At 52.8% G+C, this 71,623-nt stretch overlaps 1 protein-coding gene across 1 annotated transcript; it reads right to left on the reverse strand.

Annotated features, from left to right (window-relative positions):
- Positions 1-32,902: 32,902 nt before the first annotated feature.
- Positions 32,903-58,349, reverse strand: IBA57 (iron-sulfur cluster assembly factor IBA57). The gene is made up of 3 exons (XM_073677174.1): positions 58,067-58,349; positions 36,631-36,965; positions 32,903-35,614 (listed from the first exon to the last, which is right to left on the reverse strand). The coding sequence occupies exons 1-3, from the start codon at positions 58,294-58,296 to the stop codon at positions 35,223-35,225; spliced, it is 957 nt and encodes a 318-aa protein (XP_073533275.1). The 5' UTR covers positions 58,297-58,349; the 3' UTR covers positions 32,903-35,222.
- Between the last annotated feature and the right edge of the window lie 13,274 nt (positions 58,350-71,623).

Genomic DNA, 71,623 nt, shown 5'->3' on the forward strand with positions numbered 1-71,623 from the left:
TGTCTTATCTCCGCTTCTTCCAAGAGAGGCGAATTGAGCCTCCAAAAGCCTCTTCCCATCCGGGGGGTCTCTGTAACATTCAGGGAAAACAAAATCATACAGTGATCGGAGAACTCCACCTCAACAACAGATACTGCTGAAGAGACGGCTTCCTCCTTTAAATAAAACCTGTCTATCCTGGACCTACAGTTACCTCTATGATAGGTGAACCCCTCGTGGCCTGGGGTGTGCCGGATGTGGACATCCACCAGGCGAGCCTCACTAGCTATACTATTAAGGGCGACGCTATCATAAGTCAGCTTGTCTCTGGAACCTCCTCTATCCCGGGGCCTCGTGACAGTGTTGAAGTCCCCTCCAAAGACGACCTGCCGACTCGTAAAAAGGTAGGGCTTGATCCTCGTAAAGAGACACTTCCGGTCCCACTTAGATTGGGGACCATAAATGTTAATGAGCCGAAGCTCCTGTCCCTTCATGAGGACATCTAATATCAGGCACCTCCCCATTTCTAACTCAATAACCCGTCGGCATTCTACTGGTGCGGTAAAAAGGACCGCCACTCCGCTATACGGCTCGGCCGCAAGAGACCAATAGGAGGGCCCGAGTCTCCACTCCCTCTTAGCTATAAACACCTCTGCCATATTTGGCAGCCTAGTCTCTTGCAAAAAGAAAATGTCAGCTTCAACCCAGCTGAGAAAATCAAAGGCCGCAAATCTAGCCATATTTGACTTAATGCTGGCGACATTAATGGAAGCCAGCGTCAACGGAGTGGGTACCGCCATCATTGGTGATTGAGTTAGATGGCTTTCTTCTTCCCACTCCCCTTACCCTCTGCCTCAGAGGAGGAATCCTTCCCCCTCTTTAATGATACAGAGGTGTCCATTCCCACATTTTTCCTTCTTTTCTCGTCCTCGTCTCCGGACTCTGGGCCAGTCCCTCCCCCCAAGGACCCTGCATCCCCAGGAGAAGGAGACTCGGCGCCCCCTGTAAGCTCCGCTGAAGCCGGAACCTCACCCTCGGCCTCCTCCTCAGAGGAAGAGATGTTATCAAGGGCTTGGAACCGGTTAGAAAGACCAACCAGAGGGGAGTCAGTTTTACCTTCCTTAGGTACCTTGGTCAGAGCGGGAGAAGATGTTTTATCTCCCTTCTTTTTCTTCTTTTTGGTGCCGAGCTTACGCTTGTTCTCTAGCCACCGCTTATTATCCTCATCCATACTTTCATAATGGGAGGATTCTGAGGCAGAGGCGGTTTCCTCCCTGTGGATCCTCCTGACCTCCTCATCAGACTGGCATCCAGGACAGGGGCTGCCCTGGTAGTCTGGGGCTCGCCCCGCTCCCTCTCCTGTCTGCGCTTGTCTAGACGCCTCAGCTGGGCAGGCGTCTTTTTATTGCTTTTCTTCCCTGGCCTCTCGGCTCCCCTACCCCTGCTAGTCCCCTCCCCAGCAGAATTTGCCTCACGGCTTACTCCCACCGGGGTCTCGACTGCATTAGCGAAGGAGCGAGGACAACGGCTGAATGGGTGACCTAACTCACCACACAGGTGGCACCTAATCTCCACACAAGAGGCGGCAAGATGGCCGACACCCCCACACAACGCACATTTCTGCACGGTGCAGTTTGCACTGAAGTGTGTGGGGTCGCCGCACCTGTGACAGAGCTTCGGTTGCCCCTGGTAGAAGACCAGGATACGATCCCTACCCAGGAAGGCAGACGATGGAATGTGGGCAACCGTACCACCTGAACGCTTAAGTTTTACCATAAACGTCCAGGCCCCTGACCAGATACCAAACTCGTCGCGGTTTTTCTTTGGCATCTCCACCACCTCTCCATACCGACCAAGCCACGTCATGATGTCATAGCAAGAAAGCGACTCGTTACGAGTCATCACGGTCACTTTCTTGATCTGGTTTTGGCGAGACACTGCCTGAACGGCAAAGTCTCGCCAGCCGGGCTCATTTTTTGCCAGCTCATAATTCGCCCAGAAGAGCTCAAGCCCCTCCGGCCGAACAAAGCTGATATCAAACTCAGGCGTGGAATAGGGATGTATCAAGGCGTAGATGTCAATCGCCTTGAAGCCCATCCTCAGCAGGAGCTCCACAACTTTAGACCTTGGAGGACATGCATCACTGCCCCTCCACCGAAGACGGACCACATTCCTACGCACACTGCCTGGCCCGGCTGTTGGGAGGGACCACACTGTATCCCCCCCTTTTTGCTCTCGGAAGGCCCCGAGGCCATGCCTCTCTATCCAGAAGGATAGATCAACCTCTCGACCCTCTACCATTAGTGATCTCTCCCCCTTCTTTAGAGCCTCCAGAAGGCGCCGTTGCAACATGCCGTCCCCAAAGCCCGGAGACAAGGAGGATGCCCTATTTGCCCCGGAGGTGACACTGGCATAACTCTGGACAGGTGTTGCCACCCCTGGGGGGGCAACCGGACCAGTGACCACATCAGCCCGAACAGCAACACCATTACCCACCTCCATCTCACCCTCCACCAAACCAGCAACCACACCACTAGACAATGAATTAGCCTCATTCACCCCCACCATCACATTCATTCCTGCTGGACCAGTAACAATGGCGGATGACATTTTGACCTCTGCATCAGGCACAAGGGGCTCAGTCACCTCCATAGAACTGGAGGCGACCTCACCCCCGGTCTCATGTGTGCCCTCCACATCATAGGTCGGTAATTTCCGCTGTTTGGCATTCGGAATAATGTGCCGCTGATCTTTAGATGCTGTTAGGCGCTGCTGATCTTTAGCATCAGGATCTTCCGGACCAGCGACGCCAACACAAAATAGCACTTTCGTGGGAGGACCGGAACGCTCAGCCCCGACAGCCCCCTCACACTGCCGTCGCTTCTCAACTAAGTGATCAGCGGCAACAGCATTCAGAGGCGCCGAGGCTACCGGAGCTGCCCCCGACACCGGGCTGCTCCCCCCTCCCACTGAGGAGCGCACCACAGCATCGTGGCCTGATGGAACGCCCGCCGCCGGGCCGCCCTCACTGTCCAGCCTCTCGGCTGATGCACCTCCTGCTGCGTCCCCGCTACTACAAGCAGAGACGGAGCTCTGCGCCTCACTACCGCGCTCTGTAATCTCCCCGCGCCTTTGCACCGGATCCACAGCAGAACCCGGGCTGGGCTGGGCAACGGGGCTTATACAGCGAGCTGAGCCTGCCGCCGACTCAGGGGGTACGGGGGGGGGGCATATACGTATATTACCGCTTCCTGCAGCTTTGGCTTGGTCTTTGCCTTTTTGTGGCCCCCAGGTGCCTCTTCTGGTAGATCGTCACCAAGATGGAAGTTTTGGAGGCACACTGGGGACTCCAGGAGCTTAATCTCCGCCATTAGCGCCCCTCCCTGGCCGCTGCTGTCACTGTCCTCCCCAGAGCCGGCAGAACTGCGACCGGATGTCACTGTCGCCTGTCCTGCAGGGAGCTCGCTGCACGTGGCCTGCGGGTGACTTTGCAGGCTGCCAGGTGGGGCTTCCTGCTGGTCATCATCACTCTCATCATCCACCTGGCTCTCAGGCTGCAGCCCATTCTGCCTTTGCTCTCTGGTATCAGCCATTTCTCTAAAGCGGTCTTCATTTATTAGTTTTTCTTTGAAATGACCACTCTGCTCCCTGATGTCAGCTTTCCTCAGTTCCAGCAGGTGAATCTCGCTGGTCAGTCGCTTTACCTTGGCCTGGAGTTTAGCCTTGCTCTGTTTGGAGACCCCGCAGCTTTGGCGCTTGTGCAGCGCAGCTCTTCTCGGAGCCTCCTGATGAGCTTACTGGCATCTTCATACTCACGGAGGCGGATCATGACCCGGGAGGCATAGGTGGACACAGACTCCCGGGGTCCCTGCAGCGCCCAACCCCCCTCAGGGAGGTCGGCCTCACCTCCGTGAGCACTCCGCTCTCCTCCGGAAGGAGCACCATCATGCACGCCGCTGTCAGGCTTTACCTCCATGCTGGAAGCCTTGCGGCTTCTAGGGGTCTCCACAATCCCGGGAGGAGTAGGAGCCACATTGCTGCGACTCCTGGTGCAGCGTCTCACCCCCGAGTCCTCTGATGTGCAGGCCGGTTGCTGGTTTCTTCTGCCCCCCACCGGCCTGGTTCGGGAAGCAGAAGCCTGGGACTTGGCTCCTTCACTCATCCCAGAAACCAGCTCTCCCTCCGGGAAAGAGAGAGAGCAGGTCCCCAGGTGGAGAGGTGTTGGTTCTCAGAGATCAGGAGCTCACAGCAGGATCTGCAGCCACCACACCCGTAATCACCACACTGACTAGCAGCTGATCAGAGCTGCACTCACTATTCTGCTGGTGCAGTCACTGTGTACATACATTTTATTACTCATCCTGAGTTACATCCTGTATTATACTCCAGAGCTGCACTCACTATTCTGCTGGTGCAGTCACTGTGTACATACATTACATTACTGATCCTGAGTTACATCCTGTATTATACTCCAGAGCTGCACTCACTATTCTGCTGGTGCAGTCACTGTGTACATACATTACATTACTGATCCTGAGTTACATCCTGTATTATACTCCAGAGCTGCACTCACTATTCTGCTGGTGGAGTCACTGTGTACATACATTACATTACTGATCCTGAGTTACTTCCTGTATTATACTCCAGAGCTGCACTCACTATTCTGCTGGTGCAGTCAATGTGTACATACATTACATTACTGATCCTGAGTTACCTCCTGTATTATACTCCAGAGCTGCACTCACTATTCTGCTGGTGCAGTCACTGTGTATATACATTACATTACTGATCCTGAGTTACCTCCTGTATTATACTCCAGAGCTGCTCTCACTATTCTGCTGGTGCAGTCACTGTGTACGTACATTACTGATCCTGAGTTACATCCTGTATTATACCCCAGAGCTGCACTCACTATTCTGCTGGTGCAGTCACTGTGTACATACATTACATTACTGATCCTGAGTTACATCCTGCATTATACTCCAGAGCTGCACTCTCTATTCTGCTGGTGCAGTCACTGTGTACATACATTACATTACTGATCCTGAGTTACCTCCTGTATTATACTCCAGAGCTGCTCTCACTATTCTGCTGGTGCAGTCACTGTGTACATACATTACATTACTGATCCTGAGTTACCTCCTGTATTATACTCCAGAGCTGCTCTCACTATTCTGCTGGTGCAGTCACTGTGTACGTACATTACTGATCCTGAGTTACATCCTGTATTATACCCCAGAGCTGCACTCACTATTCTGCTGGTGCAGTCACTGTGTACATACATTACATTACTGATCCTGAGGTACATCCTGCATTATACTCCAGAGCTGCACTCTCTATTCTGCTGGTGCAGTCACTGTGTACATACATTACATTACTGATCCTGAGTTACCTCCTGTATTATACTCCAGAGCTGCTCTCACTATTCTGCTGGTGCAGTCACTGTGTACATACATTACATTACTGATCCTGAGTTACATCCTGTATTATACTCCAGAGCTGCACTCACTATTCTGCTGGTGCAGTCACTGTGTACATACATTACATTACTGATCCTGAGTTACATCCTGTATTATCCTCCAGAGCTGCACTCACTATTCTGCTGGTGGAGTCACTGTGTACATACATTACATTACTGATCCTGAGTTACCTCCTGTATTATACTCCAGAGCTGCGCTCAGTATTCTGCTGGTGCAGTCACTGTGTACATACATTACATTACTAATCCTGAGTTACATCCTGTATTATACTCCAGAGCTGAACTCACTATTCTGCTGGTGCAGTCACTGTGTACATACATTACATTACTGATCCTGAGTTACATCCTGTATTATACTCCAGAGCTGCACTCACTATTCTGCTGGTGGAGTCACTGTGTACATACATTACATTACTGATCCTGAGTTACCTCCTGTATTATACTCCAGAGCTGCGCTCAGTATTCTGCTGGTGCAGTCACTGTGTACATACATTACATTACTAATCCTGAGTTACATCCTGTATTATACTCCACAGCTGCACTCACTATTCTGCTGGTGCAGTCACTGTGTACATACATTACATTACTGATCCTGAGTTACACCCTGTATTATACTCCAGAGCTGCACTCACTATTCTGCTGGTGCAGTCACTGTGTACATACATTACATTACTGATCCTGAGTTACCTCCTGTATTATACTCCAGAGCTGCGCTCAGTATTCTGCTGGTGCAGTCACTGTGTACATACATTACATTACTAATCCTGAGTTACATCCTGTATTATACTCCAGAGCTGCACTCACTATTCTGCTGGTGCAGTCACTGTGTACATACATTACATTACTGATCCTGAGTTACACCCTGTATTATACTCCAGAGCTGCACTCACTATTCTGCTGGTGCAGTCACTGTGTACATACATTACATTACTGATCCTGAGTTACATCCTGTATTATACTCCAGAGCTGCACTCACTATTCTGCTGGTGCAGTCACTGTGTACATACATTACATTACTGATCCTGAGGTACATCCTGCATTATACTCCAGAGCTGCACTCTCTATTCTGCTGGTGCAGTCACTGTGTACATACATTACATTACTGATCCTGAGTTACCTCCTGTATTATACTCCAGAGCTGCTCTCACTATTCTGCTGGTGCAGTCACTGTGTACATACATTACATTACTGATCCTGAGTTACATCCTGTATTATACTCCAGAGCTGCACTCACTATTCTGCTGGTGCAGTCACTGTGTACATACATTACATTACTGATCCTGAGTTACATCCTGTATTATCCTCCAGAGCTGCACTCACTATTCTGCTGGTGGAGTCACTGTGTACATACATTACATTACTGATCCTGAGTTACCTCCTGTATTATACTCCAGAGCTGCGCTCAGTATTCTGCTGGTGCAGTCACTGTGTACATACATTACATTACTAATCCTGAGTTACATCCTGTATTATACTCCAGAGCTGAACTCACTATTCTGCTGGTGCAGTCACTGTGTACATACATTACATTACTGATCCTGAGTTACATCCTGTATTATACTCCAGAGCTGCACTCACTATTCTGCTGGTGGAGTCACTGTGTACATACATTACATTACTGATCCTGAGTTACCTCCTGTATTATACTCCAGAGCTGCGCTCAGTATTCTGCTGGTGCAGTCACTGTGTACATACATTACATTACTAATCCTGAGTTACATCCTGTATTATACTCCAGAGCTGCACTCACTATTCTGCTGGTGCAGTCACTGTGTACATACATTACATTACTGATCCTGAGTTACACCCTGTATTATACTCCAGAGCTGCACTCACTATTCTGCTGGTGCAGTCACTGTGTACATACATTACATTACTGATCCTGAGTTACCTCCTGTATTATACTCCAGAGCTGCGCTCAGTATTCTGCTGGTGCAGTCACTGTGTACATACATTACATTACTAATCCTGAGTTACATCCTGTATTATACTCCAGAGCTGCACTCACTATTCTGCTGGTGCAGTCACTGTGTACATACATTACATTACTGATCCTGAGTTACACCCTGTATTATACTCCAGAGCTGCACTCACTATTCTGCTGGTGCAGTCACTGTGTACATACATTACATTACTGATCCTGAGTTACTGTTATGTTCTGCTACCAGAGCTAAGGAAAGAGAGGAGATCTGTCCCTACGATAGAACTCAGCTGAATCCCTACGATGTAACAGGGAACCTGATCCTGCGATCAGACCTGCTAAAGTCCTAAGCTAGTCTGTACGGAGACCTATAGATGTGGGGAAGGAATCCCTACAAGTACTAAGGACTGGGAGGAAAATGGACACCTCCTAACAGAAATAGTAGCAGACAGACGAACAAACAAAATAGATAGAACATAGAGGTCCGTAGACCAAGCAAACTAACAGAGTTAGATACAGAGCACAGGCTAGCTAGAAAGTAGATATACAATGAAGTCCAGCAAAGCCAGAAGGGCGGAGCAGGATTAAATAGGCCAACAAGGTCATGTGACCAGCAAAGGAAAAAAAAAACCTAACAGCAAGGTTCTAACAGTACCCCCCCTTCTAAGAGGATCCTCCGGATCCCCTAGGACCAGGCTTATCAGGAAATCTCCTGTGAAACGCTCTGATAAGTCTGGACGCGGAAACATCATCCGACCTCACCCAAGAGTTATCCTCGGGTCCGAAACCTTTCCAGGCCACAAGATACTGCAAACTACCTCTATACCGTCTAGAGTCAAGGATGCGAGAAATTTCATATTCCCCATCCTGCACCACCGGAGGAACAGAGGCAGAGGCGTCACAATCCGACACAACAGCTTTTTTCAACAGAGAGACATGAAAGACCGGATTAATTCTCCAGGAGGTAGGAACCTCCAACCTAACAGCAGATTGGTTGACAACCTGAAGCACCTTAAAGGGCCCTACAAACTTGGGACCCAATTTCTTAGAAGGAATCCTCAACCGCAGATTCCTAGAGGACAACCAAACCATGTCACCAACAGTGAACAAAACCTCCTGTCGTTTCCTATCAAAGTAGTCCTTAGATTTTCTGTTGGCCTCCTGAAGATTACCACGCACATCCGTCCAAACTCTCTCCAAATCACCGGAAAAATTCTCCTCCTCAGGCACGGCAGATCCCAACTTGGAGAACGACCCAAACGACGGATGTCTCCCAGAACAACAAAAAAAAGGCGAACAACCAGCAGAAGAAGATGTATGATTGTTCAGAGCAAATTCAGCAAGTGGCAGAAACTCAGACCACCCCTCTTGATTGTCTGCCACAAAACAACGCAAGAACTGCTCAACATCCTGGTTTTTCCTTTCTGTCTGGCCATTAGACTCAGGATGATATCCGGACGAGAACGACAAATGAACTCCTAACCTGTCACAAAAGGCACGCCAAAAACGAGCCACGAACTGAGGACCCCTATCAGAAACAATGTCAGTAGGAACGCCATGAAGTCTGACAATTTCCTTGACAAAGGCCTTAGCGAGAGTCTTAGCGCAGGGCAGTTTGACAAAGGGAACCAAGTGACACATCTTGCTAAAACGGTCCACGACCACCCAGATGACAGTAAAACCCTCAGAGGGGGGAAGGTCAGTTATAAAGTCCATAGCCAAATGTGTCCAAGGAGCACTGGGAACCTCCAAAGGACAAAGCAACCCCGCAGCAGGAGTATGTGAGGACTTAGATCTAGCACATATAGTACATTGATGCACCCACTTAATGACTTCCTTCTGCCATCCAGGCCACCAAAAACTGCGACCCACCAGTCTCTTGGTCTCAGAGATTCCGGGATGACCTGCCAACCGAGATTCGTGACACTCAACAAACAAATCTCTCCTAAAGGTCCCAGGCACAAACAACCTCCCATGAGGAGTGTTAGAAGGGGCATTCTCCTGAGCTTTAAGAATCTCATCCTCCAAAACGGAGTCCAAAGCAGCTATCACAACACCTTCTTGTAAAATGGTCTCCTCTTTCTCAGCACCAACTATGGGAGAAAAACTGCGAGACAAGGCATCCGCCTTAACATTCTTAGTACCAGGGATGTAAGTAACGGAGAAATTAAACTGCGAGAAAAACAGTGCCCACCTAGCCTGACGGGCATTCAGGCGCTTGGCAGCATCAAGATATATCAGATTTTTATGATCCGTAAGAACCTGAACGGGAAATTCCGCACCTTCCAAGAAGTGGCGCCAGTGTTCAAATGCGAGTTTAATAGCCAATAATTCCCGATTACCAATATCGTAATTCAGTTCAGTCTCCGAAATTTTTTTTGAAAAAAAGGCACAGGGATGTAATCCATCCCCGTTATCCTGAGACAATACAGCGCCAACCCCCACAGAGGAAGCATCAACCTCAACCAAAAACGGCTTAGTCACATCAGGCTGCATAAGGATGGGAGCAGAGGTGAACCTCTCCTTGAGATACACAAAAGCTTCAATGGCCTCAGAAGACCACTGAACCGCATCAGCACCTTTCCTGGTGAGATCAGTCAGAGGTTTGACAATACTAGAAAATTTTTTTATGAATTTTCTGTAATAATTGGCGAAACCCAAAAACCTCTGTATCGATTTCAAACCAATAGGCCTAGGCCATTCCTGCACAGCCTGAACCTTAACCGGATCCATCTCAAAGCCCTCGCTGGAGATAATGTAGCCCAAAAAACTAATTTTCTGTACAGCGAACTCACATTTCTCCAGCTTAGCAAAAAGCGAAATGTCCATTAATAACTGTAATACCTCACGCACGCTCCGCCAATGAGACTCCACATCAGGTGAATAAATCAGAATGTCATCCAAATACACAACCACATTTTTGCCGATCAAAGGTCTAAGGATGTCATTAATCAGATTCTGAAAAAATGCAGGAGCATTGGTAAGACCAAAAGGCATAACCAGATTCTCAAAATGACCCACAGGAGTGTTAAAAGCAGTCTTCCATTCATCACCCTCCTTCATGCGCAACAGATTGTATGCCCCCTTAAGGTCAATTTTAGAGAACCACTTGGCCCCCATTAACTGGTTAAACAGATCAGGAATCAATGGCAGTGGGTAAGGATTGCGTACAGTAATTTTGTTAATCTCACGAAAATCCAGACAAGGACGTAAACCGCCGTCCTTTTTTTTTACAAAAAAAAATCCAACCGCCACAGGAGACTTAGAGGGCCTAATGTGACCGGCGGCCAAACTTGTCTGTATGTATTCCTCCAAAGCCTTCCTCTCAGGAATAGTAAGGTTAAATAAACGACTCTTAGGAAGAGTCGCTCCAGGGACAAATTCAATAGAACAATCATAGTCTCTATGGGGAGGCAAAACCTGCGATTCCTTCTCAGAAAAAAACTCTCCAAAAATCCTGAATAGGAACAGGCAATTCTCCCCTATCCAAAGCTGCAATACGCCCGTTACAACACTTGTCATAACATTTATGGCTCCAGGATTTAATTTCACTGGTAGACCAATCCAGTACAGGATTGTGACATTTTAACCAGGGTAAACCCAATATTACTGGAGAAGGCAAGTTATTCAACACTACCAAATCCAATTTCTCATGGTGAACACCATTAATAGTGAGAGGAAATTCACAGACCTTGAGAGTAATATTCTTCAAAGGGGAGCCATCCACAGAAACCACAGCAATGGGGGATGATAAAGGTTCAGGTTTTAAATTGAGTCTTTCCACGAATCCCCCATCAATTACATTCAGAGTAGACCCACAATCAACAAACACCCGAAATTCCATTAATTTTTTCTGAGCAATCGTGGAAGCAGCTAAAAATACACCCTTGGAATTTAAACAGGCAATACGGGCGTGACTGACCATTTTTTTTTCTTTCTTCATACGAAGCTCACAGCCTTTAATCAAATGACCAGATTTTCCGCAATAGAAACACAAGCCTTCAGAAAAACGACGGTCTTTTTCTTGAGAACGAGGTGCCACCGATCCAATCTCCATCGGCTCTCCACTGTTAGTACACACATTATCATAACCAGAAACTGACATAGCAGAGGATTTGCTCTCATTAACCCTTGCACGCAGTCTCCTATCCACCCGTATAGCTAATTGCATAGCCTGTTGCAAATCTTCAGGTGTAGGATAAGCAATTAGCAGGTCTTTAACCCTTTCATTGAGCCCAGCAAGAAATAGACTTTTCAGAGCAGAATCGTTCCACCCTGTTTGAGTAGACCAAGCAAACTAACAGAGTTAGATACAGAGCACAGGCTAGCTAGAAAGTAGATATACAATGAAGTCCAGCAAAGCCAGAAGGGCGGAGCAGGATTAAATAGGCCAACAAGGTCATGTGACCAGCAAAGGAAAAAACCTAAGAACAAGGTTCTAACAGTTACATCCTGTATTATACTCCAGAGCTGCACTCACTATTCTGCTGGTGCAGTCACTGTGTACATACATTACATTACTGATCCCGATTACCTCCTGTATTATACTCCAGAGCTGCACTCACTATTCTGCTGGTGCAGTCACTGTGTACATACATTACATTACTGATCCTGAGTTACATCCTGTATTATACTCCAGAGCTGCACTCACTATTCTGCTGGTGACGTCACTGTGTACATACATTACATTACTGATCCTGAGTCACATCCTGTATTATACTCCAGAGCTGCACTCACTATTCTGCTAGTGCAGTCACTGTGTACATACATTACATTACTGATCCTGAGTTACATCCTGTATTATACTCCAGAGCGGCACTCACTATTCTGCTGGTGCAGTCACTGTGTACATACATTACATTACTGATCCTGAGTTGCATCCTGTATTATACTCCAGAGCAGCGCTCACTATTCTGCTGGTGGAGTCACTGTGTACATACATTACATTACTGATCCTGAGTTACATCCTGTATTATACTCCAGAGCTGCACTCACTATTCTGCTGGTGCAGTCACTGTGCACATACATTACATTACTGATCCTGAGTTACATCCTGTATTATACTCCAGAGCTGCACTCACTATTCTGCTGGTGCAGTCACTGTTTACATACATTACATTACTGATCCTGAGTTACATCCTGTATTATACTCCAGAGCTGCACTCACTATTCTGCTGGTGCAGTCACTGTGCACATACATTACATTACTGATCCTGAGTTACATCATGTATTATACTCCAGAGCTGCACTCACTATTCTGCTGGTGCAGTCACTGTGCACATACATTACATTACTGATCCTGAGTTACCTCCTGTGTTATACTCCAGAGCTGCACTCACTATTCTGCTGGTGCAGTCACTGTGTACATACATTATATTACTGATCCTGAGTTACCTCCTGTATTATACTCCAGAGCTGCACTCACTATTCTGCTGGTGCAGTCACTGTGTACATACATTACATTACTGATCCTGAGTTACCTCCTGCATTATACTCCAGAGCTGCACTCACTATTCTGCTGGTGCAGTCACTGTGTACATACATTACATTACTGATCCTGAGTTACCTCCTGTATTATCCTCCAGAGCTGCACTCGCTATTCTGCTGGTGCAGTCACTGTGTACATATATTACATTACTGATCCTGAGTTACATCCTGTATTATACTCCAGAGCTGCACTCACTATTCTGCTGGGGCAGTCACTGTGTACATACATTACATTACTGATCCTGAGTTACCTCCTGTATTATACACCAGAGCTGCACTCACTATTCTGCTGGTGCAGTCACTGTGTACATACATTACATTACTGATCCTGAGTTACATCCTGTATTATACTCCAGAGCTGCACTCACTATTCTGCTGGTGCAGTCACTGTGTACATACATTACATTACTGATCCTGAGTTACCTCCTGTATTATACTCCAGAGCTGCACTCACTATTCTGCTGGTGCAGTCACTGTGTACATACATTACATTACTGATCCTGAGTTACATCCTGTATTATACTCCAGAGCTGCTCTCACTATTCTGCTGGTGCAGTCACTGTGTACATACATTACATTACTGATCCTGAGTTACATCCTGTATTATCCTCCAGAGCTGCACTCACTATTCTGCTGGTGCAGTCACTGTGTACATACATTACATTACTGATCCTGAGTTACCTCCTGCATTATACTCCAGAGCTGCACTCACTATTCTGCTGGTGCAGTCACTGTGTACATACATTACATTACTGATCCTGAGTTATCTCCTGTATTATACTCCAGAGCTGCACTCACTATTCTGCTGGTGCAGTCAATGTGTACATACATTATATTACTGATCCTGAGTTACCTCCTGTATTATACTCCAGAGCTGCACTCACTATTCTGCTGGTGCAGTCACTGTGTACATACATTACATTACTGATCCTGAGTTACCTCCTGCATTATACTCCAGAGCTGCACTCACTATTCTGCTGGTGCAGTCACTGTGTACATACATTACATTACTGATCCTGAGTTACCTCCTGCATTATACTCCAGAGCTGCACTCACTATTCTGCTGGTGCAGTCACTGTGTACATACATTATATTACTGATCCTGAGTTACCTCCTGTATTATACTCCAGAGCTGCACTCACTATTCTGCTGGTGCAGTCACTGTGTACATACATTACATTACTGATCCTGAGTTACCTCCTGCATTATACTCCAGAGCTGCACTCACTATTCTGCTGGTGCAGTCACTGTGTACATACATTATATTACTGATCCTGAGTTACCTCCTGTATTATACTCCAGAGCTGCACTCACTATTCTGTTGGTGCAGTCACTGTGTACATACATTACATTACTGATCCTGAGCTACATCCTGTATTATACTCCAGAGCTGCACTCACTATTCTGCTGGTGCAGTCACAGTGTACATACATTACTGATCCTGAGTTACATCCTGTATTATCCTCCAGAGCTGCACTCACTATTCTGCTGGTGCAGTCACTGTGTACATACATTACATTACTGATCCTGAGTTACATCCTGTATTATACTCCAGAGCTGCACTCACTATTCTGCTGGTGCAGTCACTGTGTACATACATTACATTACTGATCCTGAGTTACCTCCTGTATTATACTCCAGAGCTGCACTCACTATTCTGCTGGTGCAGTCACTGTGTACATACATTACATTACTGATCCTGAGTTACCTCCTGTATTATACTCCAGAGCTGCACTCACTATTCTGCTGGTGCAGTCACTGTGTACATACATTACATTACTGATCCTGAGTTACATCCTGTATTATACTCCAGAGCTGCACTCACTATTCTGCTGGTGCAGTCACTGTGTACATACATTACATTACTGATCCTGAGTTACCTCCTGTATTATACTCCAGAGCTGCACTCACTATTCTGCTGGTGCAGTCACTGTGTACATACATTACATTACTGATCCTGAGTTACATCCTGTATTATACTCCAGAGCTGCACTCACTATTCTGCTGGTGCAGTCACTGTGTACATACATTACATTACTGATCCTGAGTTACATCCTGTATTATACTCCAGAGCTGCACTCACTATTCTGCTGGTGCAGTCACTGTGTACATACATTACATTACTGATCCTGAGTTACATCCTGTATTATACTCCAGAGCAGCACTCACTATTCTGCTGGTGCAGTCACTGTGCACATACATTACTGATCCTGAGTTACCTCCTGTATTATACTCCAGAGCTGCACTCACTATTCTGCTGGTGCAGTCACTGTGTACATACATTACATTACTGATCCTGAGTTACATCCTGTATTATACTCCAGAGCTGTACTCACTATTCTGCTGGTGCAGTCACTGTGTACATACATTACATTACTGATCCTGAGTTACGTCCTGTATTATACTCCAGAGCTGCACTCACTATTCTGCTGGTGTAGTCACTGTGTACATACATTACATTACTGATCCTGAGTTACATCCTGTATTATACTCCAGAGCTGCACTCACTATTCTGCTGGTGCAGTCACTGTGTACATACATTACATTACTGATCCTGAGTTACCTCCTGTATTATACTCCAGAGCTGCACTCACTATTCTGCTGGTGCAGTCACTGTGTACATACATTACATTACTGATCCTGAGTTACATCCTGTATTATACTCCAGAGCTGCACTCACTATTCTGCTGGTGCAGTCACTGTGTACATACATTACATTACTGATCCTGAGTTACATCTTGATTTATACTCCAGAGCTGCACTCACTATTCTGCTGGTGCAGTCACTGTGTACATACATTACATTACTGATCCTGAGTTACCTCCTGTATTATACTCCAGAGCTGCACTCCCTGTTGTGCAGCTATAGAGATGTGTAGTGGCTGCCCGGAGATACAGGTGTGTAGCAGAGGTCCAGGTCGAGTGTATTCGGGTGGTGCAGAGAGTGACACCACCTGTGGCATTAGTATTGTAGTCTACCCCAGCTTTCATTATCATGGTGATGATATCATCTATTATAATAGGACTGTTGTATACAATATAACGTTTCACTTATTATTACAGACAATGATGGGAAGTAAATGTAGGATCTGGATACAGTAATAAAGCGTCCGGACTGATGGCACAAAAATTCCACAAATCAAGATGCAGAGCACTAGCCTGGACGATGAGCCTCTCCCCAAAACCAGCAACCTCCACCTACGACCTTCTCATCAGACCCTGCAGTATCAGGTCCCACGCCACACATCACTGATATCACCATCTATGGCATTGTCAAAGAGAACAGCAGGGGGGGTCGCACAGATCCCAGCGCTGCCACCAGTTGTCAGGGGAACAACTCTTCCTCCTCCAATCGTCAGGACAAATATGCAATTGACTGATGAGTGATGGATGAGACCGCGGCTGCTTCCACTACTAGGCCGGTTATTGGGGAACTCACAGTGAGCGTATAATACAGTGAAGGAAATAAGTATTTGATCCCATGCTGTTTTTGTAAGTTTGTCCACTGACAATGACGTGAACAGTCTATAATTTGAAGGGTTGTTTAATTTTAACATTGAGAGATAGAATATCCCCAAAAAATCAAGAAAATCACATTGTATAAATCAGATACATTTTTTTTGCATTTTGCAGTGAGAAATAAGTATTTGATCCCTCTGGCAAACAACACTTAATACTTGGTGGTAAAACCCTTGTTGGCAGCACAGCAGTCAGACGTTGTTTGTAGCTGATGATGAGGGTTGTGCACATGTCAGGAGGAGTTTTGGTCCACTCCTCTTTGCAGATCATCTCTAAATCATTCAGATTTTGAGGCTGTCGCTTGACAACGCGGAGCTTCAACTCCCTCCATAAGTTTTCTATGGGATTAAGGTCTGGAGACTGGCTACGCCACTCCATGACCTTATTGTGCTTCTTTTTGAGCCACTCCTTTGTTGCCTTGGCTGTATGTTTTGGGTCATTGATTGCTGGAAGACCCTGCCACGACCCATTTTTAATGTCCTGGCGGAGGGAAGGAGGCTGTCATTCAGGATTTTACGGTACATGGCTCCATCCATTCTCCTACTGATGCGGTGAAGTAGTCCTGTGCCCTTAGCAGAGAAACACCCCCAAAACATAATGTGTCCACCTCCATGCTTGACAGTGGGGATGGTGTTCTTTGGGTCATAAGCAGCATTTCTCCAAACATGGCGAGTTGAGTTAAAGCCAAAAAGCTCAATTTTTATCTCATCTGACCACAGCACCTTCTACCAATAACTCACAGAATCATCCAGGTGTTCACTGGCAAACTTCAGACGGGCCTGCACATGTGTCTTCTTGACAGGGGGACCTTGTGGACACTGCAGGATTTTAAACCTTTAAGGCGTAATGTGTTACCAATGGTTTTCTTGGTGACTGTAGTCCCAGCTGCCTTGAGATCATTAACAAGTTCCCTCCGTGTAGTTTTAGGCTGATCTCTCACCTTCCTCATGATCAAGGATACCCCACGAGATGAGATTTTGCATGGTGCCCCAGATCGATGTCGATTGACAGTCATTTTGTATTTCTTCCATTTTTTTACTATTGCACCAACAGTTGTCTCCTTCTCACCCAGCGTCTTACTTATGGTTTTGTAGCCCATTCCAGCTTTGTGCAGGTCTATGATCTTGTCCCTGACAGCCTTACAAAGCTCTTTGGTCTTGCCCATGTTGTAGCGGTTAGTCTGACTGATTGAGTCTGTGGACAGGAGTCTTTTATACAGGTGACTATGTAAGACAGCTGTCTTTAATGCAGGTAACGAGTTGATTAGGAGCATCTAACTGGTCTGTAGGAGCCAGAACTCATAATGGTTTATAGGGGATCAAATACTTATTTCTCACTGCAAAATGCAAAAAAAAATTATCTAATTTATACAATGTGATTTTCTTGATTTTTTTGGGATGTTCTATCTCTCAATGTTAAAATTAACCCACCCTTAAAATTATAGACTGTTCATGTCTTTGTCAGTGGGCAAACTTTCAAAAACAGCAAAGGATCAAATAATTATTTCCTTCACTGTATATACACCTCTGATTCCAACGTATGGAATATATATATATATATACCCTGATACAGTCACGGCCAACTCCACAATAAAAAAAAAGGAACTACTAGCAGCCACCACCAGTCGTTTATACAGGCACAATGGACGCCCGTTACAGATAGCGTATGGCTTCAGGTTTACAGAGCAAGAGAAACGGAGCTATTACATTTTATATATTTAGTCCAGAAAGATAGGCCGTGTTCATAAAAATATACAAGATGATACAAAATGGGAAAATAGTTCGATATATACAATTACATAAAATAAAAGGGATAACGAAAGAAAATTACTAAACCTGATGTCACGGAAATGGCTCCGAGCTCACTGGAGGGGGGTACTCCTTAGGAAAACAGACAGAACCTCAGAAAGCTGTACCTTCCAGGACTGACAAAATACAAAACCCAAATTCTGATTTTTATTAGATCCAAGGTTACACCCACAAACCTCCCTTTGGTGAACTCATGTGGGGGCTGGTGGTGGGATGAGCTAGGTGTTTTAGAATATTATGAGATCCCCAACTTCCAGGATATCTTCGCCCCGGAGGTCCCAGGCAGTAGATATTGTAATCATGTTTTCTGCAATTTAATCTTTCTATAGAGATGAAACATGGCATGGATAACATCATTCATTGGACGAATATTAATTTAGAGGGGATAGAAAGGCTTTACAGTGATTTGAGTGAATGCATTATGTTTGTCCCTTCGCTACGACAACGAATATATATCTCCCATAAATATCAAATTGATGTAAACCCCAATATTCATCACTGACCACTGGCTCCAAAGTGTTTCAGAAAAGTGCTTTGATCATAGGAAGCTCTAGCCTGGGAAGTGTACTTTACCACCTTTGTGTAAACGAATATCAGTCTTGGTATCTTTTTCCCAGAGCAAATATCTGTGTAATTACCTGGTCACTGTACAAGGCCCCTACTTCAATGGAGGTTGACCTGTCAGCTCTCTCACTTCCCAAGTTATATTTACTTTCTCTCTTCCCCAGGTATAATTAATCCCATAAATTCAATGTGAGGGTGATACATTACCTCCATGGATTTTAATTTTTCTCCAGAACACCTCCTACTCTTAGAGGTGGCTGATTTACAGATCATCTCCCAAGCCCATCTCACAGCACAACCTCCCTTGGTCCCACAGTTCCCTCTCCTTCTTGGACTTGGGCTTCTCTGTGAGGTCACTCAGCGCCTCAAGACTGGCATCTATGGGTAGCGCAGTCTGAAATTCCTGACTAGAGGCAGCCAGAAGAGAAGTTAAGGCCCCAACCTCACAGGAACCATCTGTGATCTGCTCTGGGTCAGTAACTGGCCTGTTATCCCGCTGGATGATGAGGGTCTAGAAAGCAGCGCATTACCGGTGTTCTGGGCACTCTGACTGCGGGTGACAGCGGCTATGTAGGCTGTCTTCCGGGGGGATAACAATACTTTCTCTTTACCCTAACAAGTTGTGAGTACCCCTTTCCCCTCACCCTGACAGGCTGTGGATAACACTTTGCCCCCATCCTGACAGGCGGGAAATTTATCCGCCTCCACTTTTACCTCAGGAGCAGTGCTAATCATGGAGCAGCTACCACTGGCCATGTCACCATCCATCGTGAAACTGGTCGGCTGCACGGGACCACCTGCTTCATGATCCCCATGCTTGTTCCCATTGCCCTTATGCTGGCTCCTTTTAGGGGATCCTCAGCAATATCACCCAGCAACGTTCTCCTGTACAATGAAAAACATCAAGCATGAGATTGACAACCACGTTATCGACATCTGAATCACATGACATATCAGATTGGAGGGTTGTCCCGAACCTATTGAGCAACCAACCGTCCCAAATTGGTCCCCAATAAAACATCTGGAGAGAGATTCTCGGGGACACCCCCACTTCCCTTAACCCCCTCCCAGCACCCCAATCCAGGAAAATCCGGGTCATCGGTAAAAGCTGGCGAACACTCCCAAACCCGATGACAGTCAGGGTCTTCCCAGGGATAATTTCTTCAGGGAACACAAACTCAGGGCGGATGAGAGTTAGTTCTGCCTGGGTGTCCTCGAGCCCCACAGTGACTGTGTCGCCCACGGTAACTGTTTGCAAATTTTCACGGTCCCTCTCAACCACAAAAAGAATAGCTGCAGTAGGCCCATGGCCCTCTTCTGCCTCTCCAGGCAGGTGAGGCTGATGTGACCAGTTCGGTCGCAGGTATAGCAACGGCGCTAGTCAGATGCAGGCCGGGTGCTGGAAGATGGGGCGAGACCCCCTGAGCGCCGGCTGGCAGGGGCATTGGTGGTAGTTGTTGGCTTACCCCCTTTTCAGCTGGCGGTGGCTGACTTCCACACCTCAGGTTTGTGGTTGGCCTCATAGGTATCGACAATCTGTGCAGCCTTGGTGGCCTCCTTTAGCTCCCGGTCCATCACGAACTGTCGTATCTCCACAGGGAAAAGATAAAGAAACTGGTCCTTCACCACCAGGTCCTCCAATTCCTCGAAGGTGGTAACCGATAGTCCCTGAACCCACTGCTTGAAGTTGGTTCTGCCAGTCCACCACATCACCGTAGCTGTCGTGAGGTCCACATTGGAGGGTCCGTAACTTTTTTCGGAACAGCTCAGGAGTCAGCTGATATTTCCTTATGAGGGCCTTTTTGATGACCTATCTTGATCTTGAGGGAGAGAAGCGAACACCTCCAGAGCTTTGCCTCGTAACCCTGGGATTAAATATCGAGCCCACTGGTCATCAGGCAGCTGGTACTGTCTGCAGGCCTTTTCAAACCCCCTTAAAAATGTGTCCAGATCTGTGTCCTTGTCAGGAAAATGCTAGGGACGGTTTTGACATTACTGTTCAATGGGGTGGATGGCTCCTTCTGGAGTAGGGTTAATTCCTGCTGGTGCTCTCGCTCGGCTCTCTCAGCCTCTCGCTCGGCTCTCTCAGCCTCTCGCTCAGCTTGTCACTCTCGTGCTGCAGCCTCTCGCTCGGCTCTCTCAGCCTCTCGCTCAGCTTGTCACTCTGGTGCTGCAGCCTCTCGCTCGGCTCTCTCAGCCTCTCGCTCGGCTCTCTCAGCCTCTCGCTCAGCTTGTCACTCTGGTGCTGCAGCCTCTCGCTCGGCTCTCTCAGCCTCTCGCTCAGCTTGTCACTCTGGTGCTGCAGCCTCTCGCTCGGCTCTCTCAGCCTCTCGCTCGGCTCTCTCAGCCTCTCGCTCAGCTTGTCACTCTCGTGCTGCAGCCTCTCGCTCGGCTCTCTCAGCCTCTCGCTCGGCTTGTCACTCTGGTGCTGCAGCCTCTCGCTCGGCTCTCTCAGCCTCTCGTTCGGCTCTCTCAGCCTCTCGCTCAGCTTGTCACTCTCGTGCTGCAGCCTCTCGCTCGGCTCTCTCAGCCTCTCGCTCGGCTCTCTCAGCCTCTCGCTCAGCTTGTCACTCTCGTGCTGCAGCCTCTCGCTCGGCTCTCTCAGCCTCTCGCTCGGCTTGTCACTCTGGTGCTGCAGCCTCTCGCTCGGCTCTCTCAGCCTCTCGCTCAGCTTGTCACTCTGGTGCTGCAGCCTCTCGCTCGGCTCTCTCAGCCTCTCGCTCGGCTCTCTCAGCCTCTCGCTCAGCTTGTCACTCTGGTACTGCAACCTCTCGCTCGACTCTCTCAGCTTCTCGCTCAGCTTGTCACTCTCGTGCTGCAGCCTCTCGCTCGGCTCTCTCAGCCTCTAGCTCGGCTCTCTCAGCCTCTCGCTCGGCTCTCTCAGCCTCTCGCTCGGCTTGTCACTCTCGTGCTGCAGCCTCTCGCTCGGCTCTCTCAGCCTCTCGCTCAGCTTGTCACTCTCGTGCTGCAGCCTCTCGCTCGGCTCTCTCAGCCTCTCGCTCGGCTCTCTCAGCCTCTCGCTCGGCTTGTCACTCTGGTGCTGCAGCCTCTCGCTCGGCTCTCTCAGCCTCTCGTTCGGCTCTCTCAGCCTCTCGCTCAGCTTGTCACTCTCGTGCTGCAGCCTCTCGCTCGGCTCTCTCAGCCTCTCGCTCGGCTCTCTCAGCTTCTCGCTCAGCTTGTCACTCTCGTGCTGCAGCCTCTCGCTCGGCTCTCTCAGCCTCTCGCTCGGCTCTCTCAGCTTCTCGCTCAGCTTGTCACTCTGGTGCTGCAGCCTCTCGCTCGGCTCTCTCAGCCTCTCGCTCAGCTTGTCACTCTGGTGCTGCAGCCTCTCGCTCGGCTCTCTCAGCCTCTCGCTCGGCTCTCTCAGCCTCTCGCTCAGCTTGTCACTCTGGTACTGCAACCTCTCGCTCGACTCTCTCAGCTTCTCGCTCAGCTTGTCACTCTCGTGCTGCAGCCTCTCGCTCGGCTCTCTCAGCCTCTAGCTCGGCTCTCTCAGCCTCTCGCTCAGCTTGTCACTCTCGTGCTGCAGCCTCTCGCTCGGCTCTCTCAGCCTCTCGCTCGGCTCTCTCAGTCTCTCGCTCAGCTTGTCACTCTGGTGCTGCAGCCTCTCGCTCGGCTCTCTCAGCCTCTCGCTCAGCTTGTCACTCTCGTGCTGCAGCCTCTTTCTCGGCTCTCTCAGCCTCTCGCTCGGCTCTCTCATCCTCTCGCTCAGCTTGTCACTCTCGTGCTGCAGCCTCTCGCTCGGCTCTCTCAGCCTCTCGCTCGGCTCTCTCAGCCTCTCGCTCAGCTTGTCACTCTCGTGCTGCAGCCTCTCGCTAGGCTCTCTCAGCCTCTCGCTCAGCTTGTCACTCTGGTGCTGCAGCCTCTCGCTCGGCTCTCTCAGCCTCTCGCTCAGCTTGTCACTCTCGTGCTGCAGCCTCTCGCTAGGCTCACTCAGCCTCTCGCTCAGCTTGTCACTCTCGTGCTGCAGCCTCTCGCTCGGCTCTCTCAGCCTCTCACTCAGCTTGTCACTCTCGTGCTGCAGCCTCTCGCTCGGCTCTCTCAGCCTCTCGCTCGGCTCTCTCAGCCTCTCGCTCAGCTTGTCACTCTCGTGCTGTAGCCTCTCGCTCGGCTCTCTCAGCCTCTCGCTCGGCTCTCTCAGCCTCTCGCTCAGCTTATCACTCTGGTGCAGCAGCCTCTCGCTCGGCTCTCTCAGCCTCTCGCTCAGCTTGTCACTCTCGTGCTGCAGCCTCTCGCTCGGCTCTCTCAGCCTCTCGCTCAGCTTGTCACTCTCGTGCTGCAGCCTCTCGCTCGGCTCTCTCAGCCTCTCGCTCGGCTCTCTCAGCCTCTCGCTCAGCTTGTCACTCTGGTGCTGCAGCCTCTCGCTCGGCTCGCTCAGCCTCTCGCTCGGCTCTCTCAGCCTCTCGCTCGGCTCTCTCAGCCTCTCGCTCAGCTTGTCACTCTGGTGCTGCAGCCTCTCGCTCGGCTCTCTCAGCCTCTAGCTCGGCTCTCTCAGCCTCTCGCTCGGCTCTCTCAGCCTCTAGCTCGGCTCTCTCAGCCTCTCGCTCAGCTTGTCACTCTCGTGCTGCAGCCTCTCGCTCGGCTCTCTCAGCCTCTCGCTCGGCTCTCTCAGCCTCTCGCTCGGCTTGTCACTCTCGTGCTGCAGCCTCTCGCTCGGCTCTCTCAGCCTCTCGCTCAGCTTGTCACTCTGGTGCTGCAGCCTCTCGCTCGGCTCTCTCAGCCTCTCGCTCGGCTCTCTCAGCCTCTCGCTCAGCTTGTCACTCTCGTGCTGCAGCCTCTCGCTCGGCTCTCTCAGCCTCTCGCTCAGCTTGTCACTCTGGTGCTGCAGCCTCTCGCTCGGCTCTCTCAGCCTCTCGTTCGGCTCTCTCAGCCTCTCGCTCAGCTTGTCACTCTCGTGCTGCAGCCTCTCGCTCGGCTCTCTCAGCCTCTCGCTCGGCTCTCTCAGCTTCTCGCTCAGCTTGTCACTCTCGTGCTGCAGCCTCTCGCTCGGCTCTCTCAGCCTCTCGCTCGGCTCTCTCAGCTTCTCGCTCAGCTTGTCACTCTGGTGCTGCAGCCTCTCGCTCGGCTCTCTCAGCCTCTCGCTCAGCTTGTCACTCTGGTGCTGCAGCCTCTCGCTCGGCTCTCTCAGCCTCTCGCTCGGCTCTCTCAGCCTCTCGCTCAGCTTGTCACTCTCGTGCTGCAGCCTCTCGCTCGGCTCTCTCAGCCTCTCGCTCGGCTCTCTCAGTCTCTCGCTCAGCTTGTCACTCTGGTGCTGCAGCCTCTCGCTCGGCTCTCTCAGCCTCTCGCTCAGCTTGTCACTCTCGTGCTGCAGCCTCTTTCTCGGCTCTCTCAGCCTCTCGCTCGGCTCTCTCATCCTCTCGCTCTGCTTGTCAATCTCGTGCTGCAGCCTCTCGCTCGGCTCTCTCAGCCTCTCGCTCGGCTCTCTCAGCCTCTCGCTCAGCTTGTCACTCTCGTGCTGCAGCCTCTCGCTAGGCTCTCTCAGCCTCTCGCTCAGCTTGTCACTCTGGTGCTGCAGCCTCTCGCTCGGCTCTCTCAGCCTCTCGCTCAGCTTGTCACTCTCGTGCTGCAGCCTCTCGCTAGGCTCACTCAGCCTCTCGCTCAGCTTGTCACTCTCGTGCTGCAGCCTCTCGCTCGGCTCTCTCAGCCTCTCGCTCAGCTTGTCACTCTCGTGCTGCAGCCTCTCGCTCGGCTCTCTCAGCCTCTCGCTCGGCTCTCTCAGCCTCTCGCTCAGCTTGTCACTCTCGTGCTGTAGCCTCTCGCTCGGCTCTCTCAGCCTCTCGCTCGGCTCTCTCAGCCTCTCGCTCAGCTTGTCACTCTGGTGCAGCAGCCTCTCGCTCGGCTCTCTCAGCCTCTCGCTCAGCTTGTCACTCTCGTGCTGCAGCCTCTCGCTCGGCTCTCTCAGCCTCTCGCTCTGCTTGTCACTCTCGTGCTGCAGCCTCTCGCTCGGCTCTCTCAGCCTCTCGCTCGGCTCTCTCAGCCTCTCGCTCAGCTTGTCACTCTGGTGCTGCAGCCTCTCGCTCGGCTCGCTCAGCCTCTCGCTCGGCTCTCTCAGCCTCTCGCTCGGCTCTCTCAGCCTCTCGCTCAGCTTGTCACTCTGGTGCTGCAGCCTCTCGCTCGGCTCGCTCAGCCTCTCGCTCGGCTCTCTCAGCCTCTCGCTCAGCTTGTCACTCTGGTGCTGCAGCCTCTCGCTCGGCTCTCTCAGCCTCTCGCTCGGCTCTCTCAGCCTCTCGCTCAGCTTGTCACTCTGGTGCTGCAGCCTCTCGCTCGGCTCTCTCAGCCTCTCGCTCGGCTCTCTCAGCCTCTCGCTCAGCTTGTCACTCTCGTGCTGCAGCCTCTCGCTCGGCTCTCTCAGCCTCTCGCTCAGCTTGTCACTCTCGTGCTGCAGCCTCTCGCTCGGCTCTCTCAGCCTCTCGCTCGGCTCTCTCAGCCTCTCGCTCAGCTTGTCACTCTCGTGCTGCAGCCTCTCGCTCGGCTCTCTCAGCCTCTCGCTCAGCTTGTCACTCTCGTGCTGCAGCCTCTCGCTCGGCTCTCTCAGCCTCTCGCTCGGCTCTCTCAGCCTCTCGCTCAGCTTGTCACTCTCGTGCTGCAGCCTCTCGCTCGGCTCTCTCAGCCTCTCGCTCGGCTCTCTCAGTCTCTCGCTCAGCTTGTCACTCTGGTGCTGCAGCCTCTCGCTCGGCTCTCTCAGCCTCTCGCTCAGCTTGTCACTCTCGTGCTGCAGCCTCTTTCTCGGCTCTCTCAGCCTCTCGCTCGGCTCTCTCAGCTTCTCGCTCAGCTTGTCACTCTCGTGCTGCAGCCTCTCGCTCGGCTCTCTCAGCCTCTCGCTCGGCTCTCTCAGCTTCTCGCTCAGCTTGTCACTCTGGTGCTGCAGCCTCTCGCTCGGCTCTCTCAGCCTCTCGCTCAGCTTGTCACTCTGGTGCTGCAGCCTCTCGCTCGGCTCTCTCAGCCTCTCGCTCGGCTCTCTCAGCCTCTCGCTCAGCTTGTCACTCTGGTACTGCAACCTCTCGCTCGACTCTCTCAGCTTCTCGCTCAGCTTGTCACTCTCGTGCTGCAGCCTCTCGCTCGGCTCTCTCAGCCTCTAGCTCGGCTCTCTCAGCCTCTCGCTCAGCTTGTCACTCTCGTGCTGCAGCCTCTCGCTCGGCTCTCTCAGCCTCTCGCTCGGCTCTCTCAGTCTCTCGCTCAGCTTGTCACTCTGGTGCTGCAGCCTCTCGCTCGGCTCTCTCAGCCTCTCGCTCAGCTTGTCACTCTCGTGCTGCAGCCTCTTTCTCGGCTCTCTCAGCCTCTCGCTCGGCTCTCTCATCCTCTCGCTCAGCTTGTCACTCTCGTGCTGCAGCCTCTCGCTCGGCTCTCTCAGCCTCTCGCTCGGCTCTCTCAGCCTCTCGCTCAGCTTGTCACTCTCGTGCTGCAGCCTCTCGCTAGGCTCTCTCAGCCTCTCGCTCAGCTTGTCACTCTGGTGCTGCAGCCTCTCGCTCGGCTCTCTCAGCCTCTCGCTCAGCTTGTCACTCTCGTGCTGCAGCCTCTCGCTAGGCTCACTCAGCCTCTCGCTCAGCTTGTCACTCTCGTGCTGCAGCCTCTCGCTCGGCTCTCTCAGCCTCTCACTCAGCTTGTCACTCTCGTGCTGCAGCCTCTCGCTCGGCTCTCTCAGCCTCTCGCTCGGCTCTCTCAGCCTCTCGCTCAGCTTGTCACTCTCGTGCTGTAGCCTCTCGCTCGGCTCTCTCAGCCTCTCGCTCGGCTCTCTCAGCCTCTCGCTCAGCTTATCACTCTGGTGCAGCAGCCTCTCGCTCGGCTCTCTCAGCCTCTCGCTCAGCTTGTCACTCTCGTGCTGCAGCCTCTCGCTCGGCTCTCTCAGCCTCTCGCTCAGCTTGTCACTCTCGTGCTGCAGCCTCTCGCTCGGCTCTCTCAGCCTCTCGCTCGGCTCTCTCAGCCTCTCGCTCAGCTTGTCACTCTGGTGCTGCAGCCTCTCGCTCGGCTCGCTCAGCCTCTCGCTCGGCTCTCTCAGCCTCTCGCTCGGCTCTCTCAGCCTCTCGCTCAGCTTGTCACTCTGGTGCTGCAGCCTCTCGCTCGGCTCTCTCAGCCTCTAGCTCGGCTCTCTCAGCCTCTCGCTCGGCTCTCTCAGCCTCTAGCTCGGCTCTCTCAGCCTCTCGCTCAGCTTGTCACTCTCGTGCTGCAGCCTCTCGCTCGGCTCTCTCAGCCTCTCGCTCGGCTCTCTCAGCCTCTCGCTCGGCTTGTCACTCTCGTGCTGCAGCCTCTCGCTCGGCTCTCTCAGCCTCTCGCTCAGCTTGTCACTCTGGTGCTGCAGCCTCTCGCTCGGCTCTCTCAGCCTCTCGCTCGGCTCTCTCAGCCTCTCGCTCAGCTTGTCACTCTCGTGCTGCAGCCTCTCGCTCGGCTCTCTCAGCCTCTCGCTCAGCTTGTCACTCTGGTGCTGCAGCCTCTCGCTCGGCTCTCTCAGCCTCTCGTTCGGCTCTCTCAGCCTCTCGCTCAGCTTGTCACTCTCGTGCTGCAGCCTCTCGCTCGGCTCTCTCAGCCTCTCGCTCGGCTCTCTCAGCTTCTCGCTCAGCTTGTCACTCTCGTGCTGCAGCCTCTCGCTCGGCTCTCTCAGCCTCTCGCTCGGCTCTCTCAGCTTCTCGCTCAGCTTGTCACTCTGGTGCTGCAGCCTCTCGCTCGGCTCTCTCAGCCTCTCGCTCAGCTTGTCACTCTGGTGCTGCAGCCTCTCGCTCGGCTCTCTCAGCCTCTCGCTCGGCTCTCTCAGCCTCTCGCTCAGCTTGTCACTCTCGTGCTGCAGCCTCTCGCTCGGCTCTCTCAGCCTCTCGCTCGGCTCTCTCAGTCTCTCGCTCAGCTTGTCACTCTGGTGCTGCAGCCTCTCGCTCGGCTCTCTCAGCCTCTCGCTCAGCTTGTCACTCTCGTGCTGCAGCCTCTTTCTCGGCTCTCTCAGCCTCTCGCTCGGCTCTCTCATCCTCTCGCTCTGCTTGTCAATCTCGTGCTGCAGCCTCTCGCTCGGCTCTCTCAGCCTCTCGCTCGGCTCTCTCAGCCTCTCGCTCAGCTTGTCACTCTCGTGCTGCAGCCTCTCGCTAGGCTCTCTCAGCCTCTCGCTCAGCTTGTCACTCTGGTGCTGCAGCCTCTCGCTCGGCTCTCTCAGCCTCTCGCTCAGCTTGTCACTCTCGTGCTGCAGCCTCTCGCTAGGCTCACTCAGCCTCTCGCTCAGCTTGTCACTCTCGTGCTGCAGCCTCTCGCTCGGCTCTCTCAGCCTCTCGCTCAGCTTGTCACTCTCGTGCTGCAGCCTCTCGCTCGGCTCTCTCAGCCTCTCGCTCGGCTCTCTCAGCCTCTCGCTCAGCTTGTCACTCTCGTGCTGTAGCCTCTCGCTCGGCTCTCTCAGCCTCTCGCTCGGCTCTCTCAGCCTCTCGCTCAGCTTGTCACTCTGGTGCAGCAGCCTCTCGCTCGGCTCTCTCAGCCTCTCGCTCAGCTTGTCACTCTCGTGCTGCAGCCTCTCGCTCGGCTCTCTCAGCCTCTCGCTCTGCTTGTCACTCTCGTGCTGCAGCCTCTCGCTCGGCTCTCTCAGCCTCTCGCTCGGCTCTCTCAGCCTCTCGCTCAGCTTGTCACTCTGGTGCTGCAGCCTCTCGCTCGGCTCGCTCAGCCTCTCGCTCGGCTCTCTCAGCCTCTCGCTCGGCTCTCTCAGCCTCTCGCTCAGCTTGTCACTCTGGTGCTGCAGCCTCTCGCTCGGCTCGCTCAGCCTCTCGCTCGGCTCTCTCAGCCTCTCGCTCAGCTTGTCACTCTGGTGCTGCAGCCTCTCGCTCGGCTCTCTCAGCCTCTCGCTCGGCTCTCTCAGCCTCTCGCTCAGCTTGTCACTCTGGTGCTGCAGCCTCTCGCTCGGCTCTCTCAGCCTCTCGCTCGGCTCTCTCAGCCTCTCGCTCAGCTTGTCACTCTCGTGCTGCAGCCTCTCGCTCGGCTCTCTCAGCCTCTCGCTCAGCTTGTCACTCTCGTGCTGCAGCCTCTCGCTCGGCTCTCTCAGCCTCTCGCTCGGCTCTCTCAGCCTCTCGCTCAGCTTGTCACTCTCGTGCTGCAGCCTCTCGCTCGGCTCTCTCAGCCTCTCGCTCAGCTTGTCACTCTCGTGCTGCAGCCTCTCGCTCGGCTCTCTCAGCCTCTCGCTCGGCTCTCTCAGCCTCTCGCTCAGCTTGTCACTCTCGTGCTGCAGCCTCTCGCTCGGCTCTCTCAGCCTCTCGCTCGGCTCTCTCAGTCTCTCGCTCAGCTTGTCACTCTGGTGCTGCAGCCTCTCGCTCGGCTCTCTCAGCCTCTCGCTCAGCTTGTCACTCTCGTGCTGCAGCCTCTTTCTCGGCTCTCTCAGCCTCTCGCTCGGCTCTCTCATCCTCTCGCTCAGCTTGTCAATCTCGTGCTGCAGCCTCTCGCTCGGCTCTCTCAGCCTCTCGCTCGGCTCTCTCAGCCTCTCGCTCAGCTTGTCACTCTCGTGCTGCAGCCTCTCGCTAGGCTCTCTCAGCCTCTCGCTCAGCTTGTCACTCTGGTGCTGCAGCCTCTCGCTCGGCTCTCTCAGCCTCTCGCTCAGCTTGTCACTCTCGTGCTGCAGCCTCTCGCTAGGCTCACTCAGCCTCTCGCTCAGCTTGTCACTCTCGTGCTGCAGCCTCTCGCTCGGCTCTCTCAGCCTCTCGCTCAGCTTGTCACTCTCGTGCTGCAGCCTCTCGCTCGGCTCTCTCAGCCTCTCGCTCGGCTCTCTCAGCCTCTCGCTCAGCTTGTCACTCTCGTGCTGTAGCCTCTCGCTCGGCTCTCTCAGCCTCTCGCTCGGCTCTCTCAGCCTCTCGCTCAGCTTGTCACTCTGGTGCAGCAGCCTCTCGCTCGGCTCTCTCAGCCTCTCGCTCAGCTTGTCACTCTCGTGCTGCAGCCTCTCGCTCGGCTCTCTCAGCCTCTCGCTCAGCTTGTCACTCTCGTGCTGCAGCCTCTCGCTCGGCTCTCTCAGCCTCTCGCTCAGCTTGTCACTCTGGTGCTGCAGCCTCTCGCTCGGCTCGCTCAGCCTCTCGCTCGGCTCTCTCAGCCTCTCGCTCGGCTCTCTCAGCCTCTCGCTCAGCTTGTCACTCTGGTGCTGCAGCCTCTCGCTCGGCTCGCTCAGCCTCTCGCTCGGCTCTCTCAGCCTCTCGCTCAGCTTGTCACTCTGGTGCTGCAGCCTCTCGCTCGGCTCTCTCAGCCTCTCGCTCGGCTCTCTCAGCCTCTCGCTCAGCTTGTCACTCTGGTGCTGCAGCCTCTCGCTCGGCTCTCTCAGCCTCTCGCTCGGCTCTCTCAGCCTCTCGCTCAGCTTGTCACTCTCGTGCTGCAGCCTCTCGCTCGGCTCTCTCAGCCTCTCGCTCAGCTTGTCACTCTCGTGCTGCAGCCTCTCGCTCGGCTCTCTCAGCCTCTCGCTCGGCTCTCTCAGCCTCTCGCTCAGCTTGTCACTCTGGTATTGCAGCCTCTAGCTCGGCTCTCTCAGCCTCTCGCTCAGCTTGTCACTCTCGTGCTGCAGCCTCTCGCTCGGCTCTCTCAGCCTCTCGCTCGGCTCTCTCAGCCTCTCGCTCGGCTCTCTCAGCCTCTCGCTCAGCTTGTCACTCTGGTGCTGCAGCCTCTCGCTCGGCTCTCTCAGCCTCTCGCTCAGCTTGTCACTCTCGTGCTGCAGCCTCTTTCTCGGCTCTCTCAGCCTCTCGCTCGGCTCTCTCATCCTCTCGCTCAGCTTGTCACTCTCGTGCTGCAGCCTCTCGCTCGGCTCTCTCAGCCTCTCGCTCGGCTCTCTCAGCCTCTCGCTCAGCTTGTCACTCTCGTGCTGCAGCCTCTCGCTCGGCTCTCTCAGCCTCTCGCTCGGCTCTCTCAGCCTCTCGCTCAGCTTGTCACTCTCGTGCTGCAGCCTCTCGCTCGGCTCTCTCAGCCTCTTGTTCGGCTCTCTCAGCCTCTCGCTCAGCTTGTCTCTCTGGTGCTGCAGCCTCTCGCTCGGCTCTCTCAGCCTCTCGCTCAGCTTGTCACTCTCGTGCTGTAGCCTCTCGCTCGGCTCTCTCAGCCTCTCGCTCGGCTCTCTCAGCCTCTCGCTCAGCTTGTCACTCTGGTGCAGCAGCCTCTCGCTCGGCTCTCTCAGCCTCTCGCTCGGCTCTCTCAGCCTCTCGCTCAGCTTGTCACTCTGGTGCTGCAGCCTCTCGCTCGGCTCTCTCAGCCTCTCGCTCAGCTCTCTCAGCCTCTCGCTCAACTTGTCACTCTCGTGCTGCAGCCTCTCGCTCGGCTCTCTCAGCCTCTCGCTCAGCTTGTCACTCTGGTGCTGCAGCCTCTCGCTCGGCTCTCTCAGCCTCTCGCTCGGCTCTCTCAGCCTCTCGCTCGGCTTGTCACTCTCGTGCTGCAGCCTCTCGCTCGGCTCTCTCAGCCTCTCACTTAGCTTGTCACTCTCGTGCTGCAGCCTCTCGCTCGGCTCTCTCAGCCTCTCGCTCGGCTCTCTCAGCCTCTCGCTCGGCTCTCTCAGCCTCTCGCTCGGCTCTCTCAGCCTCTCGCTCGGCTCTCTCAGCCTCTCGCTCAGCTTGTCACTCTCGTGCTGCAGCCTCTCGCTCGGCTCTCTCAGCCTCTCGCTCGGCTCTCTCAGCCTCTTGTTCGGCTCTCTCAGCCTCTCGCTCAGCTTGTCACTCTCGTGCTGCAGCCTCTCGCTCGGCTCTCTCAGCCTCTCGCTCGGCTCTCTCAGCCTCTCGCTCAGCTTGTCACTCTGGTACTCCAGCCTCTCGCTCGGCTCTCTCAGCCTCTCGCTCGGCTCTCTCAGCCTCTTGTTCCGCTCTCTCAGCCTCTCGCTCAGCTTGTCACTCTGGTACTCCAGCCTCTCGCTCGGCTCTCTCAGCCTCTCGCTCGGCTCTCTCAGCCTCTCGCTCGGCTCTCTCAGCCTCTCGCTCAGCTTGTCACTCTGGTGCTGCAGCCTCTCGCTCGGCTCTCTCAGCCTCTCGCTCAGCTTGTCACTCTGGTGCTGCAGCCTCTCGCTCGGCTCTCTCAGCCTCTCGCTCAGCTTGTCACTCTGGTACTGCAGCCTCTCGCTCGGCTCTCTCAGCCTCTCGCTCGGCTCTCTCAGCCTCTCGCTCAGCTTGTCACTCTCGTGCTGCAGCCTCTCGCTCGGCTCTCTCAGCCTCTAGCTCGGCTCTCTCAGCCTCTCGCTCAGCTTGTCACTCTCGTGCTGCAGCCTCTCGCTCGGCTCTCTCAGCCTCTCGCTCGGCTCTCTCAGCCTGCTACTCTGCACATTCACGTTCTGCATTCTTGCAGCACAAGCTGCATCCGCATTTGAGGGTTGCATCCTCCCAGTTGCTGCAGAATGAGTGGCGAGCAAGAGTTCATTCCACTCTGGGGGCTATGGCTGCTGCTGGCCCACTGTGAGTCAGACAGTTCTGGATCCAGATCCTCAAATGGGCATCCTGGCGTTCCACTGGTCCCGGGTTCTGGTGCCACACCGTGTTGGTGCCTGGCATCATCTTCCACCAAGGTACAGATCAGCATCTTTGGTCTTGTCTAACCCTTCGAGACCTCGCTTCTCACACAGACAGATCGGCACAGCTTTCTTGTGCTTCTTATAAGCGGCTGCTATCTTAGCAGTCACTCGCCAAATAAAAGATAGAAAAGAAAAACAAGAGAGGGGTGTAACTGCTGTACGTACAGTAATGTCCCAGGTATAAAGCACTGAGTTCGGTCCTCAAAACTCTGCACAGAATTCTCACAGGGACCATGCAAGCTTTTAGTGACAGGGATGATTTCTCAAACCAGATCACTAATGCTCTTTAATATCTCACCGCTGCCACCAGTTTGTCACACAGGACACCAGAGATCACCCAGATCCCACCGCTGCCACCAGTTTGTCAGGGAATGCAACTCCGCTGCCTCCAATCGTCAGGACAATTACGCAATTGACTGACGAGTGATAGACGAGGCCGCGGCTGCTTCCATTACTAGGCCAGTTATTGGGAAACTCACAGCGATCGTACGGTATATATACCTTCGATTCCAACACATGGAATATATACAAACCCAGGTAGGGTCACTGCCAACTCCACAATAACAAAAAGAACCACTAGCTGCCATCACTGATTGTTTATACAGGCCGATTGGACACTCTTACAGGTGGCGTATGGCCTCAGGGGTGCGGGTTATAGAGCAAGAGGAACGTAGCTATTAAATTGTATATTTAATCCAGAAAGATAGGCAGTGTTCATAAAAATATACAAAGATGATACAAAATGGGAACAAAACAATACAGAATATACAATCACATGGAATAAAAGGCCAATGTGCAAATTGTGGAGATCTTGTAAGGGCTTAGGAGGGTTATATATAACAATTATTTACATTCTAGCTATAGTCCCATCCCCTGATGACGCTGCATCTGCGGTGAAACATGATGGGGAAACATGTGTTCCGGTAAAAACTGTCCTATCTGCTTTATAGTGTTGACACCCCGGGGTGTCACTAAGTGATATTTTGTCATTCGCACTACACTATATTAGAATCGTTTAGGCAATATAGGGACAAAATGTTTCATGTTTAGTATTACCCCACTATTTTAATTCATAATAAAATATACGTTTTAGGACTTGTTAGTGAGGGCTCTTCTTGGGTTATCCCAAATTGTAAATAATTGGACTAAAAGGCATAACAAAAGAAAATTACTAAACCTGATGTCATGGAAGTGGCTCAGAGCTTAGCGGAGGGAAGTGCTCTTTAGGAAAATGGACATAACCATAGCGACCTGTACCTTTCTGGACTGACAAAATACAAAACCTAAATTCTGCTTTTTATTAGATCAAGGTTACGTCCACATACCTCCCCTTGGTGAACTCATGTGGGGTCTGGTTGTGGAATGTGCTAGGCCTTTTAGAATTTTATGAGATCCCCATTTTACAGGATATCTTCAACCCTGGAGGTCCCAGGCAGTAGATATTGTCGTCATATTTCCTATCATGAGTTCACCTTTCTAGAGATGACATATGGCATGGATAGCATCATCCATTGGTCAATATTAAGTTGAAGGTGTTAAGATGGGCTTACGGTGATGTGAAAATGTGTTATGTTCATCCCTTCGCAACAGCGCCGAAAACATATCTTCCATAAACATCGGATCGATGCAAACCCTAATATTCATCACTGACCACTGGCTCCAAAAAGGCTCAGAACAATGGTTTGACCAGAGGAAGCTCTAGCCTGGGAAGGGTACTTCTCTGCCTCTGCATATACAAAGATCAGTATTGGTGTCTTTTTCCCAGAGGAGATATCTGCTGTAATTACCTGGTCACTGCAGGAGGCCCCTACTTCAATGAACATTGAAGTGTCAGCTCTCTCTCACTTCCCCAGTTATAATTAGTTTCTCTCTTCCCCAGCTATAATCCCATATGTTCAATGTGAGGGTGATACGTCCCCTTTCTGGAGATATCTTCATGGATGTTCATTTTTCTCTTCGACAGACATCATCATCAGACCCTGCAGTATCAGGTCCCACCCCACACCTCAGTGATCTCACCACCTATCACATCATCAACAGGCCCCGCGGTATCAGGTCCCACCCCACACCTCAGTGATCTCACCACCTATGACATCATCAACAGGCCCCGCGGTATCAGGTCCCACCCAACACCTCAGTGATCTCACCACCTATGACATCATCAACAGGCCCCGCAGTATCAGGTCCCACCCCACACCTCAGTGATCTCACCACCTATGACATCATCAACAGGCCCCACGGTATCAGGTCCCACCCCACACCTCAGTGATCTCACCACCTATGACATCATCAACAGGCCCCGCGGTATCAGGTCCCACCCCACACCTCAGTGATCTCACCACCTATGACATCAACAGGCCCCGCGGTATCAGGTCCCACCCCACACCTCAGTGATCTCACCACCTATGACATCATCAACAGGCCCCGCGGTATCAGGTCCCACCCCACACCTCAGTGATCTCACCACCTATCACATCATCATCAGACCCCGCGGTATCAGGTCCCACCCCACACCTCAGTGATCTCACCACCTATGACATCATCAACAGGCCCCGCGGTATCAGGTCCCACCCCACACCTCAGTGATCTCACCACCTATGACATCATCAACAGGCCCCGCGGTATCAGGTCCCACCCCACACCTCAGTGATCTCACCACCTATGACATCATCAACAGGCCCCGTGGTATCAGGTCCCACCCCACAACTCAGTGATCTCACCACCTATCACATCATCAACAGGCCCCGCGGTATCAGGTCCCACCCCACACCTCAGTGATGTCACTAATGATCTTTATCATTGTTAGATGTTTTGCCACTCTTGGGATCAGTTTCTCATGATGTAAGACCTCTGCTTGCTGTCAGTTTACAAAAGTATTTATTATTTACATATAAATGGAGAAAATCTGTGCACACAGCTGAGGTTTTGTCACAGGGTAACAGTGTAGCCAATATTCAGGATCATGTGACCTGGTGTACTGTAGGATTCCTCCTGCTTAGGTGCCTTCTCCAGGACGCGGCCACCATCCTGGCACAGACGCCGTCACACTGACTGGTGCTCCGCCTCCTGCTGTAATCTGAAGCTCCTCCCCTACATGGGCGAGTCTGAGCAGGGCTATTCCCAGGTCCTCCACTCCGGCCCGGTACTTGCCGGCAGACTTTCCTGACATTGTGCTGATCTCCGACCCCTCACAATCAGCCGATCGCGGAGAAGAAAGGCGCACGGGCACCAGACGCTTCCGGATGACGCCGGTGTGATGAGTCCGCGCTGTTAACTCCTGGCCAACGTAGCAGCCCTTAGAGAAGCTGATTCCATTCATGTAGACGAGATTGGACTCGAGTGGTAACGCCACGCCCGGAGGTAGATCCTGCACGCCCTCCGGGACCCCTGGAAGAGCGAGAGAAGCGCATCAGCGATCATGTGACCACAGCGCAACAAGTCGTGCAAAAACATCCCAATCATCTCGTCACTGAGTAACTGCTAGTGGTCATGTGTCTTATCCTCCAGTCACCTCCAGAGCTGCAGTCACTATTCTGCTGTTACATCGTGTCTTATCCTCCAGTCACCTCCAGAGCTGCAGTCACTATTCTGCTGTTACATCGTGTCTTATCCTCCAGTCACCTCCAGAGCTGCAGTCACTATTCTGCTGTTACACTGTGTCTTATCCTCCAGTCACCTCCAGAGCTGCAGTCACTATTCTGCTGTTACACTGTGTCTTATCCTCCAGTCACCTCCAGAGCTGCAGTCACTATTCTGCTGTTACATCGTGTCTTATCCTCCAGTCACCTCCAGAGCGGCAGTCACTATTCTGCTGTTACACCATGTCTTATCCTCCAGTCACCTCCAGTGCTGCAGTCACTATTCTACTGTTACATTGTGTCTTATCCTCCAGTCACCTCCAGAGCTGCAGTCACTATTCTGCTGTTACATCATGTCTTATCCTCCAGTCACCTCCAGTCACTATTCTGCTGTTACATCATGTCTTATCCTCCAGTCACCTCCAGAGCTGCAGTCACTATTCTGCTGTTACATCGTGTCTTATCCTCCAGTCACCTCCAGAGCTGCAGTCACTATTCTACTGTTACATTGTGTCTTATCCTCCAGTCACCTCCAGTGCTGCAGTCACTATTCTGCTGTTACATCGTGTCTTATCCTCCAGTCACCACCAGAGCTGCAGTCACTATTCTACTGTTACATCGTGTCTTATCCTCCAGTCACCTCCAGAGCTGCAGTCACTATTCTGCTGTTACATTGTGTCTTATCCTCCAGAGCTGAAAGGATGCAACAGCAGAAAAGTGACTGCAGCTCTGGAGGTGACTGGAGAAGAAGACTTGCGGTGTGGGTGGACGCTGAGGGTGGGCACTGTCAGTCTGTGGGGTGGTCTGGTGTTCGGTGAGTCGCACCGTGCCGGTATCTGTGCCGCCTGTAGTCCTGGCAGTTTCCCGGCTCGGCTCCTGGCAGGAGGTCCCTGACGCTCTGTCCCGTCTGTGCCACCATCCTGCAGCCCATCTCCGGGCACCTGGGGTCCGGCACACACAGGGGGGCCGGCGGGGGCAGCGTGCCCACTGGAGGGCTTGGCTTCTCCTGGATCAGAGCCCAGACGGACAGCTCGGGGCACGGCCGCACCTCCACCCTCTGCCGGAAGTTGTAAACCTGCAGATGCTGACGAATGGAGTCCACCGCTGCCACGTCGCATTCCAGGAGGAGGTCATGTGAGCTGTCCTGTGGCCCCGGGACCCTGCAAGACACAGCCGGGAGTGAGAGAGGCACCGAGGAGCGCTCCACCTGTACAACACAGAATAGAGGAGGTAAAGCGGCACCGAGGAGCGCTCCACCTGTACAACACAGAATAGAGGAGGTAAAGCAGCAACCAGGAGCGCTCCACCTGCACAACACAGAAAAGAAGAGGTAAAGCAGCAACCAGGAGCGCTCCACCTGTAAAACACAGAATAGAGGAGGTAAAGCAGCAACCAGGAGCGCTCCACCTGTACAACACAGAAAAGAGGAGGTAAAGGAACACCGAGGAGCGCTCCACCTGCACAACACAGAAAAGAAGAGGTAAAGCAGCAACCAGGAGCGCTCCACCTGTACAACACAGAAAAGAGGAGGCAAAGCAACACCGAGGAGCGCTCCACCTGTACATCACAGAAAAGAGGAGGTAAAGCAACACCGAGGAGCGCTCCACCTGCACAACACAGAAAAGAGGAGGTAAAGCAGCAACCAGGAGCGCTCCACCTGTACATCACAGAAAAGAGGAGGTAAAGCAACACCGAGGAGCGCTCCACCTGCACAACACAGAAAAGAGGAGGTAAAGCAGCAACCAGGAGCGCTCCACCCGCACAACACAGAAAAGAGGAGGTAAAGCAGCAACCAGGAGCGCTCCACCTGTACAACACAGAAAAGAAGAGGTAAAGCAGCAACCAGGAGCGCTCCACCTGTACAACACAGAAAAGAGGAGGTAAAGCAGCAACCAGGAGCGCTCCACCTGTACAACACAGAAAAGAGGAGGTAAAGCAGCAAGCAGGAGCGCTCCACCTGCACAACACAGAAAAGAGGAGGTAAAGCAGCAACCAGGAGCGCTCCACCTGCACAACACAGAAAAGAGGAGGTAAAGCAGCACCGAGGAGCGCTCCACCTGCACAACACAGAAAAGAGGAGGTAAAGCAGCAACCAGGAGCACTCCACCTGTACAACACAGAAAAGAGGAGGTAAAGCAGCAACCAGGAGCGCTCCACCTGTACAACACAGAAAAGAGGAGGTAAAGCAACACCGAGGAGCGCTGCACCTGTACAACACAGAAAAGAGGAGGTAAAGCAGCACCGAGGAGCGCTGCACCTGTACAACACAGAAAAGAGGAGGTAAAGCAGCAAGCAGGAGCGCTCCACCTGTACAACACAGAAAAGAGGAGGTAAAGCAGCACCGAGGAGCGCTCCACCTGTACAACACAGAAAAGGAGGTAAAGCAGCAACCAGGAGCGCTCCACCTGCACAACACAGAAAAGAGGAGGTAAAGCAGCAAGCAGGAGCGCTCCACCTGTACAACACAGAAAAGGAGGTAAAGCAGCAACCAGGAGCGCTCCACCTGTACAACACAGAAAAGAGGAGGTAAAGCAACACCGAGGAGCGCTACACCTGCACAACACAGAAAAGAAGAGGTAAAGCAGCAACCAGGAGCGCTCCACCTGTACAACACAGAAAAGAGGAGGCAAAGCAACACCGAGGAGCGCTCCACCTGCACAACACAGAAAAGAAGAGGTAAAGCAGCAACCAGGAGCGCTCCACCTGCACAACACAGAAAAGAAGAGGTAAAGCAGCAACCAGGAGCACTCCACCTGTACAACACAGAAAAGAGGAGGTAAAGCAACACCGAGGAGCGCTCCACCTGCACAACACAGAAAAGAGGAGGTAAAGCAGCACCGAGGAGCGCTCCACCTGCACAACACAGAAAAGAGGAGGTAAAGCAACACCGAGGAGCGCTCCACCTGCACAACACAGAAAAGAGGAGGTAAAGCAGCAAGCAGGAGCGCTCCACCTGTACAACACAGAAAAGAGGAGGTAAAGCAGCACCGAGGAGCGCTCCACCTGCACAACACAGAAAAGAGGAGGTAAAGCAGCACCGAGGAGCGCTCCACCTGCACAACACAGAAAAGAGGAGGTAAAGCAACACCGAGGAGCGCTCCACCTGCACAACACAGAAAAGAGGAGGTAAAGCAGCAAGCAGGAGCGCTCCACCTGCACAAAACAGAAAAGAGGAGGTAAAGCAACACCGAGGAGCGCTCCACCTGCACAACGCAGAAAAGAGGCGGTAACGCAGCACCGAGGAGCGCTCCACCTGCAAAACACAGAAAAGAGAAGGTAAAGCAGCACCGAGGAGCGCTACACCTGCACGAAACAGAAAAGAGGAGGTATAGCAGCACCGAGGAGCGCTCCACCTGCAAAACGCAGAAAAGAGGAGGTAAAGCAACACTGAGGAGCGCTCCACCTGCACAACACAGAAATGAGGAGGTAAAGCAGCAACCAGGAGCGCTCCACCTGTACATCACAGAAAAGAGGAGGTAAAGCAACACCGAGGAGCGCTGCACCTGTACAACACAGAAAAGAGGAGGTAAAGCAACACCGAGGAGCGCTCCACCTGTACAACGCAGAAAAGAGGAGGTAAAGCAACACCGAGGAGCGCTCCACCTGTACAACACAGAAAAGAGGAGGTAAAGCAGCAACCAGGAGCGCTCCACCTGCACAACACAGAAAAGAGGAGGCAAAGCAACACCGAGGAGCGCTGCACCTGCACAACACAGAAAAGAGGAGGTAAAGCAACACCGAGGAGCGCTCCACCTGCACAACACAGAAAAGAGGAGGTAAAGCAGCAACCAGGAGCGCTCCACCTGCACAACGCAGAAAAGAGGAGGCAAAGCAACACCGAGGAGCGCTGCACCTGTACAACACAGAAAAACGGAGGTAAAGTAACACCGAGGAGCGCTCCACCTGCACAACACAGAAAAGCGGAGGTAAAGCAGCAAGCAAGAGCGCTCCACCTGCACAACACAGAAAAGAGGAGGTAAAGCAGCAACCAGGAGCGCTCCACCTGTACAACACAGAAAAGAGGAGGCAAAGCAACACAGAGGAGAGCTGCACCTGCACAACACAGAAAAGCGGAGGTAAAGTAACACCGAGGAGCGCTCCACCTGCACAACACAGAAAAGAGAAGGTAAAGCAGCACCGATGAGCGCTCCACCTGCACAACGCAGAAAAGCGGAGGTAAAGCAGCACCGAGGAGCGCTCCACCTGCACAACACAGAAAAGAGAAGGTAAAGCAGCACCGAGGAGCACTCCACCTGCACAACGCAGAAAAAAGGAGGCAAAGCAACACCGAGGAGCGCTCCACCTGCACAACACAGAAAAGAGGAGGTAAAGCAGCAACCAGGAGCGCTCCACCTGTACAACACAGAAAAGAGGAGGCAAAGCAACAACCAGGAGCGCTCCACCTGCACAACGCAGAAAAGAGGAGGCAAAGCAACAACCAGGAGCGCTCCACCTGTACAACACAGAAAAGCGGAGGTAAAGTAACACCGAGGAGCGCTCCACCTGTACAACACAGAAAAGAGGAGGCAAAGCAACACCGAGGAGCGCTGCACCTGTACAACACAGAAAAACGGAGGTAAAGTAACACCGAGGAGCGCTCCACCTGCACAACACAGAAAAGAGGAGGTAAAGCAGCAACCAGGAGCGCTCCACCTGCACAACACAGAAAAGAGGATGCAAAGCAACACCGAGGAGCGCTCCACCTGCACAACACAGAAAAGCGGAGGTAAAGCAGCAACCAGGAGCGCTCCACCTGCACAACACAGAAAAACGGAGGTAAAGTAACACCGAGGAGCGCTCCACCTGCACAACACAGAAAAGAGGAGGTAAAGCAGCAACCAGGAGCGCTCCACCTGCACAACACAGAAAAGAGGAGGCAAAGCAACACCGAGGAGCGCTCCACCTGCACAACACAGAAAAGAGGAGGTAAAGCAGCAACCAGGAGCACTCCAGCTGCACAACACAGAAAAGAGGAGGCAAAGCAACACCGAGGAGCGCTCCACCTGCACAACACAGAAAAGCGGAGGTAAAGCAGCAAGCAGGAGCGCTCCACCTGTACAACACAGAAAAGAGGAGGCAAAGCAACACCGAGGAGCACTCCACCTGCACAACACAGAAAAGAGGAGGCAAAGTAACACCGAGGAGCGCTCCACCTGTACAACACAGAAAAGAGGAGGCAAAGTAACACCGAGGAGCGCTCCACCTGCACAACACAGAAAAGAGGAGGTAAAGCAGCAACCAGGAGTACTCCACCTGTACAACACAGAAAAGAGGAGGTAAAGCAGCAACCAGGAGCGCTCCACCTGTACAACACAGAAAAGAGGAGGCAAAGCAACACCGAGGAGCGCTGCACCTGTACAACACAGAAAAGCGGAGGTAAAGCAGCAACCAGGAGCGCTCCACCTGTACAACACAGAAAAGAGGAGGTAAAGCAACAACCAGGAGCGCTCCACCTGTACAACACAGAAAAGAGGAGGTAAAGCAACACCGAGGAGCGCTCCACCTGCACAACACAGAAAAGAGGAGGTAAAGCAGCAAGCAGGAGCGCTCCACCTGTACAACACAGAAAAGAGGAGGTAAAGCAGCACCGAGGAGCGCTCCACCTGCACAACACAGAAAAGAGGAGGTAAAGCAGCACCGAGGAGCGCTCCACCTGCACAACACAGAAAAGAGGAGGTAAAGCAACACCGAGGAGCGCTCCACCTGCACAACACAGAAAAGAGGAGGTAAAGCAGCAAGCAGGAGCGCTCCACCTGCACAAAACAGAAAAGAGGAGGTAAAGCAACACCGAGGAGCGCTCCACCTGCACAACGCAGAAAAGAGGCGGTAACGCAGCACCGAGGAGCGCTCCACCTGCAAAACACAGAAAAGAGAAGGTAAAGCAGCACCGAGGAGCGCTACACCTGCACGAAACAGAAAAGAGGAGGTATAGCAGCACCGAGGAGCGCTCCACCTGCAAAACGCAGAAAAGAGGAGGTAAAGCAACACTGAGGAGCGCTCCACCTGCACAACACAGAAAAGAGGAGGTAAAGCAGCAACCAGGAGCGCTCCACCTGTACAACACAGAAAAGATGAGGTAAAGCAACACGGAGGAGCGCTCCACCTGTACAACACAGAAAAGAGGAGGTAAAGCAACACCGAGGAGCGCTCCACCTGTACAACACAGAAAAGAGGAGGTAAAGCAACACCGAGGAGCGCTCCACCTGTACAACGCAGAAAAGAGGAGGTAAAGCAACACCGAGGAGCGCTCCACCTGCACAACACAGAAAAGAGGAGGTAAAGCAGCAACCAGGAGCGCTCCACCTGCACAACACAGAAAAGAGGAGGCAAAGCAACAACCAGGAGCGCTCCACCTGCACAACACAGAAAAGAGGAGGCAAAGCAACACCGAGGAGCGCTGCACCTGCACAACACAGAAAAGAGGAGGTAAAGCAGCACCGAGGAGCGCTCCACCTGCACAACACAGAAAAGAGGAGGTAAAGCAGCACCGAGGAGCGCTCCACCTGCACAACACAGAAAAGAGGAGGTAAAGCAACACCGAGGAGCGCTCCACCTGCACAACACAGAAAAGAGGAGGTAAAGCAGCAAGCAGGAGCGCTCCACCTGCACAAAACAGAAAAGAGGAGGTAAAGCAACACCGAGGAGCGCTCCACCTGCACAACGCAGAAAAGAGGCGGTAACGCAGCACCGAGGAGCGCTCCACCTGCAAAACACAGAAAAGAGAAGGTAAAGCAGCACCGAGGAGCGCTACACCTGCACGAAACAGAAAAGAGGAGGTATAGCAGCACCGAGGAGCGCTCCACCTGCACAACACAGAAAAGAGGAGGTAAAGCAGCAAGCAGGAGCGCTCCACCTGCACAAAACAGAAAAGAGGAGGTAAAGCAACACCGAGGAGCGCTCCACCTGCACAACGCAGAAAAGAGGCGGTAACGCAGCACCGAGGAGCGCTCCACCTGCAAAACACAGAAAAGAGAAGGTAAAGCAGCACCGAGGAGCGCTACACCTGCACGAAACAGAAAAGAGGAGGTATAGCAGCACCGAGGAGCGCTCCACCTGCAAAACGCAGAAAAGAGGAGGTAAAGCAACACTGAGGAGCGCTCCACCTGCACAACACAGAAATGAGGAGGTAAAGCAGCAACCAGGAGCGCTCCACCTGTACATCACAGAAAAGAGGAGGTAAAGCAACACCGAGGAGCGCTGCACCTGTACAACACAGAAAAGAGGAGGTAAAGCAACACCGAGGAGCGCTCCACCTGTACAACGCAGAAAAGAGGAGGTAAAGCAACACCGAGGAGCGCTCCACCTGTACAACACAGAAAAGAGGAGGTAAAGCAGCAACCAGGAGCGCTCCACCTGTACAACACAGAAAAGAGGAGGTAAAGCAGCACCGAGGAGCGCTCCACCTGCACAACACAGAAAAGAGGAGGTAAAGCAGCAACCAGGAGCGCTCCACCTGCACAACACAGAAAAGAGGAGGCAAAGCAACACCGAGGAGCGCTGCACCTGCACAACACAGAAAAGAGGAGGTAAAGCAACACCGAGGAGCGCTCCACCTGCACAACACAGAAAAGAGGAGGTAAAGCAGCAACCAGGAGCGCTCCACCTGCACAACGCAGAAAAGAGGAGGCAAAGCAACACCGAGGAGCGCTGCACCTGTACAACACAGAAAAACGGAGGTAAAGTAACACCGAGGAGCGCTCCACCTGCACAACACAGAAAAGCGGAGGTAAAGCAGCAAGCAGGAGCGCTCCACCTGCACAACACAGAAAAGAGGAGGTAAAGCAGCAACCAGGAGCGCTCCACCTGTACAACACAGAAAAGAGGAGGCAAAGCAACACAGAGGAGAGCTGCACCTGCACAACACAGAAAAGCGGAGGTAAAGTAACACCGAGGAGCGCTCCACCTGCACAACACAGAAAAGAGAAGGTAAAGCAGCACCGATGAGCGCTCCACCTGCACAACGCAGAAAAGCGGAGGTAAAGCAGCACCGAGGAGCGCTCCACCTGCACAACACAGAAAAGAGAAGGTAAAGCAGCACCGAGGAGCACTCCACCTGCACAACGCAGAAAAAAGGAGGCAAAGCAACACCGAGGAGCGCTCCACCTGCACAACACAGAAAAGAGGAGGTAAAGCAGCAACCAGGAGCGCTCCACCTGTACAACACAGAAAAGAGGAGGCAAAGCAACAACCAGGAGCGCTCCACCTGCACAACGCAGAAAAGAGGAGGCAAAGCAACAACCAGGAGCGCTCCACCTGTACAACACAGAAAAGCGGAGGTAAAGTAACACCGAGGAGCGCTCCACCTGTACAACACAGAAAAGAGGAGGCAAAGCAACACCGAGGAGCGCTGCACCTGTACAACACAGAAAAACGGAGGTAAAGTAACACCGAGGAGCGCTCCACCTGCACAACACAGAAAAGAGGAGGTAAAGCAGCAACCAGGAGCGCTCCACCTGCACAACACAGAAAAGAGGATGCAAAGCAACACCGAGGAGCGCTCCACCTGCACAACACAGAAAAGCGGAGGTAAAGCAGCAACCAGGAGCGCTCCACCTGCACAACACAGAAAAACGGAGGTAAAGTAACACCGAGGAGCGCTCCACCTGCACAACACAGAAAAGAGGAGGTAAAGCAGCAACCAGGAGCGCTCCACCTGCACAACACAGAAAAGAGGAGGCAAAGCAACACCGAGGAGCGCTCCACCTGCACAACACAGAAAAGAGGAGGTAAAGCAACACCGAGGAGCGCTCCACCTGTACAACGCAGAAAAGAGGAGGTAAAGCAACACCGAGGAGCGCTCCACCTGTACAACACAGAAAAGAGGAGGTAAAGCAGCAACCAGGAGCGCTCCACCTGCACAACACAGAAAAGAGGAGGTAAAGCAGCAACCAGGAGCGCTCCACCTGCACAACACAGAAAAGAGGAGGCAAAGCAACACCGAGGAGCGCTGCACCTGCACAACACAGAAAAGAGGAGGTAAAGCAACACCGAGGAGCGCTCCACCTGCACAACACAGAAAAGAGGAGGTAAAGCAGCAACCAGGAGCGCTCCACCTGCACAACGCAGAAAAGAGGAGGCAAAGCAACACCGAGGAGCGCTGCACCTGTACAACACAGAAAAACGGAGGTAAAGTAACACCGAGGAGCGCTCCACCTGCACAACACAGAAAAGCGGAGGTAAAGCAGCAAGCAGGAGCGCTCCACCTGCACAACACAGAAAAGAGGAGGTAAAGCAGCAACCAGGAGCGCTCCACCTGTACAACACAGAAAAGAGGAGGCAAAGCAACACCGAGGAGAGCTGCACCTGCACAACACAGAAAAGTGGAGGTAAAGTAACACCGAGGAGCGCTCCACCTGCACAACACAGAAAAGAGAAGGTAAAGCAGCACCGATGAGCGCTCCACCTGCACAACGCAGAAAAGCGGAGGTAAAGCAGCACCGAGGAGCGCTCCACCTGCACAACACAGAAAAGAGAAGGTAAAGCAGCACCGAGGAGCACTCCACCTGCACAACGCAGAAAAAAGGAGGCAAAGCAACACCGAGGAGCGCTCCACCTGCACAACACAGAAAAGAGGAGGTAAAGCAGCAACCAGGAGCGCTCCACCTGTACAACACAGAAAAGAGGAGGCAAAGCAACAACCAGGAGCGCTCCACCTGCACAACGCAGAAAAGAGGAGGCAAAGCAACAACCAGGAGCGCTCCACCTGTACAACACAGAAAAGCGGAGGTAAAGTAACACCGAGGAGCGCTCCACCTGTACAACACAGAAAAGAGGAGGCAAAGCAACACCGAGGAGCGCTGCACCTGTACAACACAGAAAAACGGAGGTAAAGTAACACCGAGGAGCGCTCCACCTGCACAACACAGAAAAGAGGAGGTAAAGCAGCAACCAGGAGCGCTCCACCTGCACAACACAGAAAAGAGGATGCAAAGCAACACCGAGGAGCGCTCCACCTGCACAACACAGAAAAGCGGAGGTAAAGCAGCAACCAGGAGCGCTCCACCTGCACAACACAGAAAAACGGAGGTAAAGTAACACCGAGGAGCGCTCCACCTGCACAACACAGAAAAGAGGAGGTAAAGCAGCAACCAGGAGCGCTCCACCTGCACAACACAGAAAAGAGGAGGCAAAGCAACACCGAGGAGCGCTCCACCTGCACAACACAGAAAAGAGGAGGTAAAGCAGCAACCAGGAGCACTCCACCTGCACAACACAGAAAAGAGGAGGCAAAGCAACACCGAGGAGCGCTCCACCTGCACAACACAGAAAAGCGGAGGTAAAGCAGCAAGCAGGAGCGCTCCACCTGCACAACACAGAAAAGAGGAGGTAAAGCAGCAACCAGGAGTACTCCACCTGTACAACACAGAAAAGAGGAGGTAAAGCAGCAACCAGGAGCGCTCCACCTGTACAACACAGAAAAGAGGAGGCAAAGCAACACCGAGGAGCGCTGCACCTGTACAACACAGAAAAGCGGAGGTAAAGCAGCAACCAGGAGCGCTCCACCTGTACAACACAGAAAAGAGGAGGTAAAGCAACAACCAGGAGCGCTCCACCTGTACAACACAGAAAAGAGGAGGTAAAGCAACACCGAGGAGCGCTCCACCTGCACAACACAGAAAAGAGGAGGCAAAGCAGCAAGCAGGAGCGCTCCACCTGTACAACACAGAAAAGAGGAGGTAAAGCAGCACCGAGGAGCGCTCCACCTGCACAACACAGAAAAGAGGAGGTAAAGCAGCACCGAGGAGCGCTCCACCTGCACAACACAGAAAAGAGGAGGTAAAGCAACACCGAGGAGCGCTCCACCTGCACAACACAGAAAAGAGGAGGTAAAGCAGCAAGCAGGAGCGCTCCACCTGCACAAAACAGAAAAGAGGAGGTAAAGCAACACCGAGGAGCGCTCCACCTGCACAACGCAGAAAAGAGGCGGTAACGCAGCACCGAGGAGCGCTCCACCTGCAAAACACAGAAAAGAGAAGGTAAAGCAGCACCGAGGAGCGCTACACCTGCACGAAACAGAAAAGAGGAGGTATAGCAGCACCGAGGAGCGCTCCACCTGCAAAACGCAGAAAAGAGGAGGTAAAGCAACACTGAGGAGCGCTCCACCTGCACAACACAGAAAAGAGGAGGTAAAGCAGCAACCAGGAGCGCTCCACCTGTACAACACAGAAAAGATGAGGTAAAGCAACACCGAGGAGCGCTCCACCTGTACAACACAGAAAAGAGGAGGTAAAGCAACACCGAGGAGCGCTCCACCTGTACAACGCAGAAAAGAGGAGGTAAAGCAACACCGAGGAGCGCTCCACCTGCACAACACAGAAAAGAGGAGGTAAAGCAGCAACCAGGAGCGCTCCACCTGCACAACACAGAAAAGAGGAGGCAAAGCAACAACCAGGAGCGCTCCACCTGCACAACACAGAAAAGAGGAGGCAAAGCAACACCGAGGAGCGCTGCACCTGCACAACACAGAAAAGAGGAGGTAAAGCAGCACCGAGGAGCGCTCCACCTGCACAACACAGAAAAGAGGAGGTAAAGCAGCACCGAGGAGCGCTCCACCTGCACAACACAGAAAAGAGGAGGTAAAGCAACACCGAGGAGCGCTCCACCTGCACAACACAGAAAAGAGGAGGTAAAGCAGCAAGCAGGAGCGCTCCACCTGCACAAAACAGAAAAGAGGAGGTAAAGCAACACCGAGGAGCGCTCCACCTGCACAACGCAGAAAAGAGGCGGTAACGCAGCACCGAGGAGCGCTCCACCTGCAAAACACAGAAAAGAGAAGGTAAAGCAGCACCGAGGAGCGCTACACCTGCACGAAACAGAAAAGAGGAGGTATAGCAGCACCGAGGAGCGCTCCACCTGCAAAACGCAGAAAAGAGGAGGTAAAGCAACACTGAGGAGCGCTCCACCTGCACAACACAGAAAAGAGGAGGTAAAGCAGCAACCAGGAGCGCTCCACCTGTACAACACAGAAAAGAGGAGGTAAAGCAACACCGAGGAGCGCTCCACCTGTACAACACAGAAAAGAGGAGGTAAAGCAACACCGAGGAGCGCTCCACCTGTACAACGCAGAAAAGAGGAGGTAAAGCAACACCGAGGAGCGCTCCACCTGCACAACACAGAAAAGAGGAGGTAAAGCAGCAACCAGGAGCGCTCCACCTGCACAACACAGAAAAGAGGAGGTAAAGCAACAACCAGGAGCGCTCCACCTGCACAACACAGAAAAGAGGAGGCAAAGCAACACCGAGGAGCGCTGCACCTGCACAACACAGAAAAGAGGAGGTAAAGCAACACCGAGGAGCGCTGCACCTGCACAACACAGAAAAGAGGAGGTAAAGCAGCAACCAGGAGCGCTCCACCTGCACAACGCAGAAAAGAGGAGGCAAAGCAACACCGAGGAGCGCTGCACCTGTACAACACAGAAAAACGGAGGTAAAGTAACACCGAGGAGCGCTCCACCTGCACAACACAGAAAAGCGGAGGTAAAGCAGCAAGCAGGAGCGCTCCACCTGCACAACACAGAAAAGAGGAGGTAAAGCAGCAACCAGGAGCGCTCCACCTGCACAACGCAGAAAAGAGGAGGCAAAGCAACAACCAGGAGCGCTCCACCTGTACAACACAGAAAAGAGGAGGCAAAGCAACACCGAGGAGCGCTGCACCTGTACAACACAGAAAAACGGAGGTAAAGTAACACCGAGGAGCGCTCCACCTGCACAACACAGAAAAGAGGAGGTAAAGCAGCAACCAGGAGCGCTCCACCTGCACAACACAGAAAAGAGGAGGCAAAGCAACACCGAGGAGCGCTCCACCTGCACAACACAGAAAAGCGGAGGTAAAGCAGCAAGCAGGAGCGCTCCACCTGCACAACACAGAAAAGAGGAGGTAAAGCAGCAACCAGGAGCACTCCACCTGCACAACACAGAAAAGAGGAGGCAAAGCAACACCGAGGAGCGCTCCACCTGCACAACACAGAAAAGCGGAGGTAAAGCAGCAAGCAGGAGCGCTCCACCTGTACAACACAGAAAAGAGAAGGTAAAGCAACACCGAGGAGCGCTCCACCTGCACAACACAGAAAAGAGGAGGTAAAGCAGCAACCAGGAGCGCTCCACCTGTACAACACAGAAAAGAGGAGGTAAAGCAGCAACCAGGAGCGCTCCACCTGTACAACACAGAAAAGAGGAGGTAAAGCAACACTGAGGAGCGCTCCACCTGCACAACACAGAAAAGAGGAGGCAAAGCAACAACCAGGAGCGCTCCACCTGCACAACACAGAAAAGAGGAGGTAAAGCAACACTGAGGAGCGCTCCACCTGCACAACACAGAAAAGAGGAGGCAAAGCAACAACCAGGAGCGCTCCACCTGCACAACACAGAAAAGAGGAGGTAAAGCAACACTGAGGAGTGCTCCACCTGTACAACACAGAAAAGAGGAGGCAAAGCAACAACCAGGAGCGCTCCACCTGCACAACACAGAAAAGAGGAGGTAAAGCAACACTGAGGAGCGCTCCACCTGTACAACACAGAAAAGAGGAGGCAAAGCAACAACCAGGAGCGCTCCACCTGCACAACACAGAAAAGAGGAGGTAAAGCAACACCGAGGAGCGCTGCACCTGTACAACACAGAAAAACGGAGGTAAAGTAACACCGAGGAGCGCTCCACCTGCACAACACAGAAAAGCGGAGGTAAAGCAGCAAGCAGGAGCGCTCCACCTGTACAACACAGAAAAGAGGAGGCAAAGCAACACCGAGGAGCGCTCCACCTGCACAACACAGAAAAGAGGAGGTAAAGCAGCAACCAGGAGCGCTCCACCTGTACAACACAGAAAAGAGGAGGCAAAGCAACACCGAGGAGCGCTCCACCTGCACAACACAGAAAAGAGGAGGTAAAGCAGCAACCAGGAGCGCTCCACCTGTACAACACAGAAAAGAGGAGGTAAAGCAGCACCGAGGAGCGCTCCACCTGTACAACACAGAAAAGAGGTAAAGCGGCACCGAGGAGCGCTCCACCTGCATGACACAGAAAAGAGGAGGTAAAGCAGCAACCAGGAGCGCTCCACCTGTACAACGCAGAAAAGAGGAGGCAAAGCAACACGGAGGAGCGCTCCACCTGCACAACACAGAAAAGAGGAGGTAAAGCAGCAACCAGGAGCGCTCCACCTGTACAACACAGAAAAGAGGTAAAGCGGCACCGAGGAGCGCTCCACCTGCATGACACAGAAAAGAGGAGGTAAAGCAGCAACCAGGAGTGCTCCACCTGTACAACGCAGAAAAGAGGAGGCAAAGCAACACCGAGGAGCGCTCCACCTGCACAACACAGAAAAGCGGAGGTAAAGCAGCAAGCAGGAGCGCTCCACCTGTACAACACAGAAAAGAGGAGGTAAAGCAGCAACCAGGAGCGCTCCACCTGTACAACGCAGAAAAGAGGAGGTAAAGCGGCACCGAGGAGCGCTCCACCTGCATGACACAGAAAAGAGGAGGTAAAGCAGCAACCAGGAGCGCTCCACCTGCACAACACAGAAAAGAGGAGGTAAAGCGGCACCGAGGAGCGCTCCACCTGCACAACACAGAAAAGAGGAGGTAAAGCAGCAACCAGGAGCACTCCACCTGTACAACACAGAAAAGAGGAGGTAAAGCAGCACCGAGGAGCGCTCCACCTGCACAACACAGAAAAGAGGAGGTAAAGCAGCAACCAGGAGCGCTCCACCTGTACAACACAGAAAAGAGGAGGCAAAGCAACACCGAGGAGCGCTGCACCTGTACAACACAGAAAAGCGGAGGTAAAGTAACACCGAGGAGCGCTCCACCTGCACAAAACAGAAAAGAGAAGGTAAAGCAGCACCGAGGAGCGCTCCACATGCACAACGCAGAAAAGCGGAGGTAAAGCAGCACCGAGGAGCGCTCCACCTGCACAACACAGAAAAGAGGAGGTAAAGCAGCACCGAGGAGCGCTCCACATGCACAACGCAGAAAAGCGGAGGTAAAGCAGCACCGAGGAGCGCTCCACCTGCACAACACAGAAAAGAGGAGGTAAAGCAGCACCGAGGAGCGCTCCACCTGTACAACACAGAAAAGAGGAGGCAAAGCAACAACCAGGAGCTCTCCACCTGCACAACGCAGAAAAGAGGAGGCAAAGCAACAACCAGGAGCGCTCCACCTGTACAACACAGAAAAGCGGAGGTAAAGTAACACCGAGGAGCGCTCCACCTGTACAACACAGAAAAGAGGAGGCAAAGCAACACCGAGGAGCGCTGCACCTGTACAACACAGAAAAACGGAGGTAAAGTAACACCGAGGAGCGCTCCACCTGCACAACACAGAAAAGCGGAGGTAAAGCAGCAAGCAGGAGCGCTCCACCTGTACAACACAGAAAAACGGAGGTAAAGCAACACCGAGGAGCGCTCCACCTGCACAACACAGAAAAGCGGAGGTAAAGCAGCAAGCAGGAGCGCTCCACCTGCACAACACAGAAAAGCGGAGGTAAAGCAGCAAGCAGGAGCGCTCCACCTGCACAACACAGAAAAGAGGAGGTAAAGCAGCAACCAGGAGCGCTCCACCTGTACAACACAGAAAAGAGGAGGTAAAGCAACACCGAGGAGCGCTGCACCTGTACAACACAGAAAAACTGAGGTAAAGTAACACCGAGGAGCGCTCCACCTGCACAACACAGAAAAGAGGAGGTAAAGCAACAACCAGGAGCGCTCCACCTGCACAACACAGAAAAGAGGAGGTAAAGCAACACCGAGGAGCGCTGCACCTGTACAACACAGAAAAACTGAGGTAAAGTAACACCGAGGAGCGCTCCACCTGCACAACACAGAAAAGAGGAGGTAAAGCAACAACCAGGAGCGCTCCACCTGTACAACACAGAAAAGAGGAGGCAAAGCAACACCGAGGAGCGCTCCACCTGCACAACACAGAAAAGAAGAGGTAAAGCAGCAAGCAGGAGCGCTCCACCTGTACAACACAGAAAAACGGAGGTAAAGTAACACCGAGGAGCGCTCCACCTGCACAACACAGAAAAGAGAAGGTAAATCAGCACCGAGGAGCGCTCCACCTGCACAACGCAGAAAAAAGGAGGCAAAGCAGCAACCAGGAGCGCTCCACCTGCACAACACAGAAAAGAGGAGGTAAAGCAACACCGAGGAGCGCTCCACCTGCACAACACAGAAAAGAGAAGGTAAAGCAGCAACCAGGAGCGCTCCATCTGTACAACACAGAAAAACGGAGGTAAAGTAACACCGAGGAGCGCTCCACCTGCACAACACAGAAAAGAGAAGGTAAAGCAGCACCGAGGAGCGCTCCACCTGCACAACGCAGAAAAAAGGAGGCAAAGCAGCAACCAGGAGCGCTCCACCTGCACAACACAGAAAAGAGGAGGTAAAGCAACACCGAGGAGCGCTCCACCTGCACAACACAGAAAAGAAGAGGTAAAGCAGCAACCAGGAGCGCTCCACCTGTACAACACAGAAAAGAAGAGGTAAAGCAGCAACCAGGAGCGCTCCACCTGTACATCACAGAAAAGAGGTAAAGCAACACCGAGGAGCGCTCCACCTGCACAACACAGAAAAGAAGAGGTAAAGCAGCAACCAGGAGCGCTCCACCTGTACAACACAGAAAAGAGGAGGCAAAGCAACACCGAGGAGCGCTCCACCTGTATAACACAGAAAAGCGGAGGTAAAGCAGCAACCAGGAGCGCTCCACCTGCACAACACAGAAAAGAGGAGGTAAAGCAGCAACCAGGAGCGCTCCACCTGTACAACACAGAAAAGAGGAGGTAAAGCAGCAACCAGGAGCGCTCCACCTGTACAACACAGAAAAGAGGAGGTAAAGCAGCACCGAGGAGCGCTCCACCTGCACAACACAGAAAAGAGGAGGTAAAGCAGCACCGAGGAGAGCTCCACCTGCACAACACAGAAAAGAGGAGGTAAAGCAACACCGAGGAGCGCTCCACCTGCACAACACAGAAAAGAGGAGGTAAAGCAGCAAGCAGGAGCGCTCCACCTGCACAAAACAGAAAAGAGGAGGTAAAGCAACACCGAGGAGCGCTCCACCTGCACAACGCAGAAAAGAGGAGGTAAAGTAACACCGAGGAGCGCTCCACCTGCAAAACACAGAAAAGAGAAGGTAAAGCAGCAACCAGGAGCGCTCCACCTGCACAACACAGAAAAGAGGAGGTAAAGCAGCAACCAGGAGCGCTCCACCTGTACAACACAGAAAAGAGGAGGCAAAGCAACACCGAGGAGCGCTCCACCTGCACAACACAGAAAAGAGGAGGTAAAGCAACACCAAGGAGCGCTCCACCTGTACAACACAGAAAAGAGGAGGTAAAGCAGCAACCAGGAGCGCTCCACCTGTACAACACAGAAAAGAGGAGGTAAAGCAGCACCGAGGAGCGCTCCACCTGCAAAACACAGAAAAGAGAAGGTAAAGCAGCAACCAGGAGCGCTCCACCTGCACAACACAGAAAAGAGGAGGTAAAGCAGCAACCAGGAGCGCTCCACCTGTACAACACAGAAAAGAGGAGGTAAAGCAGCACCGAGGAGCGCTCCACCTGCAAAACACAGAAAAGAGAAGGTAAAGCAGCAACCAGGAGCGCTCCACCTGTACAACACAGAAAAGAGGAGGTAAAGCAGCACCGAGGAGCGCTCCACCTGCACAACACAGAAAAGAGGAGGTAAAGCAGCACCGAGGAGAGCTCCACCTGCACAACACAGAAAAGAGGAGGTAAAGCAACACCGAGGAGCGCTCCACCTGCACAACACAGAAAAGAGGAGGTAAAGCAGCAAGCAGGAGCGCTCCACCTGCACAAAACAGAAAAGAGGAGGTAAAGCAACACCGAGGAGCGCTCCACCTGCACAACGCAGAAAAGAGGAGGTAAAGTAACACCGAGGAGCGCTCCACCTGCAAAACACAGAAAAGAGAAGGTAAAGCAGCAACCAGGAGCGCTCCACCTGCACAACACAGAAAAGAGGAGGTAAAGCAGCAACCAGGAGCGCTCCACCTGTACAACACAGAAAAGAGGAGGCAAAGCAACACCGAGGAGCGCTCCACCTGCACAACACAGAAAAGAGGAGGTAAAGCAACACCAAGGAGCGCTCCACCTGCACAACACAGAAAAGAGGAGGTAAAGCAACAACCAGGAGCGCTCCACCTGTACAACACAGAAAAGAGGAGGTAAAGCAGCAACCAGGAGCGCTCCACCTGTACAACACAGAAAAGAGGAGGTAAAGCAGCACCGAGGAGCGCTCCACCTGCAAAACACAGAAAAGAGAAGGTAAAGCAGCAACCAGGAGCGCTCCACCTGCACAACACAGAAAAGAGGAGGTAAAGCAGCAACCAGGAGCGCTCCACCTGTACAACACAGAAAAGAGGAGGCAAAGCAACACCGAGGAGCGCTCCACCTGCAAAATACAGAAAAGAGAAGGTAAAGCAGCAACCAGGAGCGCTCCACCTGCACAACACAGAAAAGAGGAGGTAAAGCAGCAACCAGGAGCGCTCCACCTGTACAACACAGAAAAGAGGAGGCAAAGCAACACCGAGGAGCGCTCCACCTGCACAACACAGAAAAGAGGAGGCAAAGCAACACCAAGGAGCGCTCCACCTGTACAACACAGAAAAGAGGAGGTAAAGCAGCAACCAGGAGCGCTCCACCTGTACAACACAGAAAAGAGGAGGTAAAGCAGCACCGAGGAGCGCTCCACCTGCACAACACAGAAAAGAGGAGGTAAAGCAGCAACCAGGAGCGCTCCACCTGTACAACACAGAAAAGAGGAGGTAAAGCAACACCGAGGAGCGCTGCACCTGTACAACACAGAAAAGAGGAGGTAAATCAGCACCGAGGAGCGCTACACCTGCACAACACAGAAAAGAGGTAAAGCAGCACCGAGGAGCGCTCCACCTGCACAACACAGAAAAGAGGTAAAGCAACACCGAGGAGCGCTCCACCTGCACAACACAGAAAAGAGGAGGTAAAGCAGCAAGCAGGAGCGCTCCACCTGCACAAAACAGAAAAGAGGAGGTAAAGCAACACCGAGGAGCGCTCCACCTGCACAACGCAGAAAAGAGGCGGTAACGCAGCACCGAGGAGCGCTCCACCTGCAAAACACAGAAAAGAGAAGGTAAAGCAGCACCGAGGAGCGCTCCACCTGCACAACGCAGAAAAAAGGAGGCAAAGCAGCAACCAGGAGCGCTCCACCTGCACAACACAGAAAAGAGGAGGTAAAGCAACACCGAGGAGAGCTGCACCTATACAAGACACCGAGGAGCTATCACTCCTCCATCAGCCCCGCTGTCGCTCCTCCATCAGCCCCGCCCTCGCGGGCACTACTCCATCAGCCCCGCCCCCGCTGTCACTCCTCCATCAGCCCCGCCCCCGCTGTCGCTCCTCCATCAGCCCCGGCCTCGCAGGCACTCCTCCATCAGCCCCGCCCTCGCGGTCACTACTCCATCAGCCCCGCCCTCGCGGTCACTCCATCAGCCCCGCCCCCGCTGTCACTCCTCCATCAGCCCCGCCCCTGCTGTCACTACTCCATCAGCCCCGCCCCCGCTGTCGCTCCTCCATCAGCCCCAGCCTCGCGGTCACTCCTCCATGAGCCCCGCCCCCGCGGTCACTCCTCCATGAGCCCCGCCCCCGTGGTCACTCCTCCATGAGCCCCGCCCCCGCGGTCACTCCTCCATGAGCCCCGCCCCCGCGGTCACTCCTCCATGAGCCCCAGCCTCGCGGTCACTCCTCCATCAGCCCCGCCCACGCTGTCGCTCCTCCATCAGCCCCGGCCTCGCAGGCACTCCTCCATCAGCCCCGCCCCCGCAGTCACTCCTCCAGCAGCAACGGCCTCGCGGGCACTCCTCCATCTGCCCCGCCCCCGCTGTCACTCCTCCATCTGCCCCGCCCCCACGGTCACTCCTCCATCAGCCCCGCCCCCACGGTCACTCCTCCATCAGCCCCGCCCACGCTGTCACTCCTCCATCAGCCCCAGCCTCGCGGTCACTCCTCCATCAGCCCCGCCCACGCTGTCGCTCCTCCATCAGCCCCGGCCTCGCAGGCACTCCTCCATCAGCCCCGGCCTCGCGGTCACTCCTCCATCAGCCCCGCCCACGCTGTCGCTCCTCGATCAGCCCCGGCCTCGCAGGCACTCCTCCATCTGCCCCACCCCCGCTGTCACTCCTCCATCTGCCCCGCCCCCACGGTCACTCCTCCATCAGCCCCGCCCCCACGGTCACTCCTCCATCAGCCCCGCCCCCACGGTCACTCCTCCATCAGCCCCGCCCCTGCTGTCACTCCTCCATCAGCCCCACCCCCGCTGTCACTCCTCCATCAGCCCTGGCCTCGCAGGCACTCCTCCATCAGCCCCGCTGTCACTCCTCCATCAGCCATGGTCACTCCTCCATAAGCCCCGCCCCCACAGTCACTCCTCCATCAGCCCCGCCCCCACGGTCACTCCTCCATCAGCCCCGCCCCCGCTGTCACTCCTCCATCAGCCCCACCCCCGCTGTCACTCTTCCATCAGCCCCGCCCCCGCTGTCACTCCTCCATCTGCCCCGCCCCCACGGTCACTCCTCCATCTGCCCCGCCCCCACGGTCACTCCTCCATCTGCCCCGCCCCCACGGTCACTCCTCCATCAGCCCCGCCCCCACGGTCACTCCTCCATCAGCCCCGCCCACGCTGTCACTCCTCCATCAGCCCCAGCCTCGCGGTCACTCCTCCATCAGCCCCGCCCACGCTGTCGCTCCTCCATCAGCCCCGGCCTCGCAGGCACTCCTCCATCAGCCCCGCCCCCGCGGTCACTCCTCCATCAGCCCCAGCCTCGCGGTCACTCCTCCATCAGCCCCGCCCACGCTGTCGCTCCTCCATCAGCCCCGGCCTCGCAGGCACTCCTCCATCTGCCCCGCCCCCGCTGTCACTCCTCCATCTGCCCCACCCCCACGGTCACTCCTCCATCAGCCCCGCCCCCACGGTCACTCCTCCATCAGCCCCGCCCCCACGGTCACTCCTCCATCAGCCCCGCCCCTGCTGTCACTCCTCCATCAGCCCCACCCCCGCTGTCACTCCTCCATCAGCCCTGGCCTCGCAGGCACTCCTCCATCAGCCCTGGCCTCGCAGGCACTCCTCCATCAGCCCCGCTGTCACTCCTCCATCAGCCATGGTCACTCCTCCATAAGCCCCGCCCCCACAGTCACTCCTCCATCAGCCCAGCCCCCACGGTCACTCCTCCATCAGCCCCGCCCCCGCTGTCACTCCTCCATCAGCCCCACCCCCGCGGTCACTCCTCCATCAGCCCCGCCCCCGCGGTCACTCCTCCATCAGCCCCGCCCCCGCTGTCACTCTTCCATCAGCCCCGCCCCCCGTGGTCACTCCTCCATCAGCCCCGCCCCCACGGTCACTGCTCCATCAGCCCCGCCCCCGCTGTCACTCCTCCATCAGACCCGCCCCCACAGTCACTCCTCCATCAGCCCCGCCCCCGCTGTCACTCCTCCATCAGCCCCGCCCCCGCGGTCACTCCTCCATCAGCCCCGCCCCTTGCGGTCACTCCTCCATCAGCCCCGCCCCCGCTGTCACTCCTCCATCAGCCCCGCCCCCGCGGTCACTCCTCCATCAGCCCCGGCCCTTGCGGTCACTCCTCCATCAGCCCCGCCCCCCGTGGTCACTCCTCCATCAGCCCCGCCCCCGCGGTCACTCCTCCATCAGCCCCGCCCCCCGTGGTCACTCCTCCATCAGCCCCGGCCCTTGCGGTCACTCCTCCATCAGCCCCGCCCCCCGTGGTCACTCCTCCATCAGCCCCGGCCCCCGTAGTCACTCCTCCATCAGCCCCGAGGTCACTTTCAGCCCCCGCCCCCTCGCGGTCACTCCATCAGCCCCGCCCCCGCGGTCACTGCTCCATCAGCCCCGAAGTCACTTTCAGCCCCGCCCCCGCGGTCATTATCATCGGCCCCCGCCCACTTTTCTGTTCAGGACGTTATTCTGTGGACTGGCGGGAGCGCAGCACTTACATAGGGGAGCAGCTCCTAGCGGCCAATCAGAACTCAGCTTTCATTGTGAAATGATAAAAACAGAAAGAAGCTGCAATGTGATTGGTTGCTGTGAGCAGCAGCAGCGCTGTGATTAGGATCCGCTGACATAGCTCTCTGCTGGGAGTTGTAGTCCCTGTGTAGAGCGTTTACTGTTACGTCACAATCAGAATTCTATAATCTCACACAGCACACGGCGTGTCCTGCCAGGAGCAATCATGTCGGCTGCAGCCCACGTGCCCGGGCACACGTCATCACGTACCGGTACAGAATCACGTCGTACAGGCTCCTCCCTTGCACGTTCAAGAGGTGCGCGTACATGGCGCCGTCCTTCAGTCTCTCCGCGTCGTTCGTTATTAATCCCTGCATAAAACCTGCGATATCCGGGCCTCGAAGTCGGAGAAGCCCCCGGAGCTCGGCGAGAGGGAAACAGGCGCTGCTCATACAGCGGAGCCACGGCCGGAGCAGCGGAGACAGAAGCCGCGGCCGCATCGTGACAGCGCGGGAGTCTGCGTGACGTCAGAACGTGTCACATAGACCACCCCCTACTGGAGGAGACGTGTAATAACACCCCGTATACAGCTCCCCCTGCTGCAGGAGTCGTGTAATAATACCTTATATAGAGCTCCCCCTGCTGGAGGAGATGTGTAATAATACCCCGTATAGAGCTCCCCCTGCTGGAGGAGATGTGTAATAATACTCCGTATAGAGCTCCCCCTGCTGGAGGAGACGTGTAATAATACCCCGTATAGAGCTCCCACTGCTGGAGGAGACGTGTAATAATACCCCGTATAGCGCTCCCCCTGCTGGAGGAGATGTGTAATAATACCCCGTATAGAGCTCCCCCTGCTGGAGGAGATGTGTAATAATACCCCGTATAGAGCTCCCCCTGCTGGAGGAGACGTGTAATAATACCCCGTATAGAGCTCCCCCTGCTGGAGGAGAAGTGTAATAATACTCCGTATAGAGCTCCCCCTGCTGGAGGAGATGTGTAATAATACCCCGTATAGAGCTCCCCCTGCTGGAGGAGATGTGTAATAATACCCCGTATAGAGCTCCCCCTGCTGGAGGAGACGTGTAATAATACCCCGTATAGAGCTCCCCCTGCTGGAGGAGACGTGTAATATTACCCCGTATAGAGCTCCCCCTGCTGGAGGAGACGTGTAATAATACCTCGTATAGAGCTCCCCCTGCTGGAGGAGACGTGTAATAATACCCCGTATAGAGCTCCCCCTGCTGGAGGAGACGTGTAATAATACCCCGTATAGAGCTCCCCCTGCTGGAGGAGACGTGTAATAATACCCCGCATAGAGCTCCCCCTGCTGGAGGAGACGTGTAATAATACCCCGTATAGAGCTCCCCCTGCTGGAGGAGACGTGTAGTAATACCCCATATAGAGCTCCCCCTGCTGGAGGAGACGTGTAATAATACCCCGTATAGAGCTCCCCCTGCTGGAGGAGACGTGTAATAATACCTCGCATAGAGCTCCCCCTGCTGGAGGAGACGTATAATAATACCCCGTATAGCGCTCCCCCTGCTGGAGGAGACGTGTAATAATACCCCGTATAGAGCTCCCCCTGCTGGAGGAGACGTGTAATAATACCTCGCATAGAGCTCCCCCTGCTGGAGGAGACGTATAATAATACCCGGTATAGCGCTCCCCCTGCTGGAGGAGACGTGTAATAATACCCCGTATAGAGCTCCCCCTGCTGGAGGAGACGTGTAATAATTAATAATACCCCGTATAGAGCACCCCCTGCTAGAGGATACGTGTAATAATCCCCGTATAGAGCTCCCCCTGCTGGAGGAGAAGTGTAATAATACCCGTATAGCGCTCCCCCTGCTGGAGGAGACGTGTAATAATACCCCGTATAGCGCTCCCCCTGCTGGAGGAGACGTGTAATAATACCCCGTATAGAGCTCCCCTTGCTGAAGGAGACGTGTAATAATACCCCATATAGAGCTCCCCCTGCTGGAGGAGACGTTTAATAATACCCCGTATTGAGCTCCCCCTACTGGAGGAGACGTGTAATAATACCCCGCATAGAGCTCTCCCTGCTGGAGGAGACGTGTAATAATACCCCGCATAGAGCTCCCCCTGCTGGAGGAGACGTGTAATAATACCCCGTATAGAGCTCCCCCTGCTGGAGGAGACGTGTAATAATACCCCGCATAGAGCTCCCCTGCTGGAGGAGACGTATAATAATACCCCGTATAGCGCTCCCCCTGCTGGAGGAGACGTGTAATAATACCCGTATATAGCTCCCCCTTTTGGAGGAGACGTGTAATAATACCCCGTATAGAGCTCCCCCTGCTGGAGGAGACGTGTAATAATACCCGTATAGCGCTCCCCCTGCTGGAGGAGACTTGTAATAATACCCCGTATAGAGCTCTGCCTGCTGGAGGAGACGTGTAATAATACCCCGTATATAGCTCCCCCTGCTGGAGGAGACGTGTAATAATACCCCGTATAGAGCTCCCCCTGCTGGAGGAGACGTGTAATAATACCACGTATAGAGCGCCCCCTGCTGGAGGATACGTGTAATAATCCCCGTATAGAGCTCCCCCTGCTGGAGGAGAAGTGTAATAATACCCGTATAGAGCTCCCCCTGCTGGAGGAGATGTGTAATGATACCCCGTATAGAGCTCCCACTGCTGGAGAAGAAGTGTAATAATACCTGTATAGAGCTCCCCCTGCTGGAGGAGACATATAATAATACCCCGTAGAGCGCTCCCCTTGCTGGAGGAGATGGGTAATAATACCCGAATAGAGCTCCCCCTGCTGGAGGAGATGTGTAATAATACACCGCATGGAGCTCCCACTGCTGGAGGAGAAGTGTAATAATACCCCGTATAGAGCTCCCACTGCTGGAGAAGATGTGTAATAATACCCCGTATAGAGCTCCCCGTGCTGGAGGAGACGTGTAATAATACCCCGTATAGAGCTCCCCCTGCTGGAGGAGATGTGTAATAATACCCCGTATGGAGCTCCCACTGCTGGAGGAGATGTGTAATAATACCCCGTATAGAGCTCCCACTGCTGGAGGAGACGTGTAATAATACCCGTCTAGAGCTCCCCCTGCTGGAGGAGATGTGTAATAATACCCCGTATAGAGCTCCCACTGCTGGAGGAGATGTGTAATAATACCCCGTATAGAGCTCCCCCTGCTGGAGAAGATGTGTAATAATACCCCGTATAGAGCTTCCCATGCTGGAGGAGACATGTAATAATACCCCGTATAGAGCTCCCCCTGCTTGAGAAGATATGTAATAATACCCCGTATAGAGCTCCCCCTGCTGGAGGAGACGTGTAATAATACCCCGTATAGAGCTCCCCCTGCTGGAGGAGACGTGTAATAATACCCCGTATAGAGCTCCCCCTGCTGGAGGAGACGTGTAATAATACCCCGTATAGAGCTCCCCCTGCTGGAGGAGACGTGTAATAATACCCCGTATAGAGCTCCCCCTGCTGGAGGAGATGTGTAATAATACCCCGTATAGAGCTCCCCCTGCTGGAGGAGACGTGTAATAATACCCCGTATAGATCTCCTCTGCTGCAGGAAAAGTGTAATAATACCCCGTATAGAGCTCCCCCTGCTGGAAAAGACATGTAACAATACCTCGTATAGAGCTCCCCCGGCTGGAGGAGACTTGTAATAATACCCCATATAGAGCTCCCCCTGCTGGAGAAGACGTGTAATAATACCCCGTTTAGAGCTCCCCCTGCTGGAAAAGACATGTAACAATACCTCGTATAGAGCTCCCCCGGCTGGAGGAGACTTGTAATAATACCCCATATAGAGCTCCCCCTGCTGGAGAAGACGTGTAATAATACCACGTATAGAGCGCCCACTGCTGGAGGAGATGTGTAATAATACCCCGTATAGAGCTCCCACTGCTGGAGGAGACGTGTAATAATACCCGTATAGAGCTCCCCCTGCTGGAGGAGACGTGTAATAATACCCCGTGTAGAGCTCCCACTGCTGGAGGAGATGTGTAATAATACCCCGTATAGAGCTCCCCCTGCTGGAGAAGATGTGTAATAATACCCCGTATAGAGCTTCCCATGCTGGAGGAGACATGTAATAATACCCCGTATAGAGCTCCCCCTTCTGGTGGAGAAGTGTAATGATATCCCATATAGAGCTCCCCCTGCTGGAGGAGATGTGTAATAATACCACGTATAGAGCTCCCCCGGCTGGAGGAGACTTGTAATAATACCCCATATAGAGCTCCCCCTGCTGGAGAAGACGTGTAATAATACCCCGTATAGAGCTCCCCCTGTTGGAGGAGATGTGTAATAATACCCCGTATGGAGCTCCCACTGCTGGAGTAGATGTGTAATAATACCCCGTATAGTGCTCCCACTGCTGGAGGAGACGTGTAATAATACCCGTATAGAGCTCCCCCTGCTGGAGGAGACGTGTAATAATACCCCGTATAGAGCTCCCACTGCTGGAGGAGATGTGTAATAATACCCCGTATAGAGCTCCCCCTGCTGGAGAAGATGTGTAATAATACCCCGTATAGAGCTTCCCATGCTGGAGGAGACATGTAATAATACCCCGTATAGAGCTCCTCCTGCTTGAGAAGATATGTAATAATACCCCGTATAGAGCTCCCCCTGCTGGAGGAGACGTGTAATAATACCCCGTATAGAGCTCCCCCTGCTGGAGGAGACGTGTAATAATACCCCGTATACAGCTCCCCCTGCTGGAGGAGATGTGTAATAATACCCCGTATAGAGCTCCCCCTGCTGGAGGAGACGTGTAATAATACCCCGTATAGATCTCCTCTGCTGCAGGAAAAGTGTAATAATACCCCGTATAGAGTTCCCCCTGCTGGAAAAGACATGTAACAATACCTCGTATAGAGCTCCCCCGGCTGGAGGAGACTTGTAATAATACCCCATATAGAGCTCCCCCTGCTGGAGAAGACGTGTAATAATACCCCGTATAGAGTTCCCCCTGCTGGAGGAGATGTGTAATAATACCCCGTATAGCGCTCCCCCTTGCTGGAGGAGACGTGTAATAATACCCCGTATAGCGCTCCCCCTGCTGGAGGAGACGTGTAATAATACCCCGTAAAGAGCTCCCCCGGCTGGAGGAGATGTGTAATAATACCCCGTATAGAGCTCCCCCTTCTGGTGGAGAAGTGTAATAATATCCCATATAGAGCTCCCCCTGCTGGAGGAGATGTGTAATAATACCACGTATAGAGCTCCCCCGGCTGGAGGAGACTTGTAATAATACCCCATATAGAGCTCCCCCTGCTGGAGAAGACGTGTAATAATACCCCGTTTAGAGCTCCCCCTGCTGGAAAAGACATGTAACAATACCTCGTATAGAGCTCCCCCGGCTGGAGGAGACTTGTAATAATACCCCATATAGAGCTCCCCCTGCTGGAGAAGACGTGTAATAATACCACGTATAGAGCGCCCACTGCTGGAGGAGATGTGTAATAATACCCCGTATAGAGCTCCCACTGCTGGAGGAGACGTGTAATAATACCCGTATAGAGCTCCCCCTGCTGGAGGAGACGTGTAATAATACCCCGTGTAGAGCTCCCACTGCTGGAGGAGATGTGTAATAATACCCCGTATAGAGCTCCCCCTGCTGGAGAAGATGTGTAATAATACCCCGTATAGAGCTTCCCATGCTGGAGGAGACATGTAATAATACCCCGTATAGAGCTCCCCCTTCTGGTGGAGAAGTGTAATAATATCCCATATAGAGCTCCCCCTGCTGGAGGAGATGTGTAATAATACCACGTATAGAGCTCCCCCGGCTGGAGGAGACTTGTAATAATACCCCATATAGAGCTCCCCCTGCTGGAGAAGACGTGTAATAATACCCCGTATAGAGCTCCCCCTGTTGGAGGAGATGTGTAATAATACCCCGTATGGAGCTCCCACTGCTGGAGGAGATGTGTAATAATACCCCGTATAGTGCTCCCACTGCTGGAGGAGACGTGTAATAATACCCGTATAGAGCTCCCCCTGCTGGAGGAGACGTGTAATAATACCCCGTATAGAGCTCCCACTGCTGGAGGAGATGTGTAATAATACCCCGTATAGAGCTCCCCCTGCTGGAGAAGATGTGTAATAATACCCCGTATAGAGCTTCCCATGCTGGAGGAGACATGTAATAATACCCCGTATAGAGCTCCCCCTGCTTGAGAAGATATGTAATAATACCCCGTATAGAGCTCCCCCTGCTGGAGGAGACGTGTAATAATACCCCGTATAGAGCTCCCCCTGCTGGAGGAGACGTGTAATAATACCCCGTATACAGCTCCCCCTGCTGGAGGAGATGTGTAATAATACCCCGTATAGAGCTCCCCCTGCTGGAGGAGACGTGTAATAATACCCCGTATAGATCTCCTCTGCTGCAGGAAAAGTGTAATAATACCCCGTATAGAGTTCCCCCTGCTGGAAAAGACATGTAACAATACCTCGTATAGAGCTCCCCCGGCTGGAGGAGACTTGTAATAATACCCCATATAGAGCTCCCCCTGCTGGAGAAGACGTGTAATAATACCCCGTATAGAGTTCCCCCTGCTGGAGGAGATGTGTAATAATACCCCGTATAGCGCTCCCCCTTGCTGGAGGAGACGTGTAATAATACCCCGTATAGCGCTCCCCCTGCTGGAGGAGACGTGTAATAATACCCCGTAAAGAGCTCCCCCGGCTGGAGGAGATGTGTAATAATACCCCGTATAGAGCTCCCCCTTCTGGTGGAGAAGTGTAATAATATCCCATATAGAGCTCCCCCTGCTGGAGGAGATGTGTAATAATACCACGTATAGAGCTCCCCCGGCTGGAGGAGACTTGTAATAATACCCCATATAGAGCTCCCCCTGCTGGAGAAGACGTGTAATAATACCCCGTATAGAGCTCCCCCTGCTGGAGGAGATGTGTAATAATACCCCGTATGGAGCTCCCACTGCTGGAGGAGATGTGTAATAATACCCCGTATGGAGCTCCCACTGCTGGAGGAGACGTGTAATAATACCCGTATAGAGCTCCCCCTGCTGGAGGAGACGTGTAATAATACCCCGTATAGAGCTCCCACTGCTGGAGGAGATGTGTAATAATACCCCGTATAGAGCTCCCCCTGCTGGAAAAGACATGTAATAATACCCCGTATAGAGCTCCCCCTGCTGGAGGAGACGTGTAATAATACCCCGTATAGATCTCCTCTGCTGCAGGAAAAGTGTAATAATACCCCGTATAGAGCTCCCCCTGCTGGAAAAGACATGTAACAATACCTCGTATAGAGCTCCCCCGGCTGGAGGAGACTTGTAATAATACCCCATATAGAGCTCCCCCTGCTGGAGAAGACGTGTAATAATACCCCGTTTAGAGCTCCCCCTGCTGGAAAAGACATGTAACAATACCTCGTATAGAGCTCCCCCGGCTGGAGGAGACTTGTAATAATACCCCATATAGAGCTCCCCCTGCTGGAGAAGACGTGTAATAATACCACGTATAGAGCGCCCACTGCTGTAGGAGATGTGTAATAATACCCCGTATAGAGCTCCCACTGCTGGAGGAGACGTGTAATAATACCCGTATAGAGCTCCCCCTGCTGGAGGAGACGTGTAATAATACCCCGTGTAGAGCTCCCACTGCTGGAGGAGATGTGTAATAATACCCCGTATAGAGCTCCCCCTGCTGGAGAAGATGTGTAATAATACCCCGTATAGAGCTTCCCATGCTGGAGGAGACATGTAATAATACCCCGTATAGAGCTCCCCCTTCTGGTGGAGAAGTGTAATAATATCCCATATAGAGCTCCCCCTGCTGGAGGAGATGTGTAATAATACCACGTATAGAGCTCCCCCGGCTGGAGGAGACTTGTAATAATACCCCATATAGAGCTCCCCCTGCTGGAGAAGACGTGTAATAATACCCCGTATAGAGCTCCCCCTGCTGGAGGAGATGTGTAATAATACCCCGTATGGAGCTCCCACTGCTGGAGGAGATGTGTAATAATACCCCGTATAGAGCTCCCACTGCTGGAGGAGACGTGTAATAATACCCGTATAGAGCTCCCCCTGCTGGAGGAGACGTGTAATAATACCCCGTATAGAGCTCCCACTGCTGGAGGAGATGTGTAATAATACCCCGTATAGAGCTCCCCCTGCTGGTGAAGATGTGTAATAATACCCCGTATAGAGCTTCCCATGCTGGAGGAGACATGTAATAATACCCCGTATAGAGCTCCCCCTGCTTGAGAAGATATGTAATAATACCCCGTATAGAGCTCCCCCTGCTGGAGGAGACGTGTAATAATACCCCGTATAGAGCTCCCCCTGCTGGAGGAGACGTGTAATAATACCCCGTATACAGCTCCCCCTGCTGGAGGAGATGTGTAATAATACCCCGTATAGAGCTCCCCCTGCTGGAGGAGACGTGTAATAATACCCCGTATAGATCTCCTCTGCTGCAGGAAAAGTGTAATAATACCCCGTATAGAGTTCCCCCTGCTGGAAAAGACATGTAACAATACCTCGTACTTGTAATAATGCCCCATAAAGAGCTCCCACTGCTGGAGAAGACATGTAATAATACCCCGTTTAGAGCTCCCCCTGCTGGAAAAGACATGTAACAATACCTCGTATAGAGCTCCCCCGGCTGGAGGAGACTTGTAATAATACCCCATATAGAGCTCCCCCTGCTGGAGAAGACGTGTAATAATACCCCGTATAGAGTTCCCCCTGCTGGAGGAGATGTGTAATAATACCCCGTATAGCGCTCCCCCTTGCTGGAGGAGACGTGTAATAATACCCCGTATAGCGCTCCCCCTGCTGGAGGAGACGTGTAATAATACCCCGTAAAGAGCTCCCCCGGGTGGAGGAGATGTGTAATAATACCCCGTATAGAGCTCCCCCTTCTGGTGGAGAAGTGTAATAATATCCCATATAGAGCTCCCCCTGCTGGAGGAGATGTGTAATAATACCCCATATAGAGCTCCCCCTGCTGGAGAAGATGTGTAATAATACCCCGTATAGAGCTCCCCCTGCTGGAGGAGATGTGTAATAATACCCCGTATGGAGCTCCCACTGCTGGAGGAGACGTGTAATAATACCCCGTAAAGAGCTCCCCCGGGTGGAGGAGATGTGTAATAATACCCCGTATAGAGCTCCCCCTTCTGGTGGAGAAGTGTAATAATATGCCATATAGAGCTCCCCCTGCTGGAGGAGACTTGTAATAATACCCCATATAGAGCTCCCCCTGCTGGAGGAGACTTGTAATAATACCCCATATAGAGCTCCCCCTGCTGGAGAAGACGTGTAATAATACCCCGTATAGAGCTCCCCCTGCTGGAGGAGATGTGTAATAATACCCCGTATGGAGCTCCCACTGCTGGAGGAGATGTGTAATAATACCCCGTATAGAGCTCCCACTGCTGGAGGAGACGTGTAATAATACCCGTATAGAGCTCCCCCTGCTGGAGGAGACGTGTAATAATACCCCGTATAGAGCTCCCCCTGCTGGAGGAGATGTGTAATAATACCCCGTATGGAGCTCCCACTGCTGGAGGAGATGTGTAATAATACCCCGTATAGAGCTCCCACTGCTGGAGGAGACGTGTAATAATACCCGTATAGAGCTCCCCCTGCTGGAGGAGACGTGTAATAATACCCCGTATAGAGCTCCCACTGCTGGAGGAGATGTGTAATAATACCCCGTATAGAGCTCCCCCTGCTGGTGAAGATGTGTAATAATACCCCGTATAGAGCTTCCCATGCTGGAAGAGACATGTAATAATACCCCGTATAGAGCTCCCCCTGCTTGAGAAGATATGTAATAATACCCCGTATAGAGCTCCCCCTGCTGGAGGAGACGTGTAATAATACCCCGTATAGAGCTCCCCCTGCTGGAGGAGACGTGTAATAATACCCCGTATACAGCTCCCCCTGCTGGAGGAGATGTGTAATAATACCCCGTATAGAGCTCCCCCTGCTGGAGGAGACGTGTAATAATACCCCGTATAGATCTCCTCTGCTGCAGGAAAAGTGTAATAATACCCCGTATAGAGTTCCCCCTGCTGGAAAAGACATGTAACAATACCTCGTATAGAGCTCCCCCGGCTGGAGGAGACTTGTAATAATGCCCCATAAAGAGCTCCCACTGCTGGAGAAGACATGTAATAATACCCCATTTAGAGCTCCCCCTGCTGGAAAAGACATGTAACAATACCTCGTATAGAGCTCCCCCGGCTGGAGGAGACTTGTAATAATACCCCATATAGAGCTCCCCCTGCTGGAGAAGACGTGTAATAATACCCCGTATAGAGTTCCCCCTGCTGGAGGAGATGTGTAATAATACCCCGTATAGCGCTCCCCCTTGCTGGAGGAGACGTGTAATAATACCCCGTATAGCGCTCCCCCTGCTGGAGGAGACGTGTAATAATACCCCGTAAAGAGCTCCCCCGGGTGGAGGAGATGTGTAATAATACCCCGTATAGAGCTCCCCCTTCTGGTGGAGAAGTGTAATAATATCCCATATAGAGCTCCCCCTGCTGGAGGAGATGTGTAATAATACCACGTATAGAGCTCCCCCGGCTGGAGGAGACTTGTAATAATACCCCATATAGAGCTCCCCCTGCTGGAGAAGACGTGTAATAATACCCCGTATAGAGCTCCCCCTGCTGGAGGAGATGTGTAATAATACCCCGTATGGAGCTCCCACTGCTGGAGGAGATGTGTAATAATACCCCGTATAGAGCTCCCACTGCTGGAGGAGACGTGTAATAATACCCGTATAGAGCTCCCCCTGCTGGAGGAGACGTGTAATAATACCCCGTATAGAGCTCCCACTGCTGGAGGAGATGTGTAATAATACCCCGTATAGAGCTCCCCCTGCTGGAGAAGATGTGTAATAATACCCCGTATAGAGCTTCCCATGCTGGAGGAGACATGTAATAATACCCCGTATAGAGCTCCCCCTGCTTGAGAAGATATGTAATAATACCCCGTATAGAGCTCCCCCTGCTGGAGGAGACGTGTAATAATACCCCGTATAGAGCTCCCCCTGCTGGAGGAGACGTGTAATAATACCCCGTATAGAGATCCCCCTGCTGGAGGAGACGTGTAATAATACCCCGTATAGAGCTCCCCCTGCTGGAGGAGATGTGTAATAATACCCCGTATAGATCTCCTCTGCTGCAGGAAAAGTGTAATAATACCCCGTATAGAGCTCCCCCTGCTGGAAAAGACATGTAACAATACCTCGTATAGAGCTCCCCCGGCTGGAGGAGACTTGTAATAATACCCCATATAGAGCTCCCCCTGCTGGAGGAGACGTGTAATAATACCCCGTATAGATCTCCTCTGCTGCAGGAAAAGTGTAATAATACCCCGTATAGAGCTCCCCCTGCTGAAAAAGACATGTAACAATACCTCGTATAGAGCTCCCCCGGCTGGAGGAGACTTGTAATAATACCCCATATAGAGCTCCCCCTGCTGGAGAAGACGTGTAATAATACCCCGTATAGAGTTCCCCCTGCTGGAGGAGATGTGTAATAATACCCCGCATAGCGCTCTCCCTGCTGGAGGAGACGTGTAATAATACCCCGTATAGCGATCCCCCTGCTGGAGGAGACGTGTAATAATACCCCGTAAAGAGCTCCGCTGGCTGGAGGAGATGTGTAATAATACCCCGTATAGAGCTCCCCCTTCTGGTGGAGAAGTGTAATAATACCCCATATAGAGCTCCCCCTGCTGGAGGATATGTGCAATAATACCCCGTATAGAGCTCCCCCTGCTGGAGGAGACGTGTAATAATACCCCGTATAGAGCTCCCCCCGCTGGAGAAGAAGTGTAATAATACCCCGTATAGAGCTCCCCCGGCTGGAGGAGATGTGTAATAATACCACGTATAGAGCTCCCCCTGCTTGAGGAGATGTGTAATAATACCCGTATAGAGCTCCCCCTGCTGGAGGAGATGTGGAATAATACCCCGTATAGAGCTCCCCCTCCTGGAGGAAACGTGTAATAATACCCCGTATAGAGCTCCCCCTGCTGGAGGAGAAGTGTAATAATACCTCGTATGGAGCTCCCCCGGCTAGAGGAGACGTGTAATAATACCCCTTATAGAGCTCCCCCTGCTGGAGGAGATGTGTAATGATACCCCGTATAGAGCTCCCACTGCTGGAGAAGAAGTGTAATAATACCTGCATAGAGCTCCCCTGCTGGAGGAGACATATAATAATACCCCGTATAGCGCTCCCCCTGCTGGAGGAGATGGGTAATAATACCCGTATAGAGCTTCCCCTGCTGGAGGAGATGTATAATAATACCCCGTATAGAGCTCCCCCTGCTGGAGGAGACGTGTAATAATACCCCGTATAGAGCTCCCACTGCTGGAGAAGTGTAATAATACCCCGTATAGACCTCCCACTGCTGGAGGAGATGTGTAATAATACCCCATATAGAGCTCCCCGTGCTGGAGGAGACGTGTAATAATACCCCGTATAGAGCTCCCCCTGCTGGAGGAGATGTGTAATAATACCCCGTATGGAGCTCCCACTGCTGGAGGAGATGTGTAATAATACCCCGTATAGAGCTCCCACTGCTGGAGGAGACGTGTAATAATACCCGTATGGAGCTCCCCCTGCTGGAGGAGACGTGTAATAATACCCCGTATAGAGCTCCCACTGCTGGAGATGTGTAATAATACCCCGTATAGAGCTCCCCCTGCTGGAGAAGATGTGTAATAATACCCCGTATAGAGCTTCCCATGCTGGAGGAGACGTGTAATAATACCCCGTATAGAGCTCCCCCTGCTGGAGGATACGTGTAATAATACCCCGTATAGAGCTCCCCCTGCTGGAGGAGACGTGTAATAATACCCGTATGGAGCTCCCCCTGCTGGAGGAGACGTGTAATAATACCCCGTAAAGAGCTCCCCCGGGTGGAGGAGATGTGTAATAATACCCCGTATAGAGCTCCCCCTTCTGGTGGAGAAGTGTAATAATATCCCATATAGAGCTCCCCCTGCTGGAGGAGATGTGTAATAATACCACGTATAGAGCTCCCCCGGCTGGAGGAGACTTGTAATTATACCCCATATAGAGCTCCCCCTGCTGGAGAAGACGTGTAATAATACCCCGTATAGAGCTCCCCCTGCTGGAGGAGATGTGTAATAATACCCCGTATGGAGCTCCCACTGCTGGAGGAGATGTGTAATAATACCCCGTATAGAGCTCCCACTGCTGGAGGAGACGTGTAATAATACCCGTATAGAGCTCCCCCTGCTGGAGGAGACGTGTAATAATACCCCGTATAGAGCTCCCACTGCTGGAGGAGATGTGTAATAATACCCCGTATAGAGCTCCCCCTGCTGGAGAAGATGTGTAATAATACCCCGTATAGAGCTTCCCATGCTGGAGGAGACATGTAATAATACCCCGTATAGAGCTCCCCCTGCTTGAGAAGATATGTAATAATACCCCGTATAGAGCTCCCCCTGCTGGAGGAGACGTGTAATAATACCCCGTATAGAGCTCCCCCTGCTGGAGGAGACGTGTAATAATACCCCGTATAGAGATCCCCCTGCTGGAGGAGACGTGTAATAATACCCCGTATAGAGCTCCCCCTGCTGGAGGAGATGTGTAATAATACCCCGTATAGATCTCCTCTGCTGCAGGAAAAGTGTAATAATACCCCGTATAGAGCTCCCCCTGCTGGAAAAGACATGTAACAATACCTCGTATAGAGCTCCCCCGGCTGGAGGAGACTTGTAATAATACCCCATATAGAGCTCCCCCTGCTGGAGGAGACGTGTAATAATACCCCGTATAGATCTCCT

Source organism: Phyllobates terribilis, unplaced genomic scaffold (assembly GCF_046119375.1).
Source record: "Phyllobates terribilis strain yellow unplaced genomic scaffold, ASM4611937v1 Scaffold_4__5_contigs__length_816908805, whole genome shotgun sequence".
Lineage (NCBI taxonomy): Eukaryota > Metazoa > Chordata > Amphibia > Anura > Dendrobatidae > Phyllobates > Phyllobates terribilis.

Excerpts from the sequence above, each read along its gene's own strand:
- IBA57 (XM_073677174.1), bottom strand. The coding sequence starts at position 58,296 with ATGCGGCCGCGGCTTCTGTCTCCGCTGCTCCGGCCGTGGCTCCGCTGT. Across the intron at positions 36,966-58,066 it reads TACGACGTGATTCTGTACCG|GGTCCCGGGGCCACAGGACA; the intron begins GTACGTGATGAC and ends TGTGTCTTGCAG. Across the intron at positions 35,615-36,630 it reads GCGGCACAGATACCGGCACG|GGGTCCCGGAGGGCGTGCAG; the intron begins GTGCGACTCACC and ends TCGCTCTTCCAG.